A 71255-nucleotide genomic window follows, 5' to 3' on the forward strand; every position below is an offset into this window, starting at 1 on the left:
GCATCACCACCTGGTATGGCAACTGCTCGGCCTCCGATGGCAAGGCACTCTAGAGGGTAGTGCGTACGGCCTAGTACATCTCTGGGGCCAAGCTTCCTGCCATCCAGGACCTCTATACCAGCTGGTGTCAGAGGAAGGCCCTAAAAGTTGCCCAAGACTCCAGCCACCCTAGTCATAGACTGTTCTCCCTGGTGTGATGTTTCCGGGGCACAATTCAGACAAGCCAATCATGTCAAAACCCACATGCAAATGCACACAGGAGTCAGGCCAAATGGAAAGGGGGATACCTAGTCAGTTGTACAACTGAATGCATTCAACTGAAATGTATTCAACTGAAATGTGTCTTCCGCATTTAACTCAACCCCTCTGAATCAGAGAGGTGCGGAGGGATGCTTTAATAGACATCCATGTCTTCGTCGCCCCTGGGAACAGTGGGTTAACTGCTTTGCTCAGGGGCAGAACGACAGATTTTTACCCTGCCAGCTCAGGGATTCAATCCAGCAACCTTTCGGTTACTGGCCCAACGCTCCTTTATGTGCAGGGGAGTATTAACAAATACAAATTTGCAGGGTGGAAACTACGAGACTGATAAAAGAGAAGAAAAAAAATGTTATTTATAAAAAGAGTTTACTTTTGATACAAAATATTCAAAATTGTTTGACAACAGAAAAACTACAATAAAGACGGATACTATTACAATACTGTATGTTTGTTTTACTGTTGTAGTCCTTTCATATTGAGCGTCTCTGTGGGAGATCCTCAACTGGTTTCGCAAACTCTCCTCGCCACCTTTTGAAAAAGGTAAAAAGTAATCAGTGAGAGGAAACGTGAAAACAAACCGTAGCATGCATGAAATTACTCTCCTACTCCACTCGCGTGTCATCAGGCAAATTAAGTTAACAGAGGAGGAATCCCAAAATATGTGTAAAGTGGTAAAAACAAGTTTAACTGGTTGTACCAGGCATTTAATAGATAAAATATTAGTTGTGTGATCGGGAACCAATAGGATACACAGGGGGAGAATCTCAATTGCGTACTCCTCAACTCCTTCTCAAAACCCATTGGATGAGAACGCCATAGGTCCCTCCCCTATGACCTTCTCCTCCAATGGGTTTTGAGGCGGCGGCAAGGGGAGAGGATGCGAGGAGTATGCAATTGAGATTCTCCTCTGATGTTCCTCTGACAAAGGAGGCAATCTCCTACATATGGTGACCACTCATCGGTTTCCGGGTCACGGAGGAGGATGGAGTCATCAACTTTTTCTCAAATTAGGGGGCCTTCCAAACTGTTGTATAGAGGTCAAGATTCCTCTCCAAAGTATTGCTTCTTCTGGTGGCGTTTTCGGTCGCCAATTTGGGAGAAGCTTTGTCCACAGTGTGAGGAGCGGTACGGTTTCTCTCCAATGTGAGTTCTCATGTGTACTGTAAGAAAGTTCTTTTGGACGAAACCTTTTTCACAGCAGAAGCACTGGAAAGGTCTTTCTTTATTATGCACCCTTCTTACATGACTCACCCCATCAAGTGAACGGGAGAAGGACTCACCACATCAAGTGAACGGGAGAAGGACTTTCCACATTCAGAGCAAGGATAGGCTGCTCTTTCTCCAGAGTGTTTTAACTTGTGCACTTGCTTGTGACTCTTTAATGTCCATTCACGTGTAAAACGCTTTCCGCATTCAGTGCAGTGGTACGGTTTCGCTCCGGTGTGTGTTCGCTGGTGCTCTTCCAACTGTCGTAAATTTGTAAAACCATCCCCGCAGTCAGTGCAGAGGAATGGCTTTTTTTCCACTTGCAGTGTGTATTCTTAGGTGTCTTTCTAACTTTGTCTTGTTTAAGAAACACTTTCCACAGTCCGAGCACTGGAGTGCCAGGTCTACAGAATGTACTGGAAGGTGTGATCTTAGTTTTGCCATGTCAGGAAATCTTTTATCACACCTTGAACAGCGGTAATGTATATGTTTCTTTTCCTTGTGTGTTAGTTGATGTTTTTTTAAGTCTCTCACGTCCCGCAAAACATTTATTTGTATTTGTTATTTATTCAAGTAGGCAAGTTGAGAACAAGTTCTCATTTACAATTGCGACCTAGCCAAGATAAAGCAAAGCAGTTCGACAACATACAACAACACAGAATTACACATGGAGTAAAACAAACATAGTCAATAATACAGTAGAAAAATAAGTCTATATACAATGTGAGCAAATGAGGTGAGATAAGGGAGGTAAAGTAAAAAAGCCCATGGTGGCAAAGTAAATACAATATAGCAAGTAAAAAACTGGAATGGTAGATTTGTAGTAGAAGAAAGTGCAAAGTAGAAATAGAAATAATGGGGTGCAAAGGAGCAAAATAAATTAAATAAATAAATACAGTAGGGGAAGCGGTAGTTGTTTGGGCTAAATTATAGATGGGCTATGTACAGGTGCAGTGATCTGTGAGCTGCTCTGACAGCTGGTGCTTAAAGCTAGTGAGGGAGATAAGTGTTTCCAGTTTCAGAGATTTTTGTAGTTCGTTCCAGTCATTGGCAGCAGAGAACTGGAAGGAGAGACAGCCAAAGGAGGAATTGGCTTTGGGGGTGACCAGAGAGATATACCTGCTGGAGCGTGTGCTACAGGTGGGTGCTGCTATGGTGACCAGTGAGCGGAGATAAGGGGGGACTTTACCTAGCAGGGTCTTGTAGATGACCTGGAGCCAGTGGGTTTGGCGACGATTATGAAGCGAAGGCCAGCCAACGAGAGCGTACAGGTCGCAGTGGTGGGTAGTATATGGGGCTTTGGTGACAAAACAGATGGCACTGTGATAGACTGCATCCAGTTTGTTGAGTAGGGTATTGGAGGCTATTTTGTAAATGACATCGCCGAAGTCGAGGATCGGTAGGATGGTCAGTTTTACAAGGGTATGTTTAGCAGCATAAGTGAAGGATGCTTTGTTGCGAAATAGGAAGCCAATTCTAGATGTAACTTTGGATTGGAGATGTTTGATGTGAGTCTGGAAGGAGAGTTTACAGTCTAACCAGACACCTAGGTATTTGTAGTTGTCCACATATTCTAAGTCAGAACCGTCCAGAGTAGTGATGCTGGACAGGCGGGCAGGTGCAGGCAGCGATCGGTTGAAGAGCATGCATTTAGTTTTACTTGTATTTAGGATCAGTTGGAGCCCACAGAAGGAGAGTTGTATGGCATTGAAGCTCGTCTGGAGGGTTGTTAACACAGTGTCCCAAGAAGGGCCAGAAGTATACAGAATGGTGTCGTCTGCGTAGAGGTGGATCAGAGAATCACCAGCAGCGAGAGCAACATCATTGATGTATACAGAGAAAAGAGTCGGCCCGAGAATTGAACCCTGTGGCACCCCCATAGAGACTGCAAGAGGTCCGGACAACAGGCCCTCCGAACAAGGCGAGGCAGTCATTTGAGAAACCAAGGCTGTTGAGTCTGCCGATAAGAATGTGGTGATTGACAGAGTCGAAAGCCTTGGCCAGGTCAATGAAGACGGCTGCACAGTACTGTCTTTTATCGATGGCGGTTATGATGTCGTTTAGGACCTTGAGAGTGGCTGAGGTGCACCCGAAACCAGCTCGGAAACCGGATTGCACAGCGGAGAAGGTACAGTGGGATTCGAAATGGTCGGTGATCTGTTTGTTAACTTGGCTTTCGAAGACTTTAGAAAGGCAGGGCAGGATGGATATAGGTCTGTAACAGTTTGGGTCTACAGTGTCACCGCCTTTGAAGAGGGGGATGACCGCGGCAGCTTTCCAATCTTTAGGAATCTCGATACGATACGAAAGAGAGGTTGAATAGACTCGTAATAGGGGTTGCAACAATAGCGGCAGATCCTTTTAGAAAGAGAGGGTCCAGATTGTCTAGCCCAGCTGATTTGTACGGGTCCAGGTTTTGCAGCTCTTTCAGAACATCTGCATTGTGCCCATGTTTACGGATTTAGGGTTGTACCTGGTGGGTCCCTTGATAATTTGTGTGAGGTTGAGGAAATCTAGCTTAGATTGTAGGACGGCCGGGATGTTAAGCATATTCCAGTTTAGGTCACCTAACAGAACAAACTCTGAAGATAGATGGGGGGCAATCAATTCACATATGGTGTCCAGGGCAAGGGGGGTCTATAAGAGACGGCAACAGTGAGAGACTTATTTCTGGAGATATACATTTTTTAAATTAGAAGCTCGAACTGTTTGGGCACAGACCTGGAAAGTATTTGCCAGTTCTTGCTGTGAGATGTTACCCCACTCTTCCACCAAGGCACCTGCAAGTTCTCGGACATTTCTGGGGGTCGGGGGATGGCCCTAGCCCTCACCCTCGGATCCAACAGGTCCCAGACATGCTCAATGGGATTGAGATCCGGGCTCTTTGCTGGCCATGGCAGAACATTGAAATTCCTTTCTTGCAGGAAATCACGCATAGAACAAGCAGTATGGCTGGTGGCATTGTCATGCTGGAGGGTCATGTCAGGATGAGCCTGCAGGAAGGGTACCACATGAGGGAGGAGGATGTCTTTCCTGTAACGCACAGCGTTGAGATTGCCTGCTTGCAATGACAACAAGCTCAGTCCGATGATGCTGTGACACATCGCCCCAGACCATGACGAACCCTCCACCTCCAAATCGATCCCGCTCCAGAGTACAGGCCTCGGTGAAACGCTCATTCCTTCGAAGATAAACGCGAATTCGACCATCACCCATGGTTAAACAAAAACGCGACTTGTCAGTGAAGAGAACTTTTTCCAGTCCTGTCTGGTCCAGCGACGGTGGGTTTGTGCCCATAGGCAACGTTGTTGCCGGTGATGTCTGGTGAGGACCTGCCTTACAACAGGCCTACAAGCCCTCAGTCCAGTCTCTCTCAGCCTATTGCGGACAGTCTGAGCACTGATGGAGGGATTGTGCATTCCTGGTGTAACTCAGGCAGTTGTTGTTGCCATCCTGTACCTGTCCCACAGGTGTGATGTTCGGATGTACCGATCCTGTGCAGGTGTTGTTACACGTGGTCTGCCACTGCGAGGACGATCAGCTATCCGTCCTGTCTCGCTGTAGCGCTGTCTTAGGCATTTCACATTGCGGACATTGCAATTTATTTGCCTGGCCACATCTGCAGTCCTCATGCCTCCTTGCAGCATGCCTAAGGCACGTTCACACAGATGAGCAGGGACCCTGGGCATCTTTCTTTTGGTGTTTTTCAGAGTCAGTAAAAAGGCCTCTTTAATGTCCTAAGTTTTCATAACTGTGACCTTAATTGCCTACCGTCTGTAAGCTGCTAGTGTCTTAGACTGTTCCACAGGTGCATGTTCATTAATTGTTTATGGTTAATTGAACAAGCATGGGAAACAGTGTTGAAACCCTTTACAATATAGATCTGTGAAGTTATTTGGATTTTTACCAATTCTCTTTGAAAAACAGGGTCCTGAAAAAGGGACGTTTCTTTTTTTGCTGAGTTTATATGATGTGTTCAAGACAACTCGGAAGTTGTGCCGTGTTCAAGACAACTCGGAAACAGAGACATTTTTGACATGGAAACTCGTAGAAAGATGAGCTCCAGTTTCCGAATTGGAAAATATCAGAATCAACCAGTAGGAAGCTCTATGCAAAAAACATATGCAATTTTTAATTCGGAGGTTCCGAATTCTCTTGAAAGCCCCCTCAGAACTCGGAAATCTCCGATGTCTGACTTCAGGGCTTTCAAGTCAACTGGAAACTCAGCGAAAAAACGAGCTCCAATGTGGCACTGATGATGCAATCCTCATTATAGTGCATCTCATCCCGCAACATCTGGAGAACCCCAAGGCCTATGCTCAACTGCTATTTGTGGATTTTAGTTCAGTAAGTTCAGCCAGATGTTAGTAAACCCCAACACCATCAGTTAGTATCATATTTACCTTCTACAGGATTGTTGAAAGTGATGTTGGTGACTTCATGAAAGACAACCAGAAACACAAATCCTATGATAACCTGAGTAGACTTAGAATCAGATTTAGAATCAGATTATCATGAAAAAAAATTGACAAAGGAGGAAGAATTGCATTTTTGTGGACCACCACATCAAACCAATGGTTGAGAATCTCCCATCTTATGACAAAGACACCAGTCACATGATCTCATTGATAGAGGGCCTACCAGAAGGCACCCTGCTGGCCACTTTTGATGTGGAGAGTTTGTACACTATCATCCCACACACAGAAGGCTTGAGGGCGCTGCAACACCTCTCCAGCAGAGAGACTCTACCCTTGCTCCATCCACTGAATGCATCCTGCAACTGACTGAACTGATATTATCCAACAACTACTTTGTCTTTGAGTCAGATTTTTTCCTCCAAATTCAGGGTGTGGCCATGGGCTCCCCCTTTGCTCCTAACTATGTGAATCTGTATGTGGACAATTTGAGGAAGCACTCATTTCCCAAACAGAGACACACCCCCTCCTGTCTAAAATCCTCCTATGGAAGAGGTACAAAGATGATGTCTTTGTGCTCTGGGAAGGAAGTTTATTTATTTTTAGTTGGATCCCCATTAGCTGTTGCGAAAGCAGCAGCTACTCTTCCAGGGGTTCACACTGAACATGAAACATGACATAATACAGAACATTAATAGACTAGAACAGCTCAAGGACCGAACTACATACATTTTTTAAAAGGCACACGTAGCCTACATATCAATGCAGAAATTATCTCGGTCAAATAGGGGAGAGACGTTGTGCCGTGAGGTGTTGCTTTATCTTTTTTTTTTTAAACCAGGTTTTCTGTTCATTTGAGCAATATGAGATGGAACGGAGATCCATACAATAATGGCTCTATATAATGCTGTACGCCTTCTTGAATTTGTTCTGGATTTGGGGACTGTGAAAAGACCCCTGGTGGCATGTCTGGTGGGATAAGTGTGTGTGTCAGAGCTGTGTGTAAGTTGACTATGCAAATAATTTGGGATTTTCAACACATTAATATTTCTTATAAAAATAAGAAGTAATGCAGTCAGTCTCTCCTCAAGTCTTAGCCAAGAGAGTTGGATCATTAAAAAGAATGACGTATTACACACAGACTTATACACAAAGCCCAGAGACCGCAACAGCCTGCTACGTGCGGACAGTATGCATCCCCTTCCCCTCAAGAATGGTTTATCATATGGCCAGTTTTGGAGGATTAAATGCATCTGTGGCCAACGGTCATATTTTGACACCAACGCTAAGAAAATTACAAACAAATTCAAAATTAACTCTTGATGATGCAATGATAAAAATATCCCAAACACTAAGAGAGGAACTGCTCAAACTAAACCAAAGAAGAAACCCAACGCAACAGTCTTCTGCACAAAGTATACCAAGTGTTCAGAGAAAATGAGAGCAATCCTGAAAAAGCACTGGCACCAGCGGAGGCTGCTGAGGGGAGGACTGCTCATAATAATGGCTGGAACGAAGCGAATGGAATGGCATCAAACACATGGAAACCATGTTTGATGTATTTGATACCATTCCACTTATTCTGCTCCAGCAATTATCACAAGCCTGTCCTCCCCAATTAAGGTGCCACCAACCTCCTGTGACTGGCATATTCTGCAATCAGACCAAAAAATTGCACACCTCTTTAAGGAACCTTCACTAGTGGTCTACAAGCGTGGCCACAATATTGGGGACAGCCTAGTGAGATCTGACCTGCCCCCTGAGCCCACTCAGACACTCTTGGCACCCATTCAAAATGGGAATTGCAAATGTGGCTCATGTGCACAGTGCTACAGCACTACGAAAAACATCCTTCTTCAGACACCCACACACAGGTCGAAAAATCCCTGTTAGCGATGTCATTTCATGTAAGACAAAAGGAGTAATCTCTCATCACCTGTGGAATAGCCTACGTAGGATAATTGAAAAGACAATTAAAGCAACGCATAGCTGAACAACACAGCGCAATCAGGTGTAAGAACACTGACTAGGTAGCAGCTCACTTTGTTGAAGCTAACCATTCTATCTCCTCCCTGAAATACACAGGTAGCGAGCATATTACTCTACCAAGGAGGTATCGAGCATATTACTCTACCAAGGAGGTATCGAGCATATTACTCTACCAAGGAGGTATCGAGCATATTACTCTACCAAGGAGGTATCGAGCATATTACTCTACCAAGGAGTGGAGACCCTACTATTGAGGGAGACCTACTGGATTTCCTATCTAGAAACACTGACCCCTACTGGTCTGAATACTGACTTTGTTCTCAGGCCCTTTTTATGAACAAGTCCCCTTTTTAAAAAGGTTACCTATGTAACCACGCTTGGTGAGCTATATGGATCACTCCAATATTGATCCGAGGTGAGGATTTACTCCCTTGTACACCTGTGTCACGGCTGGGGTCTGCCCCTATATATAGACCCCATGGCCGTGGCAAGTTCTTTACATCATTTAGAGGATTGGAGTGATCCATATAGCTCACATAATTGTGGTTACATAGGTAACCTTCGTTATGTTTCACTATATTGGAAAACAGGTACCAGATTAGTCAGTGCTAGAGGGACCTGGCCAGCCAGCGGCGAAGTCCCAACGCGGGACCGAGACGCAGGGGCCGTCAATGTGGAAGGTGTCCCGGCCCTGTCCCCGGAAGGGGAGGTGAGCCCCAGGACCGCTGAACCAACCGCAGAGGGAGGTGACACATATACCTGATAGTACCTAGCAAAGGTGCAAGAGGAAGCCCAGCTACCGCAGCACAGATCTCAGCAAGGGGCACTCTTCTCAGTAGAGCCCAGGACGCAGCCACACCTCGTGTTGAATGTGCCACCACAGATCCCAGCACTGGCATGCCAGCCAGGCAGTATGCTGTCGTAATCGTGTCCACGATCCAGTGAGAGAGCCTCTGCTTTGAAAGCCCAGCCCCCAGGACGCTCTCACCATAGCAGACAAAGAGCTGCTCTGTTGTTCTCACTGCTCTGTTGTTCTCACTGACTGTCCGCTCCACATCGGCAGCCAGTGCCATCACAGGGCACAGCATGCCAGAGGGAGGCCCAGACACCGTCAGCAAGCCCAACAGGCGTTGGCAGGTCAGGGCGGATACCACCCGCCTCTGCCAAAAGTGGTCGAGGCAAGATGGATCGCCTGAACCCTTTTGGTGGGCAGGCGTGCTCTCATGTGGACTGAGTCCAGTTCCATGCCAATGAAGGCCACCCTCTGGGAGGGCGTCAGATGACTCGTCATTTACAGTAATGCTCAGCCCTCCGATGTGGGTCAGGAGCATGTCTCTGTCTGACAGGACCTGAGTCCTGGTCGGAGCACAAATCAGCCAATCGTCCAGGTAATTGAGGATCAACAATCCTCGGGACGTGAGAGGTGCCAGGACAGCGTCCATGCACTTTGTGACAGCGCGGGGTGCCAAGGAGAGGCCGAAGGGAAGAACCATGAATTCGTAAGCCATCCCTTCAAAAGTGAATCGGAGGTACTGCCAATGAGCAGGGTGAACAGGAACATGGAAGTACGCATCTCTCAGGTCCAGCGTAACAAACCACTGGTCCCTGGACACGGCCTGCAACACGCGGGCTGGGGACAGCATGTGGAACCTCAGTACCTTCAAGTACCCATTGCGGTTACGGAGGTCCAGAATCAGTCGAAACCCTCTCTCTTTTTGGAACCACAAAATAAGTGGAATTGGAGTCGGTACCCCTCGAGCATTGTGGATAACACCCAGGGGGACTCCACACCCTCCCCCACTTTGCCCTTTGAAACCTGGAGAAGCGCCGAGGCCGGGGAAGGGTGTGTCAGGGGTCCTGTCGGGGCCTGTCTCTCCTTTGGCGCCCCGAGCACCTGGGTCTCCCAGGCATGTCCCTATGGCGGTAACAGTTGACACCATCACACCTGTCACAAAGGGAAGCCATAAGCTCAACCAAGCCAACAAGGCCACGGAGCAGGGGTCCGACGCCCTGGGAGAACTTATGTCGTGACCCCCTTGGAGGAATAGGAACCCGGTGAAGGATAAATTACCCAGTACCTCTGAAAAAACCAGGGAAGACCCGTCTGAGAAAACAGGCTGTTGCTTCACCGCACGCTGTGCCCCTTGCTGCTGTCGTCCCTTAGCAGGATGCGATGGGGCAGGAGAAGGACCCCACCGTCGTTCGGGTGCAGGTGGGTGGCGATGGTCCGTCTGCCTTGGACCCGGGGCCTGAGGAGGCGGCATGAACCGTCTCAGGGTCTCCCAGTCCCTACGAACCTTATCGGTCTGCTCTAGAATATCATCAACCCCTCGGCCAAACGTCAGCCCTGGGTTGATGGGGTAAGTGGCAAATGTGCTCGGTGGCAGACGGGATTGCGCCAGACAGAGATGGCGCCGGGAGGTAACCACCTGCACCATGGCCCGTCTGTTGGCGCCAGCCACATCCCTCTGGAGCAGGGAAAGCAGGCGAGACACCTCCATCACTTCCCGGAGGAGCTCCTATGTGCCCTCCTGCAGCCAGGAAAACAGAGTCTGCAGGTAGGCCTGCAGCAGCATGGCCGCGTTGGTAAGGCGGCCAAGAGAGTAGAGGGACCCATTTGTGGCTTTCAAGTGCGCTCCACCGCCCTCTGCGCGTGGCTCAAACCCAGGCAGTACATACACAAGGTATGCGAATCCCCAGGGGATGCAACGATCACACCTGTCAGAAAGGGAAGCCAAAAGCTCAGCCAAGCCAACAAGGCCACAGCAGGGGTCCGACGCCCTGGGAGAGCTATGTCATGACCCGCTTGGAGGAATAAGAACCCGGTGAGGGATAAATTACCCAGTACCTCTACAGAGGAAGACCCTTGTGGGAAAAACAGGCAGACAAAAAAACAGCGACCAGGTAACTGCAATATTACCTACCGGTTTAATATCCAAGGAGTAAAAACAGCACCATATGGTGTAACGCCCGTTAAGGAACCCCAAAGTTAACTAAGTTGAGACATTTTCCATGATACTCACACTCTGCAGGGGAAAGAACAATAAATATCCCTGCAAGATAATTAACAGAGAACCCGGGGAGCAGCATGTTAAAGCAATTCACAACTCATGCATAGAACAAGCCAGTCGGCAAGTTGTGTAAGGTAAATTACAGTTTGTGGCAGCAAGAGCCACCAATATTTTAATGCACAGGGAGTCGTAGTGTACCGCTAACGAGAAACACGCACGACAAACCACGGGCGGAAGATACAGATCAAGCGCGCGCTGCGAGTGGAGCACTCAAGAGGGGTTGCTCCAGGCTGCAAACAGCCAGTGAGTATACTTCCACGCAAGGTATTACACTTACCAAGCGAACTTCCAAACGTTTGTACCTCAAACATACGGACGTCAGCCGAGAAAATGAAAGATAGCGTGTCACTGCCGTGGGGTCTATATATAGGGGCGGACCCCAGCCGTGATACAGGTGTACACGGGAGTAAATCTGTAAATCCTCACCTCGGATGTATCCCTCCGCCGCGGAGTGATACCAATATATTGGAGTGATCCAATATAGTGAAACATAACGAGTTTTTATTGGACAAATTCAGGTTGGTCCCGCCCAATAATATATTATAGTGGGTGTTGTTCTAAAGTCCCCATACGACATTATGATACTGTGTTTCAATGTAATGTTTCAAGGACAAATATACATTAATTGAACTATTTATTTAGTGGGGAGTGCAACATAAGAACTCTATTAAACAAAATACTTGTTTTTATATTTTCAATTTTTATTGAGAGATGATTGGCTTCTCTTCAGTTCATTCAATATTATGTATTGTTTTTTTAGACGTATGTATTACAGTGTCTGTAATGGGAGGAAAAAACGTATTTATCTTCCAAAACATGTAGCTGTTGAAATTGAAACGTAGCTCACCTCTCTACAGGATAAAGCAACAGTGTTGATGACTATAATGTAAAGCTGGAGAAGTTAATGCAGGATCCCATAATGTTTTCAATATTGCTAACCAATTTAAGTTCAATCTGATGTAAAGTTACTCCCCCATTAGGTCAGTACAAAGAAATAACAATAGTTAAGATTAATAAATGTCTCTTACTACAATAAACCTAGGAGCTGGTTCACTCATAGACTGTTAAAAACTCTGGGTTCACTGGTGGCCTTTTTGTATATGTCATGTAGTATTAGATGGCTGCTAATGTTAACTACATTCATTGTCAATGCACAATATTTGTTCAACAGTTGTGAAAGGACTTTTAGAAAATCCATAAGAACAACAGTTAAATTGTACACATGTATCACCACTTCATCCATGCTTAATAACATCAACAACAATGGGTTATCGTTTTGTAAGCCAGCTAGCATAAGCAGACATTTGCGTACATGCGTTGCTGTGGTTGCACAGTACCACAAGCTGTCAAAATAGACCAAAAAGTACATTTTCTACACCAATAATTTAGATACTACATATGAAATGTCTTCCCACATCCCTTGAATTGGTACTGGCTATATCCATATCCACACATCGTGGCATTGTTGACAAATTGGCTATTTACATTTTTTCCCCTGATTCACTTCAAACGCTCTTATTGGCCAAGACATATCGTCAGCTATCCAGGGTTTAAATACGTAATTGGTCCCGTTTCGCACTACTTTCTTCTGTTGGCTCCCATTTGGTTTGTTTGGTCTCTAGTAAATACACCCTAGGGAGGTATTCATTAGTTGCAGACCATAGCAAAACATTTGGCCTGTTGCAAATGGAAAACGTTTACTCTAGGAGCCAAACCGAAGCAAGTACAGCCAAACGTGGCGGGACCTACCCAAATTTGATCAATAGAAACTGTCTTCATTGTAAGACTGTTGGTAGTAAACCATTTCCATTGCAAACCGTTTGTTGCTATGGTCTGCGACTCATGAATACACCCCAGGCATTACCTGGTCAGACCAATGGGTCAGCCATCAACCTAGCCATAACATTACGTTTTAGAATGAATTCTCTCCTTCTAGTTGTAATGAACATACAGTACCAGTCAAAAGTTTGGACACCTACTCATTCCAGGGTTTTTCTATATTTTTACTATTTTCTACATTGTAGAATAATAGTGAATACCGTAATTTCCGGACTATTAAGCGCACCTGAATATAAGCCGCACCCACTGAATTTAAAAAATATATATTATTTTGAACATAAATAAGCCGCACATGTCTATAAGCCGCAGGTGCCTACCGGTACATTGAAACAAATGAGCTTTACACAGGCTTTAACGAAACACGGCTTGTAACAAAAATAAATAGGCTTTAAGGAAACACGGCTTGTAACAAAAATAAATAGGCTTTAACGAAACACGGCTTGTAACAAAAAATAAAAAATTAGCAGTAAGCTTTAGTTGTCTTTTTGCACTGAGTCAATTCCTCACGCTGCTGTTTCCAACGTCTTATCATCAACTCATTAAGACCAAGCTCCCGTGCAGCAGCTCTATTTCCTACAGCAAGATCAATCGCCTTCAACTTGAAAGCTGCATCATATGCATTTCTCCGTGTCTTTGCAAGCAATGCAGGTGCTTCTACACCTGCATTGCTTGCTGTTTGGGGTTTTAGGCTGGGTTTCTGTACAGCACTTTGAGATATCAGCTGATGTAAGAAGAGCTATATAAATAAATTTGATTTGATGATGAGGGTGACAAAATGACTACCGTAATCAGAAAGATGGGAAGTTTGAGAGCGCTCGATTTAATCTAAACAGTAAACAAAAAAGTTGTTTGACCTTAACCCGTTCGGCAATTTCATTGGTCTAATGAAAGCTTCATGCCGCCAAAAAACTGAGCACGTCACAGAATGTGTTTTTTTGGAGAAAAAAAATTTGAAAGCGGGAAAAATCCATATATTAGCCGCGTCATTGTTTAACCAGTTATACTTAACTGGCCCAGATACTAGACTTTAAATATGCCTGTATTGCAGGGCTGATTAACTACGACAAACATGTGAAACACAGACAGGTGTATGCGCAAAGCGAGAACATTACACGTAATACATTTTTGATTTTGGGAGGGAGTAGCAGCTAACAACTGGATTTAATACTTTCTTGTCCACTGTTCGTCACGACAGACCCCGATTCGATCCTGGGCTGTATCACAACCGACCGAGGGGCGGCCGGTAGGCCGTCATTGTAAATAAGAATTTGTCCTTAACTGACTGGCCTAGTTAAATAAAGGTTCATTTAAAAATGTGTTATTTCATAGTTTTGATTCACCGTAAATTCCGGACTATAAGCCGCAACTTTTTTCCCACGCTTTGAACCCTGCGGCTTAAGGAAACTAGCAAAGTAAAAAAAAAAAAAAAATTGGGAGTAACTTTGTTAGCCTCATTCTAATATACTTCAATCTCTCTCTAGAAACAGCATGGCACAATTATGCACCTGTTGACTAAAGAGGCTGTTCGTAAAATCTGCAGACTATTCCTAGAGGTCTCTGCGGCTTTACAAAATGAAAATGAAAAACTGAAGATCAAGGTGGAGCAGATGGATAAAGATCTAAAGGCGATGGGTGAGGGGCGAGAAGAACCGAAAAGACCAACCCATATTCTGCACAATGGAAAGATCTTTCAAATTAAGCCAGTTGGTGAGTGTGGGCCCAGCAACTCTTCACCGTCTATTGAATATAGCAAAGGAAAGCTGTTTGTATGGTTTGCTTGTACTGATAGTTTGTCTTCCACCTGTTTGTAAAGGGAAATGTTGTAAAGTTTTATCTGCTTGTTATTTAAGATCTCCCAATGATGTCTGTTAACAATGTGAAGACAAACACCGTGGTCTCAGCATTGCTCAGCATTGGAGATGTCAGTCAAGTAAACACTGTCATCGTACGGGAAGAGGTATGTCCTTGTAACTTATGTTCATTTTCTGTGTATGATTTTAACAAATCTGTCAAATGTGTGTGTATATTAAAATAATGACTCCTGCATTCCAGACTACTGCGAGAAATACAGGCTCTAGCACCGACACTGTGAAGGAGAGGAGTGAGGTGAAATCAGGAACTAAAACGTCAGTCATTGAAGGTAATATCCCAAAGAAACATGGGTTCAGTCCTAAATGGCACCCCAGGGCTTGACATTCAGGTATTTGTCAGTGTCAACTGAAAGCTAATGGCCCGGGCAAGATCTTACAGGAAAGCGGATGATGCACGCATAATTTCAATAGCACGTGATTTTATTTTTCATTTGCGGGCTGAGCTTATTATAACCTACCCTCCATACCAAAACAATTACATTTTAACTTTACCATGTCATATTTACGTTGATCGTTTAGAGGGAAAACATTTAAAAAGGGTGTTATTCTTAATGATTTTTAGCAGTCAGCAGGCTGTTGTAGGGCCCTGTAAAATCCTTAATTTGTCATTCAGTTTTCCAGGTTTTGTTTTCAGGTTTGAGTTTTTTTTCTTAGTTTTCACTCTCAAAATCACACTTTTCTTTGTGGAAAAACAACCAAATTGGATGTTCCAAGTACACAACCATGCTTAAACCACAACAATAGACCACTTTTGAGGTCTGGGATAAAAAATATATATTTTATTGGGGGAGAGTGTAGTTTCCCTTTAATTTAATTGTGCACCCTGGCAAGAGACCTTTGTGTTTGGCTAGCGGTGTTTCTGTAGCCTACCGTACAATGTATAGTGTGCATCACTGGTGGTTGGTGGCACCTTAATTGGGGAGGACGGGCTTGTGGTAATGGCTGGAGTGGAAGAGTGGAATGATATCAAATACGTGGTTTTCATGTGTTTGATGCCATTTCATTCACTCCGTTCTGGCCATGATTATGAGCCGTCCTCCGCTCACCAGCCTCCTGTGGTGTACATGTGATTGCAAAGTTTGCTAAACAAATGCCCACCTGGTTGATACAAATCATCATGATATCATTCTGCCAGGTAGCCCTACTTTGTAGTCAACATTTTAATTGGGAAGGTTTTTTAGAAAAGCCTTTAAAAGGACAGTTTCAGCATGCTAACTGGCAAAAGAACATACAGGCATTACTTCTTCAGAAAGTTCCAGGAAATACAAATCACTGATGCATTCTTTTCTGTTCATGAATTATGACAAACTAGTGCAATTAAACATATTTTGGAATAAATTCAATACATGATTTTTTTTAAATCTGTCGGACAAATTTAAAAATCACTGATTTAAAAAAAACACCGCTCAGACAGACAACTTTTTATACACCAGGTTTGTCCACCGATTCTTTCCTTCACATTCACTGGTAGGCTAGATATCATAACTTGAAATGTATTTTCTACTGCTTTCCTGTGCCTACCGCTCTTCTGTGAGCTGCTCCACACTGCTCCACAAGCAGTTGTTTGAAAGCTGCACGCTCTCGCTGCCCGGTGATATTCCGCTCAAAGTAGGCAGTGTGTGGCACAGTGTGCTAAATAATCTACATAACGAGCTAACAGCTTCAGGATTTTTTTTTCATCAATTAGCCTAGATTGAAAATGGCATTATATATATTTTTTCACTGGCCCAAGCGGGCCACTGACATGGATGATTGACTGGCCCGGAGGGTTTCCAAAACCTCCCGGGACCAGTGGGCAGCCCTGTAAGTCGAGCCCTTCACCCTATTCACTATATAGGGGTGCCATTTGGGACACAGCATACAGTTGTTGCTGGTACAATTTTGTTTTGTATTGAAAGATGGCTGGCAAACCAGTCACTTACTGTAGCATAATGCCTGTATATTTGTCTCATCTGTAGGTGCTGCAGAGGCTTACAGTAAACCGACAGAGACTTCTTCTCTTCTCTCTGTGGGAGACTCACGTGGACTGAATACAAAGCCCTCATTTAGAGACACTGAATCCAAGGGTGAACCTATGAGAGCTGTTGTTCCAGAGGAAACAGACAGCGGGAGAGGCAGTCATGAAAAGGAAACAAGCAGCCGTACTGGGACAGGATCTACAGAATACAGCCACGGAATACATCGGAGCATTTCCACAGAATACAGCCACGGAATACAGCGGAGCATTTCCACAGAATACAGCCACGGAATACAGCGGAGCATTTCCACAGAATACAGCCACGGAATACAGCGGAGCATTTCCAAGCTGAAGAAACCCTTCAAGTGTGACATATGTGAGAAGACCTTCCACGCGAACTGTCTGTTGAAACGCCATATAGCAGTTCACAATAAACCGAAGGGGCCCTTTAAGTGTGACATTTGTGCGAAAACCTTCCGCCTGAACTGTATCCTGACTCATCACATGCAAACTCACTCAAAAGAGAAACCTTTCAGTTGCAAAGTTTGCGGAAAGAAATTCAGTAGTAAGACAAATCTGAAATCACATGAGTTTGTTCATGCAGAGGTGAAACCGTTCACCTGCCTCACTTGTGGACGAGGTTTCGCCTCAAAGTACATGCTTGACGTACACCAGCGAGTTCACACAGGTGAAAAACCATACAGCTGTACTACGTGTGGAAAGAATTTCAGTATATCTCAAAACCTGAAAACGCATATTAGATCTGTACATACAGAACGCCCACACCCATGCTCCCAGTGTGACAAGACCTTTTGGCGTCTTGTCGAATTGCAGGAGCACCAGGTAGTTCACACAGGGGAGAAGCCATTTAGATGTGAAATATGTGAAGCTACTTTCAGCTTTAAGGAGAACCTTACGAGACACCATCGAATTCACACGAAGAAGAGGCCGTACACGTGAGGCGTGTGGAAAGACATACATTCAGTCCACCAACTTAAAAGCTCACATGCTAGTTCATGGGGCATTAAAACCATTTATGTGTGACGTTTGTGGAAAGACTTACCTTTACAATTATCAACTGAGAATTCACAAGCTATCACACGTGGCTGATGGAGAGGGGCACTCAAGAACCAGAAAGAACAAGGCCAACCAACAAAAACAAACCGACCAACCAAAACCCTTCAGCTGCGAGATATGTTTAAAGGGCTTTAGCTCCATCGGTTCTCTGAAAACACATGGAAGAATTCACACAGGAGAAAACATATACACTTGTTCCACATGCGGAAAGACTTTTCTCCATAAAGTTACTTTTGACTATCACCAGAAATTACACACTGGAGAGAAGCCCAATACTTGTGGTTGTTGTGGAAAGAGATTTATTACCAAACAATCTCTTAAGATACATGAGCTGATCCATACAGGTGAGAAACCACATAAGTGCAGTGATTGTGGGAAGACTTTTGGATTTATCGGTAATCTCAAAAGACATGAGCGAGTCCACACGGGAGCGAAGCCTTTCAGCTGTGATGTCTGTGGGACACGATTCAGACAAGCCAATCATGTCAAAACCCACATGCAAGTGCACACAGGAGTCAGGCCATACTCCTGCAAGAGATGTGGAAGAGGCTTTTCTGATTCAAGACACTTCAAAAAGCACAACTGCGTCAGTAGCTAACGCAAATCTTCTGATCGCACTTTCAGAAGTAAGAAATTAGGATTACATGCCATGATGTTGCAATCTCAATAACTTGGATATCTAATAACTTGAGTCAGGTGTGTATGAGTCTGAATGCTGAAAGACACCGTTTTTTTTGTGTGGATTTCCAAAATAATTCCATAATCTTGGCATGTAAATTATTTCTATACTGTGATGATCACATCCCTAATATTCATTGTCCAGTTAGACTTTTATTCTAATAGACAAGTCCATATATTAACTACACTTTTTGTTCTTTGAAATAGCCTTAACTATTAGGTTGTCTGGCCTTATGGGATTCTTTAGGTGCAGGGGAGGATTAACAAATACCATTTATACAGGGTAGAAACTAGGAGAGTGACGAGATAACCAAACAAAAAACCAAACAAAAAAACAGCACAGTCATTTGTGAAATAAACTTTACTGTTGATACAAGATTATTTCAAGGATATGACAAAAATAAACCTGGAATAAAGACAGTGATACTGTTACAATATTGTATTTGTGTGTTTCTGTTGTAGTCCTTTCTTATTGTGCGTCTCTGACTGTGCCTTCCACACTGTAGTATAGAGATCAAGTCTCCTCTCCAGAGTGTTGCCTCTTCTGGTGGCGTTTTCTGTCATTCATTTGGGAGAAGCTTTGTCCGCATTCTGAGCAGTGGTACGGTTTCTCTCCAGTGTGCATTCTCATGTGTATTGTGAGTGAGTTCTTTTGGAAAAATCTTTTTCCACAGCAGGAGCACTGGAAAGGTCTCTCTTTATTATGGACCCTTCTCAAATGACTCATCACATCACATGAACGAGAAAAAGTATTTCCACATTCCAAGCAAGGATAGGCTGCTCTTTCTCCAGAAAGTTTGAACTTGTGTGCTTGCTTGTGACACTTAAATGTTTTTTCATGTGCAAAACTCTTCCCGCAATCAATGCAGTAGTACGGTTTCTCTCCAGTGTGTGTTCGCTGGTGGTCTTCCAACTGTCGCAAATTTGTAAAACCCTCCCCGCAGTCAGTGCAGAGGAATGGTATTTTTCCACTTCCAGTGTGTATTTTTTGGTGTCTTTCAAACTTTGCCTTGTTTAAGAAACACTTTCCACAGTCAGAACAGTGGAGTGCCAGTTCTATGGAATGTACTGGAAGGTGTGATCGTAGTTTTGCCATGTCAGGAAATCTTTTATCACACCTTGAACAGCGATAACGTTTCTTTTCGTTGTGTGTTAGTTGATGTTGTTTAAGCCTCTCCTTTCCTGCAAAGCTTTTGTCACAATTAGAGCAGTGGTAAGGCTTTTCTCCTGTGTGTGTTTCCCGATGTCTTTTAAGATGATATCCGCGAGTAAAACTCTTATCGCAGTCAGAACAGTGGTGACGCTTTTCCCTTGGTGAGATTTTCTCTGTGTGTTTTTGCTGGTGCTTTTTCAACGACCATAACAGTTTGAATCTCTTCCCACAGTCGGGGCAAAGGTGAGGCCTTTCTTGACTATGTACTTCCATGTGTATTTTTAGTTCTCCCGGTTCAGAAAAACTTTTATCACAGTAAGGACAATCACCCCCTTTCTTATGTGTCCTCTGGTGACTTTTCAGAAGATCCGAGCGGGTAAAACTTTTCCCACAGTCAGGGCAGTGAAAATCTTTCTCTCCCGTATGCGTTCGCTGGTGTAGTTTAAGTTTATCCACTTTAGAAAAACTTTTACCACAATAAGAGCACTCAAGAAGCCCCAAAGTATGTTTTTGTTGGTGCATTTCAAATGCATTTAACAACTGGAATCTCTTCCCACAGTCTGGGCAAAGGTATGGCTTTTCTCCAGCATGTACATGCATGTGTCTGTTCAGATCTTCTGGTTTGGAGAAACGTTCTGCACAATGATTGCAGTGGAAGTATTTCCCTTTCATATGCTTTTGCTGGTGGTGTATTTTCAGATCATACGACTGAGAATAACTTTTGCCACAATCAGAGCAGCGATGAGGCTTCTCTCCCGTATGTGTTCGTTGGTGTCTTTTAAGATGATAAACTCGTGTAAAGCTCTTCCCACAGTCGGAACAGTGGTGACGCCTCTCACCTCCATTAGAACTCACAATAAGGTCATCGGAAGTATCATGATGAGGCTTCTCTCTGTTCTCCAGAGTTGTTTGGGGCAGTTGTCTTTCTGGGTGCTGATTTTTCCCAAGTTCAGGCACACTGTCTACATTTGCTGCACTGCTGGTAGCTTTGAAGGTATTCTCCAGCTGGTGTTTTTCAAGCTTCTCCAATAGGACAAAGCTTTCCACACATTTAGTGGAGTGAAAATGACGTTTGTCTTTCGCGTGTATTTTTTGGTGTGACTTGAGATTATCTAACCGAGCAAAACTTCTGTTGCAATCAGAGCAGTTGTGGGGCTTCTCTCCAGTATGTGTTCGCTGGTGTCTTGTAAGGTCCCTCACTTTTTGAAAGCTCCTCCCGCAGCAGGCACAGTAGTGAGGCTTCTCTCCTCCAGGACTGAAATCCGCAAGGAAGTCATCAGTATCTAGGGGCTCCTCTTCATTCTCCTGTGTGGTTTGGGGTTGTTGTGGTCTTTCTGAGTTTTGATTCTTCTCTAATTGGCACTGGGAATTGGCTGGGCATTGCTGTTTGCTATGTGACAGGACACTGTTTATATTTGCAGTGTTGCTTGAAACTTTGAAGGTATGCTCTGGCAGGTCCTGTTGCTTTTTCACAAGTTCAGTTTGACGAATGCGTGTGACAGCTTTATCCAGTGTTAGTTCTGGGTCCATTTGTAATTGCTTGGACAGTCTTCTGTCAACTAAGCCTGCGACTAGTCTGTCTCTTATCATCTCACTGAGCAGAGCTCCATAACCACAATGTTCTGACAAACAATGAAGTGCAGTGATAAAATCATCAGCTGTCTCTCCTGCTTCTTGTTGTCTTTGGTTGAATTTAGTTCGTTCTAATATTACATTCCTCCTAACTGCCAAATGTCCATCTTGCTGTTCATTATTAGAACTGTGGAAGTGTTCCTGCTTGATCAGGTTGTCATCTTGCAGGTCTTCTGAGGTGTCCATCTCCTCTGCCTGGAAATACATTTAAAATAGCATAATTACTAGTGGGCCTATCGTCTCTGTTCTCTCAAACAACATTCATTTGGTGATAATATATCTTACTTTTCATTATGGTTAAAGTCCAAATTAGAATAGATGGCATATACAACAAATAGCTAAACAAATAACTTGGTCTTCACATCTTTACAGTAGTAGCTAGGTCTAATCATGTGAAATACCTAGCAGTATCAACATGATAATGATGATTTGTCATTAGGTCTAGAGATCCCCATGATAGAGCATATTGATAGCATAGGCTAGAGAAGGTTCATTGACGTAGTATTAGTAGTGGACATGTCCATGTAAAAAGCCCCATGATCACTAGCATGTGAAGTTCATGGGAGCACATCAAATTTGGTGCCAATGAATGCTGGGTTTTTTTCAAACACATTTTTCAACCATTTTTTCCATCCTAACATTTGGAATAAGCCAAGGCTTTGATTTCTGGTCCAAAAAAAAGAGTAAAGTTGGGGAGGTAAATATGCACCGACACCAATTAAATTTGACAATTCATGCTATTTCTAGGGAACGTGACAGTAGCTATGTTTCCATTCCAATTGGCGACAGATTTTAATGTGAATATTCTAGAATCCGCATTAAAAATATGCGCATTTTCTCATCAGTGGTATGTTTCCACCAAATGGACTTGTTGCAGATACAAATCAGTGCGCGATGACATACTGCACACAAAGAAAACATCTAGCCGAACAAGTCTTAAAAGGTATTAGAAATACAGCACCAGTCAAAAGTTTGGACACACCTACTCATTCAAGGGTTTTTCTTTTTTTTTTTACTATTTTCTACATTGTAGAATAATAGTGAAGACAAACTATGAAATAACATATGGATTCATGTAGTAACCAAAATAATGTTAAACAAATAAAAATATATTTTAGATTCTTCAAAGTAGCCACCCTTTGCCTTGACAGCTTTGCACTCTCTTGGTATTCTCTCAACCAGCTTCACCTGGAATGCTTTTTCAACAGTCTTGAAGGAGTTCCCACATATGCTGAGCACTTGTTGGCTGATTTTCCTTCACTCTGCGGTCCAACTCATCCCAAACCATCTCAATTGGGTTGAGGTCGGGTCATCTGATGCAGCCCTCCATCACTCTCCTTCGTCAAATAGCCCTTACACAGCCTGGGGTCTTTGTCCTGTTGAAAAACAAATGATAGTCCCACTAAGCGCAAACCAGATGGGATGGCGTATCACTGCAGAATGCTGTTGTAGCCATGCTGGTTAAGTGTGCCTTGAATTCTAAATAAATCACAGACAGTGTCGCTAGCAAAGTACCATCACACCTCAATGCTTCGTGGTTGGAACCACACATGCGGAGATCATCCGTTCACCTACTCTGCGTCTCACAAAGACACGGCAGTTGGAACCAAATATCTCAAATTTATACTCATCAGACCAAAGAACAGATTTCCACCGGTCTAATGTCCATTGCTCATGTTTCTTGGCCCAAGCAAGTCTCTTCTTATTGGTGTCCTTTAGTAGTGGTTTCTTTGCAGCAATTCGACCATGAAAGCCTGATTTCACGCAGTCTCCTCTGAACAGTTGATGTTGAGATGTCTGTTACTTGAACTCTGAAGCATTTATTTGGGCTGCAATTTCTGAGGCTGGTAATTCTAATGAACTTATCCTCTGCAGTAGAGGTAACTGGGTCTTCCTTTCCTGTGGCGATCCTCATGAGAGCCAGTTTCATCATTGCACTTGATGGTTTTTGCGACTGCACTAGAAGAAACTTTCAAAGTTCTTAACATTTTCCGGATTGACTTATCTTCATGTTTTAAAGTAATGATGGACTGTCGTTAATCTTTGCTTATTTGAGCTGTTCTTGCCATAATATGGTCATGGTCTTTTAACAAATAGGGCTATCTTCTGTATACCAACCCTACCTTGTCACAACACAACTGATTTACTCAAATGCATTAAGGAAACAAATTCCGCAAATTAACTTTGATCAAGGCACACCTGTTAATTGAAATGCATTCCAGGTGACTACCGCATGAAGCTGGTTGAGAGAATGCCAAGCGTGTGCAATGCTGTCATCAAGGCAAAGGATGGCTACTTTGAAGAATCTAAAATATGCAATATTTTTATTTAACACTTATTTTTGGTTAATACATGATTCCATGTGTGTTATTTCATAGTTTGATGTCTTTGCTATTATTCTACAATGGAGAAAATATTAAAAATAAAGAAAAACCCTTGAATGAGTAGGTGTGTCCAAACTTTTGACTGGTACTGTACATCCAAACATTAATGTTGAAGACCCCTGCCAACTAATATTAACATTTAGACTTGCAGAAACTATTTCTCTTCTGTAAGTTTAAGAAATATTGCCTAGTGTCTTGGCATTCTGTTACCAAAAACCCACATCTTTAAAATGTTTTTTTTTACAATTTATTAAGTGTTAAAGTGCATCATTATGTTGCCAAATCGGTAAAAGAATGACCAAAAAAAAAATCTGTACGTGAATGACTGCAACTGAATTAGCTACAATGGGAATTCATAGTAGTCACAATCTGTCCTCCCTTCCGCTGGCATACTGTTATGTTCAGCTCATAACTGCTTACCTTCTCTTTCTGTCACCTGGTGGTCAAAGCAAGTGTGAGAGAATCTGGACAACCCCTCCCTCTCTCTTCTCTCTCCAGTTAATGTCACTGCTACCAGCTCTTAATGACAGCTCTTAATGACACCTACCCTTTCTTTCAAATGACTGTAACCAGCCCTCTCACCCACTGAGCACCTTCCAACACCGGACATCCATGGACATTTGCAAAGTAGTTAAATTTGGTCAGTCCAAATCTGAACCAATCATAGACTTCTGTTTCACAAGTTTGGACAGCACAGTACAGTAAAGAAAAGTAGAGTATAGGACAGTACAGTATGGTACTCTACAATAATTAAGTACAGTAGCGTACACTAGAGTAGAGTACATTTAAAATGTACTGTATTTTACTCTTCTGTGTTACACTTTGATGTCCAAACTTGTGAAACATAGATGTCTATGATTGGTATAGATTTTTAAAGCACTTTATAAAATACAATTGATTGATTTGGTCCAGACCAACCAAATGTCCTTTTGTTTGAGCTCATTAGAATAATAGCCAGTCTGTAAAATAATACCCAAACATGCAAAGGAGGATATTACATTTGTCTACCTTTGTTTCTATTCAGCAGCCATGATATCATTATGTTACTGGGTGTTAATCCACTTCACTTACTGTAGTTCAAAAACACGCAGTCTTTCTGCAGACATCTTTTAATCTTACTTTGGAGTAGATATTTCAGCTTTTGTAAAATGCTGTCACAAAAAAAACGCTGGGAGATTTTACCATCATTCTGTTACTAACCTTTACATCTGCACTGTTCTTCGAGTAAATGTGTTTTTGTACAATTTTCTGGGTACTATTAAAAGTAGTCCTTGTGCATAGAGCTGTATGGTTTGTTTAACTTTGCAATCAATGGTTATTGTTTGGCATACTTTTAAAGTGAATAGGAGTCTCCGCGTCATTCTGTTACCATGGAATTGCCCGGCTCCTCTTCATCTCCGTTATCCTGCATTGGTCGTCCTGCGTCTTTTTCAAGTTCCGCCATTTTCTCTGACGTGTTTTGAATGACAACAGAAGGGGGTCGGGTAAAACCAGAGGCTGCAAACCACCGAAGTCTGCTATGCTAATCTATACGTAATAGTTTTTGCTGGTAGTAATTTAAGCTTTTGGTTAGAGTTCTATTGAAAGTGAAATAAAAATAAAAAGCTTATCTCACAAGATCCTTGCTGCTGCACGTCTATCTGCTGCCTGGTTAGCTATTCATCTCTCCACGTGTGTGTCGTGAACAACATTAGCGTGAGCAACAATAGTGTCATCCGCGGTTCGTTTTCAAAATATCAGTCCCTCATTGAAACCGATGCAAACTGATAAACATTTTGAAAACATGCCACAATTGGACAACATAATGCTAAGCAAGGTTGAAATGTTATATAAATTCTCAAAACACATTTAATTGGTTAATTTGAATGAGTTGAAATTGCTGTATTCGATGTATTTGAATTCAGAATTGCTTTGGGGGCATACATATATGCACTGTACAGCCTAAGGTATGTAATGTTCACCTATGAAATGGGGTATCAGCCTACTCAGTGACACCCACAGAACACAACTATGTAGAGTTTACACATATTAGCGTCCTAGCTCTTATTACAGGACTTTGACTGTGGGAAATCACCATCCCAGTCAGTCTATTGTGTATTGGGCATTCATAACGCACTGTACAGCCTGAGCTACGAATTGTGTACCTATGAAATGGGGTATCAGCCAACTCAGTGATACCCACAAAACAAGGTTGGAAGGTTATATAAATGAAACAAAAGAAAATTAGGTATTTTTTACAAAAACAACTAAAAATCTGTTGAAATCGTACTGTGGATGTATTTGAATTCAGAATTGCATTATCAGTCTATACACAATAGACTGACTGGAAAGGTGATTTCCCACAGTCAAAGTCCTGAAATAAAAGCTAAGATGCTAATACTTGTGTAAACTCATAGTTATGGTCGTAACGGGAGTACATTTTAAGAGTTTTTCTGAGCAACTCCCTATTTTGTCAGTAACAAACGCTTTCAGAGCTGTCTACGGGAGTGAACGTTATTTATAATAAGAATTACATGGAAAATGGCTGGCCTTCCCTTCGGCAAAATATATTTTACCTAAACCCACCCTGACCCTCCCCTATACCCCAAATAATAATTAAAACCAAGTGGATAGCAGAGAACATGTCTACCATTTACCCTCACTTCTTGGACAGACCAGAGCCTTGAATATGCAGTTTTAGAAACTGTTCTTTGTCCCGTAAGCATTATATGGCAACGCAGGAATATTGATAGTGCAAAGGGCTGCAGGCCAGAAGGTTGTGAGTTCGCAGACTACCGTGGACAAGAGTAGGGGTGGAATTAATCTATCATCGTATTTGCTGGGCCGGGGAAAAAAATTGCCTTTTAAACTCAGCTAAAAAAGAAACATCCCTTTTTCAGGACCCTGTCTTTCAAAGAGAATTCATAAAAATCCAAATAACTTCACAGATCTTCATTGTAAAGGGTTTAAACACTGTTTCCCATGCTTGTTCAATTAACCATAAACAATGAATAAACATGCACCTGTGGAACGGTCGTTAAGACACTAACAGCTTACAGACAGTAGGCAATTAAGGTCACAGTTATGAAAACTTAAGACACTAAAGAGGCCTTTCTACTGACTCTGAAAAACACCAAAAGAAAAATGCCCAGGGTCCCTGCTCATCTGCGTGAACTTGCCTTAGGCATGCTGCAAGGAGACATGAGGACTGCAGATGTGGCCAGGGCAATAAATTGCAATGTCCCTACTGAGACGCATAAGACAGCGCTACAGGGAGACAGGACAGACAGCTGATCGTCCTCGCAGTGGTAGACCACGTGTAACAATACCTGCACAGGATCGGTACATCCGAACATCACACATGCGGGACAGGTACAGGATGACAACAACAACTGCCCGATTTACACCAGGAACGCACAATACCTCCATCAGTGCTCAGACTGTCCGCAATAGGCTGAGAGAGGCTGGACTGAGGGCTTGTAGGTCTGTTGTAAGGCAGGTCCTCACCAGACATCACCAGCAACAACGTTGCCTATGGGCACAAACCCACCGTCGCTGGACCAGGCGGGACTGGCAAAAAGTGCTATTCTCTGACGATTTTGTCTCACCAGGGGTGATGGTCGGATTCTCATTTATCGTCGAAGGAATGAACGTTACACCGAGGCCTGTACTCTGAAGCGGGATCGATTTGGAGGTGGAGGGTCCGTCATGGTCTGGGGCGGTGTGTCACAGCATCAACGGACAGAGCTTGTTGTCATCGCAGGTAATCTCAATGCTGTGTGTTACAGGGAAGACATCCTCCTCCCTCATGTGATACCCTTCCTGCAGGCTCATCCTGACATGACCCTCCAGCATGACAATGCCACCAGCCATACTGCTCATTCTGTGCATGATTTCCTGTAAGACAGGAATATCAGTGTTCTGCCACGGCCAGCGAATAGTCCAGATCTCAATCCCATTGAGCATGTCTGTGACCTGTTGGATCGGAGGGTGAGGGCTAGGGCCATTCCCCCCAGAAATGTCCGGGAACTTGCAGGTGCCTTGGTGGAAGAGTGGGGTAACATCTCACAGCAAGAACTGGCAAATCTGGTGCAGTCCATGAGGAGGAGATGCACTGCAGTACTTAATGCAGCTGGTGGCCACACCAGATACTGACTGTTACTTTTGATTTTGACCCCCCCCCCCCCCCGTGGAACTTGTTCTGTTTATGTCTCAGTTGTTGAATCTTGTTATGTTCATACAAATATTTACACGCTAAGTTTTCTGAAAATAAACGCAGTTGACAGTGAGAGGACGTTTCTTTTTTTGCTGAGTTGATAAACATTTCATGCAATTGTACCTAATTTTACATATTAGCAGAATATTTTTTTTTATACCACACAAATTTCAGAAATAACAAGGTAAGAATGGACAGAGAGATGGGCATATGTATTCATCGTATTGTATTTTTCCAATGCCAAATCAGTATTTGCAACAAAACTGTCCCTGTTTGAATTATTTGCAATCTGAGACGTCATTAGGCATCTGAGCATGGTACTTTCAAAAGTTAGGTCTACTCTGTCCGGGGTGGAAAGGTAGTCCTATCACCACAGAAAGATGTAAACTTTAACTGCTGGCTACTCTTCTTCCGTGGCTTAACCCAACGAGATAAGGTCACAAGTGTTTCCTTAAAGCTGTCTGGGTTTAAACATCTTCCGTTGTACAGAAAGTAAATAGCTTAATCAATTGATCACTTCCCAATCAAAGTATTTTTTGTGACTATAGAAGGCCATAACTCAGCCTCTGAATGTCACTGGTACACAACAATTATATTTCCATATGCATCGGAGTCACGTCTTTCCTGTGTATTTTACATAAAGCATTGAGGACCAAAGCGCTGTCACAGATCACTGTATATAATTGGATCCATTGTATTTTCTTCGATCTTAAGCGAACAAGGGGCAGGCCTGTGCTTTGACGTTTTCATTAATAAAAGGGAGGCCTATGGCATACACTCTCATACCCCCTCAATTTGAGTCTTTGTTTTAATTTAGCCTACCTCTGTGTCAGTGGGATGTTATTTAAAGGAAGCATGGTGGGTGGAGGAATTGACCTACAAATCTATGAATATAGCAGCCTATAGCCTAATTTTGTCTATTAAACAGGTAAACCTACCTCTTATTTCTTAAATAGGAAGAAATAAGCTTCAACACAAAGCCTCTTGTTATTAGTAAAGTTTAATTAAAATTAAGACTGTTAAGGACCTCCCCTTTTTTTCAATTTTCGCCTTAAAAGATTGCCTGTAGCTCAGGACCTGAAGCAAGGATATGCATATTCTTGATACCATTTGAAAGGAAACATTTAGAAATTTGTGGAAATGTGAAAAAAATGTACGATAATATAACACATTAGATCTGGTAAAAGATAATACAAAGAAAAAAAACATGCAGTTTTTTTTTGTACCATCATCTTTGAAATGCAAGAGAAAGGCCATGATGTATTATTCCAGCCCAGATGCAATTTATATTTTGGCCACTAGATGGCAGCAGTGTATGTGCAAAGTTTTAGACAGATCGAATGAACCATTGCAGTAATGTTCAAAATGTTGTATCAAGACTGCCCAAATGTGCCTAATTGGTTTATTAATACATTTTCAAGTTCATAACTGTGCACTCTCCTCAAACAATAGCATGGTATTATTTCACTGTAATAGCTACTGTAAATTAGACAGTGCAGTTAGATTAACAAGAATTTAAGCTTTCTGCCAATATCAGATATGTCTATGTCCTGGAAAATGTTCTTGTTACTTACAACGTCATGCTAATCGCATTAGCCTATGTTAGCTCAACCGTCCCGCGGGGGACCCACCGATCCTGTAGAGGTGAAGATGAATTGGATGAAGTGAATGAATTATGCCCACTCGAATTTGCCTACTTTCAGCACCATGAGCTGTCCATTTCCAATTGATTGTGCTGCAGCTGCTGCTTCAAATTTCAGCACCACAATGAAAGTTACTCGAATCTGGCTTATTGTGAGGCCAATAACTCTGATAAATACATCATGATCAAGAAACATATTGTTTTTAATAAAATAAATTATAATCATGTCATGCTATCAACCTCCGGTCCTCCTGATCTTCAATGCTCTCCTTCTCAAACTGAACAGAACATAGGCTTATTTTGGGGAAGTTGCCTTTGACTCTCCTCCTAAACTGCCCCCGTAGGCCTACACAACACAGCTATTGTCTAGGCAGCACACAAAAAAGTTTTTGATCAGCAAGAACTGAGCAGGCCGGGGCTCAGTGTTGGAACATCCATTGCAGTGTGTAATGCACCCCAATGGTGGAACAAGCTCCCTCACGACACCAGGACAGCAGAGTCAATCACCACCTTCCGGAGACACCTGAAACCCCACCTCTTTAAGGAATACCTGGGATAGGATAAAGTAATACTTCTAACCCCCCCTAACCCCCCCCCCCCCAAAAAAGGATATAGATGTAGAATTGTAAAGTGGTTGTTCCACTGGATATCATAAGGTGAATGCACCAATTTGTAAGTCGCTCTGGATAAGAGCGTCTGCTAAATGACGTAAATGTAAATGTAATGCAGCCTAGTTTTATTTACACCATCAATACATAGCCTAATAAGCAACTCATTCCAAACACTGAGAAATATAAAAATGTCATCCATTACAAATTACATGACCATCCCCTGGTCTAGATTTAAAAAAATGATATATACTAAACCTTCCCCTTGACTGAAATTGAAAAAGCATGACCCTTCCCATTTTCCTCCAGGTACCAATTATGTACATTTAGACCCATCCGTAATGGGAGTTTGAATCTGAGCTTCCTGGGCCTTGGCTAGGAGACAAGTCATACTTGGTCGACATCTCAGATACTGATTCAGCTGTACTGGTTCATTTAGCCATTTAAAGTGTAGAACAAGCTACCTTATATTTGTTTATTTTTATTTAAACAGCGCATGGATGTTAACTTCTATCTCATCTGAGGTTAAGATAAAATACTGAGAAGGTTTAAATACAAGGCATTGTATTAACTAGTATGAATATTTGAAATACAGAGGATGTATTTACAGTACTTTCTAGTATTTTACAGCATCTGACTGTATTTTTCATGTTTTGAAGAGGCTCGAATGTTATGGTCCCAAAGAACGTCTGGAAGGCGGCCATGCAACCAGCCCAACAGTTTCACTGCGATAGCAGGAGCGCTGCGTTGGGTGCTTTTGATGTTGACACATTGCTGAAAAGCACCCTGAAAAGTATGTACAGATATTGCATAGACCATTGAATTACAATTACTAGAAGGGGCATAGGCCCTTAACCATGGCTGTAAAAGGTGCACAGCTTTGGGGGTGAGGGGGGAGATTTCTCAGGCTCAATATAATTTTGTCTCCAAGTTCGAAGAAAATCATTGGGCCATTTCTTTCTGTATACATCAATGATGTCGCTCTTGCTGCTGGTGAGTCTCTGATCCACCTCTACGCAGACGACACCATTCTGTATACTTCTGGCCCTTCTTTGGACACTGTGTTAACTACCTTCCAGATGAGCTTCAATGCCATACAACTCTCCTTCCGTGGCCTCCAACTGCTCTTAAATACAAGTAAAACTAAATGCATGCTCTTCAACCGATCGTTGCCTGCACCTGCCCGCCCGTCCAGCATCACTACTCTGGACGGTTCTGACTTAGAATATGTGGACAACTACAAATACCTAGGTGTCTGGTTAGACTGTAAACTCTCCTTCCAGACTCACATCAAACATCTCCAATCCAAAGTTAAATCTAGAATTGGCTTCCTATTTCGCAACAAAGCATGTTTCACTCATGCTGCCAAACATACCCTCATAAAACTGACCATCCTACCGATCCTCGACTTCGTCGATGTCATTTACAAAATAGCCTCCAATACCCTACTTAATAAATTGGATGTAGTCTATCACAGTGCCATCCGTTTTGTCACCAAAGCCCCATATACTACCCACCACTGCGACCTGTATGCTCTCGTTGGCTGGCCCTCGCTTCATACTCGTCGCCAAACTCACTGACTCCAGGTCATCTACAAGACCCTGCTAGGTAAAGTTCCCCCTTATCTAAGCTCGCTGGTCACCATAGCAGCACCCACCTGTAGCACGCGCTCCAGCAGGTATATCTCTCTGGTCACCCCCAAAGCCAATTCCTCCTTCGGCCGCCTCTCCTTCCAGTTCTCTGCTGCCAATGACTGGAATGAACTACAAAAATCTCTAAAACTGGAAACACTTATCTCCCTCACTAGCTTTAAGCACCAGCTGTCAGAGCAGCTCACAGATTACTGCACCTGTACATAGCCCATCTATAATTTAGCCCAAACAACTACCTCTTCCCCTACTGTATTTATTTATTTTGCTCCTTTGCACCCCATTATTTCTACTTTGCACTTTCTTCCACTGCAAATCTACTATTCCAGTGTTTTACTTGCTATATTGTATTTACTTCGCCACCATGGCCTTTTTTGCCTTTACCTCCCTTATCTCACCTCATTTGCTCACTTTGTATATATCGTAATTTCCGGACTATTGAGCGCACCTGAATATAAGCCGCACCCACTGAATTTAAAAAATATATATTATTTTGAACATAAATAAGCCGCACATGTCTATAAGCCGCAGGTGCCTACCGGTACATTGAAATAAATGAACTTTACACAGGCTTTAACGAAACACGGCTTGTAGCAAAAATAAATAGGCTTTAACGAAACACGGCTTGTAACAAAAATAAATAGGCTTTAACGAAACACGGCTTGTAACAAAAATAAATAGGCTTTAACGAAACACGGCTTGTCATCGACTCATTAAGACCAAGCTCCCGTGCAGCAGCTCTATTTCCTTCTCCAACAGCCAGATCAATCGCCTTCAACTTGAAAGCTGCACCCCTATGGTGGAACAAGCTCCCTCACGGCGCCAGGACAGCGGAGTCAATCACCACCTTCCGGAGACACCTGAAACCCCACCTCTTTAAGGAATACCTAGGATAGGATAAAGTAATCCTTCTAACCCCCCCCCCCTTAAAAGATTTAGATGCACTATTGTAAAGTGGTTGTTCCACTGGATATCATAAGGTGAATGCACCAATTTGTAAGTCGCTCTGGATAAGAGTGTCTGCTAAATTACTTAAATGTAAATGTAAATATGCATTTCACCGTGTCTTTGCCATGATGAGGGTGACAAAATGACTACCGTAATCAGAATGATGGGAAGTTTGAGCGCGCTCGATTTAATCTAAACAGTAAACAAAAAAGTTGTTTGACCTTAACCCGTTTGGCAATTTCATTGGTCTAATGAAAGCTTCATGCCGCCAAAAAACTGAGCACGTCACAGAATGTGTTTTTGTTTTTTTGAAAGCGGGAAAAATCCATATATTTGCCGCGTCATTGTTTAAGCCGCGAGGTTCAAAGCGTGGGAAAAAAGTAGCGGCTTATAGTCCGGAAATTACGGTAGACTTATTTTTCTACTATATTATTGACTGTATGTTTGTTTTACTCCATGTGTAACTCTATGTTGTTGTATGTGTCAAACTGCTTTGCTTTATCTTGGCCAGGTCTAAATTGTAAATGAGAAATTGTTCTCAACTTGCCTACCTGGTTAAATAAAGGTGAAATAAAAATAAAGAAATAAAAATACATTTTTGTGGGGTCTCCATCCCAGAATGCACATACAATGATAACAGGTGTTGTGAAAAGAGAATACTTGCTGTTCACCCAAACCAACACTGTTTCGAATGGGAATGTCTGTTTTACTCATTTTAATTATACTGAACAAAAATATAAACACAACATGTAAAGTGTTGGTCCCATGCTTCATGAGCTGAAATAAAAGATCCCAGAAATGTTCCATATGAAAAAAAAGTGTTTCTCTCATTTTGTTCACAAATTTGTTTACATCCCTGTTAGTGAACATTTCTCCTTTGCCAAGATAATCCATCCACCTGACATGTGTGGCACATCAAGAAGCTGATTAAATAGCATGATCATTACACAGGTGCACCTTGTGCTGGGAACAGTAAAAGGCCACTATAAAATGTGCAGTTTTGTCACACAACACAATGCCACAGATGTCTCAAGTTTTGAGAGAGCCTGCAATTGGCATGCTGACTGCAGGAATGTCCACCAGCGCTGTTGCCAGATAATTGAATGTTAATTTCTCTACCATAAGCCACTTCGAACGTAGTTTTAGAGAATTTGGCAGAACCTCCAACAGGCCTCACAACCGTAGACCATGTGTATGGTGTCATGCTGGCAAGCGGTTTGCTGACGTCAACGTTCAACGTTGTGAATAGAGTGCCACATGATGGCGGTGGGGTTATGGTATGAGCAGGCATAAACTATGGACAACAAACACAATTGCATTTTATCGATGGCAATTTCAATGCACAGAGATATCCTGACGGGATTCTGAGGCCCATTGTTGTGCCATTCATCACCATCACCTCATGTTTCAGCATGATGATGCCCGGCCCCATGTCCCAAGGATCTATCTGTACACAATTCCTGGAAGCTGAAAATGTCCCATTTCTTCCATGGCCTGCATACTCAGCAGACATATCACCCATTGTGCATGTTTGGGATGCTCTGGATCTACGTGTATAACAGCGTGTTCAAGTTCCTGCCAATATCCAGCAACTTTTCACAGAAATTGAAGAGGAGTGGGACAACATTCCACAGGCCACAATCAAACAACCTGATCAAATCTATGTAAAGGAAATGTATCGCGCTGCATCAATCAAAATCAAATCAAACTTTATTTGTCACATGCACCGAATAGAACAAGTGTAGACTTCACCGTGAAATGCTTACTTACAAGCCCTATGCATAGGTAACAAACAAACAGCGAGTAGCAGCGGTGTACAAAATGGGGGGGTCAATGTAAATTGTCCGGCGGCAATTTTATGAATTGTTCAGCAGTCTTATGGCTTGGGGTAGAAGCTGTTGAGGAGCTCTGGTACAGCTTGCCGTGCGGTAGCAGAGAAAACAGTCTATAACTTGGGTGACTGGAGTCTCTGACAACTTTATGGGCTTTCCTCTGACACCGCCTATTATATAGGACCTGAATGGCAGGAAGCTTGGCCCCAATAATGTACTGGGCCATTCGCACTACCATCTGTAGCACCTTACGGTCAGATGCCGAGCAGTTGCCATACCAGGCGGTAATGCAACCAATCAGGATGCTCTCGATGGTGCAGCTGTATAACCTTTTGAGGATCTGGGGACCCATGCCAAATCTTTTCAGTCTCCTGAGGGGGAAAAGGTTTTGTGGTGCCCTCTTCACGACTGTCTTGGTATGTTTGGACCATGATAGTTTGTTGGTGATGTGGACACCAAGGAACTTAACAATCAACCCGCTCCACTACAGCCCCGCCGATGTTAATGGGGGCCTGTGCGGCCCACCTTTTCCTGTAGTCCACGATCAGCTCCTTTGTCTTGCTCACATTTAGGGAGAGTTTGTTGTCCTGGCACCACACTGCCAGTTCTCTGACCTCCTCCCTATAGGCCGTTGTCGGTGATCAGGCCTACCACTGTTGTGTCGTCAGCAAACTTAATGATGGTGTTGGAGTCATGTTTGGCCATGCAGTCGTGGGTGAACAGGGAATACAGGAGGGGACTAAGAACACACCCCTATGGGGCCCCAGTGTTAAGGATCAGCGTGGCAGACATGTTGTTGCCTTCCCCTACTACCTGGGGGCGGCCCATCAGGAAGTCCAGGATCCAGTTGCAGAGGGAGGTGTTTAGTCCCAGAGTTCTTAGCTTAGTGATGAGCTTCGTGGGCACTATGGTGTTGAACGCTGAGCTGTAGTCAATGAACAGCATTCTCACATAGGTGTTCCTTTTGTCCAGGTAGGAAAGGGCAGTGTGGAGTGCGATTACGTCATCTGTGGATCTGTTGGGGTGGTATGCAAATTGGAGTGGGTCTAGGGTGTCCGGGAGGATGCTGTTGATGTGAGCCATGAACAGCCTTTCAAAGCACTTCATGACTACCGACGTGAGTGCCACGGGGCGGTAATCATTTAGGCAGGTTACCTTCACTTCCTTGGGCACAGGGACTATGGTGGTCTGCTTGAAACAGGTAGGTATTACAGACTCAGTCAGGGAGAGGTTGAAAATGTCAGTGAAGACACTTGCTAGTTGGTCAGCGTGTGCTCGCAATACACGTCCTGGTAATCCGTCTGTCCCAGCAGCTTCGTGAATGTTGATCTGTTTAAAGGTTTTGTTCTCAACGGCTACCGAGAGCGTTATCACACAGTCATCCAGAACAGCTGGTGCTCTCGTGCATGCTTCAGTGTTGCTTGCCTCGAAGCGAGCATAATAGGCATTTCGCTCGTCTGGTAGGCTCGCATCACTGGGCAGCTCGTGTCTGGGTTTCCCTTTGTAGTCCGTAATAGTTTTCAAGCCCTGCCACGTCCGACGAGCGCCAGAGCCGGTGTAGTAGGATTCAATCTTAATCCTGTATTGACGCTTTGCTTGTTTGATGGTTTGTCTGAGGGCATAGCGGGATTTCTTTTAAGCGTCTGGATTAGTCTCCCACTCCTTGAAAGCGGCAGCACTAGCCTTTAGCTCGATGCGGATGTTGTCTTTAATCCATGGCTTCTAGTTGGGATATGTACGTACAGTCACTGTGGGGACATCGTCATCGATGCACTTATTGATGACGCCGATGACTGAGGTGGTGTATTCCTTAATGCCATTGGATGAATCCTGGAACATATTCCAGTCTGTGCTAGCAAAACCGTCCTGTAATGTAGCATCTGTGTCATCTGACCACATACTGACTGGTTTTCTGATCCCCATCTCAGCCTTTTTTTTAAGTATCTGTGACCAACAGATGCATATCTGTATCCCAGTCATGAAATCCATAGATTAGGGCACAATTCATTTATTTCAGTTGACTGATTTCCTCATATGACCTGTAACTCAGTAAAATATTAGAAATTGTTGCATGTTGCGTTTATATTTTTGTTCAGTATAGTAAACTTGAAGACAAAAAGGGAAGCATTATGTAAAATGCTAACCTGGTATTCCAACTGATTTTAGGCTACTAAGGCCAATAATTTACCGATGCGCAACGGAGTTCTGATAAAACAGTGGAGATAGAAAATGTCAATCTGATAATCACACGCTGCTATTTATCGTTGACCAGCAGATGTCCCTAGTGTTCATTGTGAACAGACAATGACGCTCCGATGAATGAACCGTTTTTAGGCACCGAAACCTTCAGAAAGCCTTGTCAGATATAGTTTATTTATTTTCCCTTTTGTAATGTAACTATTTGCACATCGTTACAACACTGTACAAAGCCATAATATGACATTTGAAATGTCTCTATTCCTTTTAAACTTTTGTGACTGTTTACTGTTCATTTTTTGTTTATTTCACTTTTGTTTGTCTATTTCACTTGCTTTGGCAATGTAAACATTTGTGTCCTATGCCAATAAAGCCTTTAGAATGTAATTTAATATTAAAGAAAGGAAGAGATAGGAATGCCATTGGTCAATGGAGGAACGTTTAACGCCCCACCCAACAGACGGTTGACCAATCGCGTTCACGTTGTCATGCCACGTCACGCGGTTGCTAAGCTAATGTTGGGTTTCTGAGCTAGCGCCATTCACTCCCATTTCCCCATCTCCTCAAAAGGATCAATTCAATTGAAAGGGCTTTATTGGCATGGGAAACATGTTTAAGTTGCCAAAGCAAGTTAAATAGATTAGGTATATCTGACCTCGTTTATGTGTCAATGGTGGAAACCGCTGGGGCTGATCTTCATCTTCGTTGGGGTTTAACGGAGATTTGGCATCCAATATTATATTGCATTACCGCCACCAAGCGGGCTGATCGATGTTGAATCAATTACCTCATACTGCAAACGTGTAGACGTTTCTCTCCGTTTTTCGCTTTATGTGTTAGGGTTTCGTCCAATGAGAATGCTGAGACGCAAAACACTTCCGATATGCTGTCTCTTTTCTAGGGTTTCACTATATAGCACAGCTACAAAATCAAAATGGGCCATATTGTAAAAAAATAATGAAAACAAAAAATGTATTTTTGGTCTTAATTTTAGGCATAAGGTTAACCACACTGCTAAGGTGAGGTTGAAAATCACATTTTAAGGAAATTAATTGAACAATTAGAAGGGGTTATGACTTCGTGACTGTGGTAACTAGTGACGACCCTTTTCTAGTTTCGCTAGTTGTGGGGCAGTGTGAACAAATTCCAAACCAAATCTTTTTTCGTAGATAGCCGACCAAAAATAGACCGAAATCAAGGTGGTATGAACATATAGCTCGTTAAAGACATGCTTGTTTGGTTATATATTCGTCTTTGCGATATGTTTCGTTGTATTTTAGTAAACAATAGCTTTACTTGACATAGCTAGCTAGTTGGCTAGGTAGCATGCTGACAAGCAGAATGAATGGGACCGTTCCTTACTAGCTAGCTAGATTCTCCACATGTGTTTTAGCCTGTTTGCTAGTTAGCTGTCTTCTAGCTATGCAGTTGGTTAGCTGTGCCAACTGGCACGTCTGTCTTTTCAAATTAGGTTGTCGTTTGTGTCAACTTGAGTAGCTAGCTAGGCGTTGAGCCAGCGATATGAAACCGGGAAGTTATCCGAGATAAATGACTGTTAGCTAGGTAGCTATGTGACAAGTCATCGCAGGGTATAGATTGCTGTCTGTATTCTTTGCCAGCAGTATTCCAGACGCAACTACACACAATGGGGTCTAATTCAAGGCAACTGTGTGGCATTGCAAACCCAGCCTTGAATGTTAAGCGAACCCAGCCTTGCTAGTGTAGTAAACCATTGTAATCAGTACAAAAACTAGTGACCGGTTGTTGTCAGAGTAAAAGGGAACAATATGCACACGGTTTCCGAAATTGACCCCTGGGGTGTGAGAGCTGAGTTTGATAGAGTTGTCAGCCATGTAATAATGTAATGTTGATATTTAGCATGTCCCATAATTGAAGTTTTTAATTTATGTTGCTAAATGTTTTGTTGCTGTTGCAGATGCCTCCAAAGAAGGGAGAAGGACCAAAACAACCACCGCTGATTGGACGCTTCGGGACTTCTTTGAAGATTGGGATTGTGGGATTGCCGAATGTTGGGTATGGACATGACTACAATTTAGTCGTTTCCCATAGTTGTGAAGGTAGGGTGTTGGAGAATCATTAGCATGATTTACACTATAGGGCCAACTAGGATTGCACATTTTGGGGAATATTCAGAGGTGGAGACTGTGGGAATATCAAATCTAACTTTATTTGCCACATGCGCCGAATACAACAAGTGTAGACTTTACTGTGAAATGCTTACTTACAAGCCCTTAACCAACAGTGCAGTTCAAGAAGAAGAAAATATTTACCAAGTAGGTAAAAAAAAAAATTGTTAGAATAAAAAGTTATGCATTAAGAATTACAATAACGAGGCTATATACAGGGGGCACCGAGTCAGTGTGGGGCTAGTTGAGGTAATCTGAACATGTAGGTGGGGGCAAAGTGACTATGCATAGGTAACAAACAAACAGCGAGTAGCTGTTGAGGAGCCTTTTGGTCCTAGACTTGCCATGCGGTAGCAGAGAAAAGTCTATAACTTGGGTGACTGGAGTCTCTGACAATTTTATGGGCTTTCCTCTGACACCGCCTATTATATAGGTCCTGGATGGCAGGAAGCTTGGCCTCAGTGATGTACTGGGCCGTTCGCACTACCCTCTGAAGCACCTTACTGTCAGATGCCGAGCAGTTGCCATACCAGGCGGTGATGCAACCGGTCAGGATGCTCTCGATGGTGCAGCTGTAGAACCTTTTGAAGATCAGGGGACCCATGCCAAATCTTTTCAGTCTCCTGAGGGGGAAAAGGTTTTGTCGTGCCCTCTTCACGACTGTCTTGCTATGTTTGGACTGTGATAGTTCGTTGGTGATGTGGACAACAAGGAACTTAACTCTCCACCCGCTCCACTACAGCCTGGTCGATGTTAATGGGGGCCTGTGTGGCCCACCTTTTCCTGTAGTCCACGATCAGCTCCTTTGTCTTGCTCACATTGAGGGAGAGGTTGTTGTCCTGGCACCACACTGCCAGTTCTCTGACCTCCTCCCTATAGGCCGTCTCATCGTTGTCAGGGATCAGGCCTACCACTGTTGTGTCATCAGCAAACGTAATGATGGTTTTGGAGTCGTGTTTGGCCACACAGTTGTGGGTAAACAGGGAATACACGAGGGGACTAAGTATGGGAATTAACAGAAATATATGCAAATTAATATTAATACCATTTAAACGTAGATGTTTTTCGCATTGGATATATTTACCATATCATATGGAGACAGAAACATAAACCTTTTACCACATCATAAGTAGACATAATTGCAAATGATTAAATCCTTCCAATAGAAATAAAAGCAACTAGTTACTTATGAATTGAACTTTAATTAAATGAATTGACTCTTCACATGGGATGATTTCACTGAACAACAAAAGGAAGGGAATATTGAATTATCCCCAATGATCCAACGCATCTCCCAAAAACATTTTCAACATACATCTGTAAAATGACAGTTTAGAAACTAAAGCTTTGGTTTTCCTCTCAGGCTTCCATGTCTTCTCCCTGGACCTCCTCAATGTCCACCTATTGAACATCAGACTCTGAGGCCTCTTCACTGTCACTTTCCAACCTTGTTGAGGTTGGCTCGTTGTCAGGCTCAAAAAGCCTCAAATTTGCCCGGATGGCCACCAATTTTTCAACCCTTGTATTGGTCTGTTGGCCTGTTGCGTGCTTTTAATTTATTTATTTTTTCTTCACCATTATTTAACCAGATAGGCCAGTTGAGAACAAGTTCTCATTTACAACTGCAACCTGGCCAAGGTAAAGCAAAGCAGTGCGACACAAACAACAACACAGAGTTACACGTGGAATAAACAAACGTACAGTCAATAGCACAATAGAAAAGTCTATATACAGTGTTTGCAAACTAAGTAAGGAGGTAAGGCAATAAATAGGCCATAGTGGCAAAATAATTATAATTTAGCAATTAAACACTGGAGTGATAGATGTGCAGAAGATGAATGTGCAAGTAGAGATACTGGGGTGCAAAGGAGCAAAATAAATAACAGTATGGGGATGAGGTAGTTGGATGGGCTATTTACAGATGGGCTATGTACAGGTGCAGTGATCTGTGAGCTGCTCTGACAGCTGATGCTTAAAGTTAGTGAGGGAGATATGAGTCTCCAGCTTCAGTGATTTTTGCAGTTCGTTCCAGTCATTGGCAGCAGAGAACTGGAAGGAAAGGCGGCCGAAGGAGGAATTAGCATTGGGGGTGACAGGTGAAATATACCTGCTGGAGCTTGTGCTACGGGTGGGTGCTGCTATGGTGACCAGTGAGCTAAGATAAGGCGGGGCTTTACTTAGCAAAGACTTACAGATGACCTGGAGCCAGTAGGTTTGGCGACGAACATGAAGCGAGGGCCAGCCAACGAGAGCATACAGGTAGCAGTGGTGTGTAGTATATGGGCTTTGGTGACAAAACGGATGGCACTGTGATAGACTGCATCCAATTTGCTGAGTAGAGTGTTGGAGGCTATTTTGTAAATTACATCGCCGAAGTCGAGGATCGGTAGGATAGTCAGTTTTACAAGGGTATGTTTGTCAGCATGAGTGAAGGATGCTTTGTTGCGAAATAGGAAGCCGATTCTAGATTTAATTTTGGATTGGAGATGCTTAATGTGAGTCTGGAAGGAGAGTTTATAGTCTAACCAGACACCTAGGTATTTGTAGTTGTCCACATATTCTAAGTCAGAACCGTCCAGAGTAGTGTTGCTGGACGGGCGGGCAGGTGTGGGCAGCGATCGGTTGAAGAGCATGCATATAGTTTTACTTGCATTTAAAGCAGTTGGAGGCCACGGAAGGAGAGTTGTATGGCATTGAAGCTCATCTGGAGGTTAGTTAACAGTGGCCAAAGAAGGGCCAGAAGTATACAGAATGGTGTCGTCTGCGTAGAGGTGGATCAGAGAATCACCAGCAGCAAGAGCGACATCATTGATGTTTACAGAGAAGAGTCGGCCCAAGATTTGAACCCTGTGGCACCCCCATAGACTGCCAGAGGTCCGGACAACAGGCCCTCCGATTTGACACTGAACTCTGTCTGAGAAGTAGTTGGTGAACCAGGCGAGGCAGTCATTTGAGAAACCAAGGCTGTTGAGTCTGCTGATAAGAATGTGGTGATTGAACGAGTCGAAAGCCTTGACCAGTTCGATGAATACGGCTGCACAGTATTGTCTTTTTTCGATGGCGGTTATGATATCGTTTAGGACCTTGAGCATGGCTGAGGTGCACCCATGACCAGCTAGGAAACCAGATTGCATAGCGGAGAAGGTATGGTGGGATTCGAAATGGTAGGTAATCTGTTTAACTTGGCTTTCGAAGACCTTAGAAAGGCAGGGTAGGATAGATATAGGTCTAACAGTTTGGGTCTAGGATGTCTCCCCCTTTGAAGAGGGGGATGATTTCGGCAGCTTTCCAGTCTTTGGGGATATCAGACGATATGAAAGAGAGGTTGAACAGGCTAGTAATAGGGGTTGCAACAATTGCTGCAGATAATCTTAGAGATTGTCCAGATGATCTAGCCCAGCTGATTTGGTGTGTGTGTTCCCAAACAAGGACCAGTTGCACTCTGAGGTGGCTGATGTTGGTGGGATTTGGAGGATGATGGCAGCAATAGGGGAAAGAGCCTCGGATTCACAACGTACCTTCCACCAGGTGGCTGATGAGATATGTTGTCATGACTGCCATATTGCATCTCCATCCCAAAGCCCTTGCTTGGAAGTGTACTTCGCCAGACTGCCAAGAACCTTGCTCTCATCCAGGCCAAGGTGGCGAGACACGGTAGTGATGACACCATAGGCCTCGTTGATCTCTGCACCAGACAGGATGCTCTTGCCAGAATACTTGGGGTCCAACATGTACGATGCGGCGTGTATGTGCTTCAGGCAGAAGTCTTCACGCTTTTTGATGTATTTCAGATCTGTAGTTTCCTCTGCTTGGAGCAACAGTGAAGTGGGCAGGGCAGTACGGATTTCTTCTCTTACATCTGCGAGCAGTCTGAACATCAGACAGGATGGCATTGTCTCCCTCAATCCGTGCAATGGCTACTGCTATCGGTTTCAGGAGTTTCAGGCTGCTTACCACTCTCTCCCAAAATACATCATCCAGGAGGTTCCTCTTGATGGGGCTGTCCATATCGGCAGACTGTGATGTGGCCATTTCTTGGAGAGACTCCTTCCCCTCCAGGAGACTGTCAAACATGATGACAACACCACCCCAATGGGTGTTGCTGGGCAGCTTCAATGTGGTGCTCTTATTCTTCTCACTATTCTTGGTGAGGTAGATTGCTGATATAACCTGATGACCCTTCACATACCTAATCATTTCCTTGGCTCTCATGTAGGGTGTATCCATTGTTTTCAGTGCCATGATGTCCTTGAGGAGCAGATTCAATGCATGAGCAGCACAGCCAATGGGTGTGATGTGAGGGTAGGACTCCTCCACTTTAGACCAAGCAGCCTTCATGTTCGCAGCATTGTCTGTCACCAGTGCAAATACCTTCTGTGGTCCAAGGTCATTGATGACTGCCTTCAGCTCATCTGCAATGTAGAGACCGGTGTGTCTGTTGTCCCTTGTGTCTGTGCACTTGTGGAATACTGGTTGAGGGGTGGAGATGATATAGTTAAAATTCCCCAAAATCCCAGGCTTAACTTCCCATGGACAATTTCAGGAATAATTCTGGAAATGTACAGGAAAGTTTCCGACCCTTTGCAACCCTAGGGCCAACCCAACCTGTACTGCTCTGGCTTTCCAGCAACTGTAGTGTCTGCATGTCACTACAGTGCAAATCAGACAAAAGTATCTGCTTTTGTTGTTCAGAAGACCTTACCATGCAGATGTCTTGGGCTGTAGAATAGTGACAAACTTTGTCTTGTCATTTTTGTCTACAGGAAGTCAACATTCTTCAATGTGCTGACCAAGAGCCAGGCCGCAGCAGAGAATTTTCCCTTCTGCACCATCGACCCCAACGAGAGCAGAGTACCCATCCCTGACGAACGCTATGACTACCTCTGCACCTTCCACAAGCCCCTCAGGTAGGGTTGTGTTTGTGAGCAGAATGCCCATTCATGTAGAACGTTACAACTACTTCTGCACCTTCCATAAGCCTTGGAAATGTGTGTATGAGTAAACTCTCTGTACATCAAGTTTGTGTGTGTGTGTAACTTCTCCATCTCTTTCTCATTGGACAGTAAAGTCCCAGCGTTTCTGAATGTGGTGGACATAGCTGGGCTGGTGAAGGGAGCTCACGCTGGACAAGGACTGGGCAACGCCTTCCTGTCTCACATTAGTGCCTGCGACGGCATCTTCCACATGACACGTGAGTTTAACACACACTCGCAGAAACACATACACTCAAACACACACTGTAATCCTGGTGTACATTTCGCATTGAAACCGCAAGCATGGGAAGCTTCCATTCTAATCAATGGGGCACTCACACCTACTCAATGCTAGCACAGTTCAGATGTGCATGAACAACAACAATATACTCAGTTCCTATTTTAGCAGCTTTGTGAAGTCTAGCATCATTGCGTAACCTGGACATAAATGTGTGTTTCTGTGTGTAGGTGCGTTTGAGGATGAGGACATCATCCATGTGGAGGGTAATGTGGACCCAGTGAGGGACATTGAGATAATCCATGAGGAGCTACGGCTGAAGGATGAGGAGTCTCTTGGACCAATCATAGATAAGTTGGAGAAGACTGCTGTCAGAGGTGGAGACAAGAAACTCAAACCTGAATACGTGAGTAGAGTATGTGTGGGGTGGTTGATGAGTGCCCTATTGGGTCTGAGACTGAGGTCTGAAGCTGTGTATGTGTGCTTGACTCAAGCGCTTGAAACACTTTTCCATGCCCCCTCATAGATTGTTTGAGACCCACAGGCGTGCCTAGGGAGAAGGGGCCACGGATAAAATCAGAACTCAGCATTTGTTTACTCATGTTCTCTCCTCTCGTTCCCTTCTTCCCTCGTCCCTCACTCAGGACATCATGTTGAAGGTAAAGAACTGGATTTCGGAGGAGAAGAAACATGTCCGCTTCTACAATGACTGGAACGAGAAGGAGGTACGACCTTGTGTGTGTGCTCACAAGAGAGAGAGAGCAGAGTACCATTAGTTGCAGGGGCCTGTATACCAGCACACACATCTAACCCAGTGTGTGTGTTTATGCAGATAGATGTGCTGAACAAATACCTGTTCCTCACATCCAAACCCATGATCTACCTGGTCAACCTCTCAGAGAAGGACTACATCAGGAAAAAGAACAAGTGGTCAGTGGGTTCTCTTTCTTAATTCCTTATTCCCTGCTTTCTAAATCTTACGTTATTTGGGTTGTGATGCCTGGCAAAGCTGAACTGCTACTTGTTGAGGGTCTGAACTTTATTTTGTGCAAAATAAACACTGACAGTTTTGTATGCGCAAAAAACCCTGAATGTTTGGTTTATTAAAGAGCAACTTCAATCAAAAATCAACTTTGTTTTTCTAATGCAGAGGATCTTTTCTCTATGTATATACATTGAGATTGTTTTCTCTTAAATATACTTTCTCTCCCAGGCTGATTAAGATTAAGGAGTGGGTCGATGCCCATGACCCAGGAGCTATGGTCATACCAGTGAGTGGAGGTCTTGAGGCCAAACTACAGGACATGACCGACGAGGAGAAGGACAAATACTGTGAGGAGGCGAAGACTCAGAGGTACACACACGGACAGATCAAACACACAATGAACACATTTTATGATATTACAAGCGGTTAACTTAATAACTGTACATGTGTGTATTGCAGTGTACTGACTAAGATCATTAAGACGGGCTATGCAGCTCTGCAGTTGGAATATTTCTTCACAGCGGGACCAGACGAAGTTAGAGCGTGGACTGTCAGGGTAAGAGACACACAGTTTGGTTCTCTCTCTCCCCCAATGAGGTGTGGGTGTGACTATCAAAGCGTTATGTATTACTCCTCTCTGTCTTACAGAAAGGCAGCAAGGCGCCCCAGGCGGCAGGGAAGATCCACACCGACTTTGAGAAAGGTTTCATCATGGCAGAGGTCATGAAGTTCCAGGACTTCAAAGAAGAGGGCACCGAGAATGCTGTCAAGGTGTGTGTACTTGTGTGAGGCTGAGAGATTTACTGTCATGGGTGTGTGTGATGGCATGCCATAAGTACTTATCAAAAGTTTTTTTTGTCTGATCTTATCTGGATAAGACCATCTGATAAAGATGGCGTTGTACTGGATGGCCTCTGTTTTGTGAGCTCTGACCCAACTTTGCTATTTTGTGACTATTGGCATTTATTTTCCCTTTATTTTCACGAAGTGTATCTTATCATTTCTTATAACCGAAAATAACTTTTGAACATCATATCAGCAGTTACTTAGCCCAATTCTGGCTTCAACTTCGACTCATCTGCCATGGGCTCTTAATGTAATTCCGCCCATATTTTCCGGGTATCCAAGAGGAAACGTCGGCTTTACAGAGGGGGAATCCTGGTGAGATTTAAGGCGAAGGGAAAAGCGGCCACCTCTTCCCTCTATTCTGTTGGCCAATGTACAGTCACTTGATAATAAAATGAATGACCTTTGATCACGGATTTGCTACCAACGAGACTCTTGTAACTGCAATATTCTCTACTTTTCTGAAACATTGCTTTTGGACAAGATACCCCCATGGCTATCCAACTCGATGAATTCTCCTCTCCACAGAGTGTGGACAGGACAGTAGATTCAGGAAAATTGATAGGGGGAGAGGTGTGCCTCTTCATCAACAACAAATGTTATTCTGACTCGAGCGCAAGCACGCCCCCATCCACATCGACAGGGCTGCAGTGGAGCGGGTCGAGAGCTTCAAGTTCCTCAGGGTCCAAGTCACTAAGGACTTAATGGTCCACACACATGCTTAGTCGTGAAGTAGGCGCCCTTGTATTTATTCCTATGCACACTCACAGGACTCTACACACTCACACACACTGACACTCCAACACACAACATTCACACACATTTTTTATACTGACTCTATACACACTCAAATATTAATTTACACTGCTACTCTATCATACATCCTGATGCCTAATCACCTTACCCATATACATATCTACCTCTATCACTCCAGTTTCCCTGCACAGTGTAAGTATGGTATTGGAACTGACCCTGTATATATTTGTGTGTGTTTGTTCTACCTTATTTTTTAGTACTACATTGATATTGATCACTGCATTGTTGGGTTTAGAGTTTGCAAGAAAGGCATTTCACTGTACTTGTGCACGTGACATTAACTTGATAAATTACTTTGTATAATGTAAATAAAGTTTTTCTGGTTTGATTTGTCCCATAGGCTGCTGGGAAGTACAGGCAGCTGGGCAGGAACTACATCGTGGAGGACGGAGACATTATATTTTTCAAATTCAACACACCCAATGCACCCAAGGCGGCGAAGAAGTGATGGGACCAATGCGACCAGTACAATAACACAGGGTTCTTGTGTCCAGTCTCAATTTGTCCTCGAGGGCCGCAGTGTCTACTGATTTTTCTCCTCTCTCCCTGGTATTATGAATGGGAAGATAGAATGATTGATTAATTCTAATTCTATGTATGGTAGGATAAAAATTGAGTGCACACTGTAACTATTGAGGTCCTGACCAGGTCCCAAAGTGTTTTCTGGTCAGGTTATTTTGTCAGGAAAAACTCTGGGCTGATCGGAACATTGAGGGACCATTATTATTTTAAGTAAAGTAGGCATCTGACCGTGCCTGACCAGAAACCACCAACGTGACTTTTAGCTTGGGACCCTGATTATCGCACCTTCCCATACACTATTATATTAAATCTATATCTTTGCCCACCTCACACAAGACATTGCAGCCACATTGTGAATAAGAGGAAGATATAAATCAGTCTTCTGACACCCCAGGCCACGTTCTTATTTGTGGAGGTGAATATTGTTTTAATTTGCTCTCGTTACAAAAGGAAAACATCAACTAACTAGCTTGCTACTTAGCTAAACAATGGAAGGTGCACAATCCATGGCTACAAAGCTAGCTGGCAAACAAGCTACCTATTCTATAAATTAGCTTAACGTGCTAGAAATTAATAGAAGTTGAGAAAAAAGTTACTAAAATAAATGTTTTATCTTTTGAATCAATTTATTTTTCCTGTATTGAATGTAGAAGTTCTAGTTTAATCTCCCTCCCAAAAAACGCAATCTCTGAGACTTTGTCAGTGAATCAAGTTGTCTCCATGGTACCCAAACACTTTCTGCCATACAGTACATGCCTTCAAACTACCATAAAAAAAACCATTTAAGTATGCCCTTACCTAAGGAAACTGAGGGATTCTATGCAACGCTCCAATTCCCTTAGGCAAGGAGAAATTATGTTTTATGCAACTGGGTCCGGGACTGACAAACATTTTCATGGAAACGCATGTACTGCAACCACTATGGGTCAACAATACACTCAATAAAACAAGACAACAGATTCCGTTTGTGTTCAAATGTGTCTTAATTGATGTTCATGTGCGTGTTGAACCAGAGTGTTATGTATTTTGAAGTGGATGGGGATGCTTGTAACAGGCTGGGGGAACATGCTGATACTGCAAAATAAATGACATGCACAGTGACAGGTTCTGTGCATACTAGTCTGCGTCTTGGTTCATGCAAAAAAATATTCCATGTTGCAATGACTATTTCCCAGCACATACACTTCAACATTTTCAGCATAACTGAAGCAGTTCCTTACAAAAAGCAGAGGCAATGAGCAACATCTTGCTGGCATCGTCACAGAACAATGTAGCCAAGATGTTCACGATCACTGCACTTAAATATAACAGAGCTTAGTTGCAATGTTAGCCAGCTAACCTAGTAGTGTAACAAGGTGAATATGCGGATACATTAATACGAAAATAAATATTGCTGCAATTACATTTGCCATTTTCCCAACACTTCCTGCTCTTTAACTTCAACCATAGATTCCCAGATATGAGGTTATTGTCTAAAAACAAACAGGAAACAGATATCCCATAAAAATGACGAACATATCGCTTGGCCATAGAAGTCTCACCAAACCCCAGGGTTAACCAATCAATTTTGGGAAGAACGGCGGGACTTCCTGTTACGTTGCTAGCGCCCCCCTTTTTGTGTTTCCCTCACTGTCAATCAAAATAGAAAAAAATCGACCCGAATTCACCGATCAACACAAGCCCGCCTTTGATAAAAGATAATCATGTTTGGAGTTTAGTTGATCAGATAATCTTTCGATTATTACCTTTCACGATATGACTGGTACATAACATTTAACCCATCAACCAACCGGTGAGTTTGTACGTTACAACCGATAGCAAGGCAGGCTAACTACGTCTTTTAATCTTTTGCAGGAGCCCTGTGCTAGGTAGTTAGCGAGTTAACAAAAGTAAACATTCAATCTGTGTCGAAATCTGCCTTGAAACCTTGTCGCAAAGTTAAGGTTTGCCGTTAATTCTTCATCGACTGAAGTTTGTTGTCTCTTTGTAGCCTTTTAAGAGCAGAAACCTGTGAGAAATTTAGTGTTTTGCTAAATTTTCTTTCTCTCCATGCTAGCGCCAGAGCAACATTTGAAACAAGAGGAAATGGCTACCGCGGACGTGGAAGGCAGTCAAAGCGAATTCCTACAGCACGGCGGAGCCTCGGAAAACCAGGTACCCCAACATTTTCTATCTCGTATTTCGACTCCTCCGAGCTACTACTGTGTGATGTTATTAGCTAGCTAGAAGTTCACACGTTTTAAATGTTGCAGGGGGTGTAAAGCTAGTATACTTCCGCCGCTGTGTTCCCCGCTATAACGGCCACCCACTTTACCCTTCTAGAACCCGCCCATAGTGGGTAGGACACAGCCCGTCACTTGGTCAGGTCGCCGATATTTAGCTCGTCTACCTGGGGCTAAAGGGGTACAGTGGGGAAAGGAGGGGTGAGTGGGGAAACCGAACAGAGAATCTGCACTGGACTACAAAATATCTCCCCCACGCCCATGTTGTAGCGATTACGTATTTTGTCTAACCATACTAGCTGTATTCGTTGGATGATAGAAGGGAGTGTTCGATGACTTGTGCCTAGTTGTGGTGACTAGCTCTCGAAAACCCTTCTCCCTATCTGGGCTGTTCAGCTGTTACTTTCGCCCACGTTTGGCTCCACAACTCCGAAGCAGTGTTTTAACATTTAGAAACGCCAATCATTGCTTTCAAAGTGGTTTTCAAAACATGCTGATATCCGCCTTAATTTTCCAAAGATATGAAAGATATCTTTCAAATAAAAAATTAAAAACGAACTGTAGCAGTTTTGCACAGATCGACTAGTTTTGTGCCTCCAGTTGATGAACTACACTTCATCCCTAGTTACTCATCCACAGTTACTGTTGCGGAATGAAAAAAGCTTATCTCGTTACAGATATGTAGAAGGCACAGGTCATAAGTCTTATGCTGTTGCGTTGTATTTCACAAAGAATATGAAGCAAAATATTGATTTGGAAATGACATTTCTGTACTATCTGAGAGGAGAGCTAGAGGTACAGAGACAGATACCAGGGTGTAGGCTCCACACTGTGAATAGGGAAAAATGACATGCAGTATGGTTTGATATCACAATGCAGTGTCAGTAGACAAGACAATTATTGTGGATCTTGTTAAAATAGATATCAAATCCTATATTATAGGTATCTGCAACATTGGACTAGTAATAATACAGTAGTATCAAGTATCACATGTTCGGAGCTCGCTAATTAGCGCAGGTGGCCGCCTATGTCTCTTCTGTCTTTGTAAACAAGCGATGTAACATGGAGATATGGCCGTGTGGGAACACTAATCCTATAAAATGTGTGTAGTAATTGAACCTTTTGTTTAAAACCATAAATAAAAAAGGCTTCCTGATATGAAAGCTACTGTACGTTCCTTATGTTTCCAAAAACGTACCGCGATGCATGTTAATGTTTAGGGCTCTTAACAAAACTCTCCAGTCAGAATATACTGTACTTTCGTCAATAGGCGCTGAATTGGGTAGGTGCGTTACATGTCTGAGGAAGTCTGGATCCTTTCTTATCAAACCACCTAGCTAAGCCAAAGTCTGTATAGCAGATTCAGATATATTTAGGTTCATGGTTGATTTCTCATGTTGTGACATTTTTGCCTTATTAAGTGAAATGTCTTGATACTACTATATTATTACTGGTCCAATGTTGCAGATACCTATAATATAAGATTTGATATCTATTTTAACAAGATCCACAATAATTGTCTTGTCTACTGACACTGCATTGTGATATCAAACCATACTGCATGTCATTTTTCCCTATTCACAGTGTGGAGCCTACACCCTGGTATCTGTCTCTGTACCTCTAGCTCTCGTCTCAGATAGTACAGAAATGTCATTTCCAAATCAATATTTTGCTTCATATTCTTTGTGAAATACAATGCAACAGCATAAGACTTATGACCAGTGCCTTCTACATATCTGTAACGAGATCAGCTTTTTTCATTCCGCAACAGTGGATCTGAATAAAAATTTATGAATGTGTGTGTCTTCTCTCTGTCAGACCACAGACATGACCGCCATCCAGCTAACAGGTTCAGACCGTTGGGAGTTGTTAACTCCGGTCTCTACAGGAAAGGATGCGCAGCAGGGAGTCGTCCACATTCCTAACTCTGGCATGATGACCTCTAACGGCCAGTATGTTCTCCCTATCGGGAACATGGACAGTCAGCCCATCTACGTTACAGCATCTGGAAACGACGGCTCAGCCAACGGAGTGTCCAGCATACAATACCAGGTAGTGTACTGTACACACACACACACACACACACACATCCCTTCAAATGAGTGAATTCGGCTATTTCAGTCACACCCGTTGCTGACAGGTGTATAAAATCGAGCACACTGCCATGCAATCTCCATAGACAAACATTGTCAGTAGAATGGCCTGTAGTGAAGAGCTCAGTGACTTTCAACGTGGCACAATCATAGGATGCCATCTTTCCAACAAGTCAATTCGTCAAATTTCTGCCCTGCTAGAGTTGCCCCAGTCAACTGTAAAAATCGTCTGTCCTCGGTTGCAACACTCACTACCGAGTTCCAAACTAACTTTGGAAGCAACGTCAGCACAAGATCTGTTCATAGGGAGCTTCATGAAATGGGTTTCCATGGCCAAGCAGCTGCACACAAGCCTAAGATCACCATGCGCAATGCCAAGCGTCAGCTGGAGTGGTGTAAAGCTCATCGCCATTGGACCTTGGAGCAGTAGAAACACGTTTTCTGGAGTGATGAATCACGCTTTGCCGTCTGGCAGTCCGACGGACGAATCTGGGTTTGACAGATGCCAGGAGAGCGCTACCTGCCCAAAGGCATAGTGCCAACTGTAAAGTTTGGAGGAGGAGGAATAATGGTCTGGGGCTGTTTTCATGGTTCGGACTAGGCCCCTTAGTTCCAGTGAAGGGAAATCAACGCTGCAACATATGATGACATTCTAGACAATTCTGTGCTTCCAGCCCCCGTGCACAAAGTGAGGTCCATGCAGAAATAGTTTGTTGAGATTGGTGTGGAAGAACTTGACTGGCCTGCATAGAGCCCTGACCTCAACCCCATCGAACACCTTTGGGATGAATTGGAACGCCGACTGAGAGCCTGGCCTAATCGCCTAACATCAGTGCCCGGACTCACTAATGCTCTTATGGCTAAAACTGCAGCAAAGTTCCAACATCTAGTATAAAGCCTTCCCAGAAGAGTGGAGGCTGTTGTAGCAGCAAAGGGGGGGACCCACTCCATATTAATGCCCATGATTTTGGAATGAGATGTTCGACGAGCAGGTGTCCACATACATGTAGTGCGTGTGTGTGTATATATACATGCACATATCTGCAGGTATGCACACACACACCTCTGTTAGCGGAATGTCCATTACCAGGTCGATTATCATGGTATCCCTTACACACAATATTTTCTACACACAAATATTGAACTCTCTCTTCTATGTCATCCCTCAGATCCACAACTCAGATGGAACTCTGGCAGGCTTCTCTGCGCAGGGATTGGACGATGGCTCGGGCCAAATCCAGCTCATCCAGGACGGTAGCCACGGCAATATCGGAATCAGCGTCGCCACAACAACAACCTCTGACCTCCTAACGCAGGCTGGGCATATGCAGCAGATTCAGGGCGTGTCATTGGCCGGGGGCACGACCTATAGCAGCACGGTTCCCATGGGGCTGTCGGGGGGTAACATAACTTTCCTCCCTATCAACAGCATAGACCTCGAATCACTAGGGCTTGCCAGCGCTCAGACGGTTCCCATAGCAACGACGACCGACGGTCAGCTGATCATGGGCAGCCAGGCGCTGGAGGGGCAGGAAGGTGGAGCCAAACAGCTAGCGACCCTAGTTAGTGAAGCTAACGGTAACCCAGACCTCTACGTGCCAACAACCTCATCCCAGCTGCCTGAGACCATCGACGGGACGGGGGTTCTGACTCAAGCTACTGCCGTGTCTGCCGGGGTTTCAGACCCATCATCAGAGAACTACAACTCCCACAACCACCTGCAGCAAATACAGGTCAGTCATATGACAGAATTCCCTAGGCTTATTCCCAGCGCCCTACACCACATAACAGTCATATTACGGTGAGCCATGATACAGGAAAAAAGTTACTAGTCTTGTTTAACTTGTCTTCAGCAGGTCATATTACTATGTACGTTGCTGTAGGTCCTCCTCGGGACACTGTTCTAAGAGCATTGCTGAAAAAAATACCATGACTGAATTAAGTCTGTTTCATCCAGGTGTCCACCTCTAATTCCTCGTCCTTCTCCCAGCCCATCCTACAGCTGTCGGGGGACAACCAGGGGGCCCAGGGACAGGATCTATCCCAGTCTGGGCAGACGCTCCAGAGTGTCCAGCTCGTCAACCCTGGAACCTTCCTCATCCAGGCCCAGACAGTCACGGCTTCAGGACAGATACAGTGGCAGACCTTCCAGGTAGGTTGTGTGGGTGTGTGTTTATCTGTTTGACTACCGTACGTAGGTGTGTGGGATCATACATGTGTGTAACTCTTTCTAACGCTCTCTCTCAGGTCCAAGGGGTCCAGTCTCTGCAGGGCCTCCAGCTCCCCCAGGCCCAGGGGGGCCAGCAGCTGACTCTAGCCCCAGTCCAGGGCCTCTCTATGGGTCAGGGAGGATCCATCACCCTGCCTAACCTCCAGACTGTTACAGTCAACTCTATAGGACAGCCAGGGATTCAATACACACAGGGAGAGGAGGCCGGCAGTCCTGCAGGTAGGAACATGCATACGTATATACACACACACACACAAACTCCATCTTTCTAATTCTTTCTTACTTTGTCTCTCACTCACTCACTCACTCACTCACTCACTCACTCACTCACTCACTCACTCACTCACTCACACACACACACACACACACACACACACACACACACATTCTAACTCTCTCTCCCCACAGACATCCAGATAAAGGAGGAGCCGGACTCTGAAGAGTGGCAGCTGAGTGGTGACTCCACCCTCAACCCCAGTGACCTCAACAACCTGCGTGTCCAGATGGATGATGAAGACATGGACATGTCCACCGGGGAGGGCAAGAGGCTGAGGAGAGTTGCCTGCACCTGTCCCAACTGTAAAGAGGCTGGAGGGAGGTGGGTTGGAAAGACACACACAATATATTAACACAAATGTATATAAAAAGGGTGGATCCTAAGCTTTAGCTCAGTGGGTTAATGTGGTTGAACCGGGTTCTATACTCAGTAGGGTCAGTTTCAACCACGACAATTGAAATTCCAATGACTGCATGAAGTTGACTTTGTGTGTGACCCCAACCCTCTCTCTCGTCACCCCTTCCCCCAGAGGGTCGAGTCTTGGTAAGAAGAAGCAGCATATCTGTCACATCGTTGGCTGTGGGAAGGTGTACGGTAAGACTTCTCACCTCAGGGCTCACCTCAGATGGCACAGCGGAGAACGGCCCTTTGTCTGCAACTGGATGTTCTGTGGCAAGCGGTTTACCAGGAGTGACGAGCTACAGAGACACAGACGGACACACACGGGTAGGTATACACACGAATTCCGTCTTCACTACATAACAACCTTTACCCTCACCACACGTATTCTTTCATCACTCTCTACCTCTTTTTCTCCCTTTCATCCCTCTTTCTCTTTCCAGGAGAGAAGAAGTTTGTGTGCGCACAGTGTTCAAAGAGGTTCATGCGTAGTGACCATCTGGCCAAACATATAAAGACTCACCAGAACAAAAAAGGTGTGGCTTCCTCCTCATCGTCTCCGCCCCCCAGCGACACCATCATCACCGCAGACGGAACCACCCTCATCCTTCAATCAGCTGCTGGCGGCCACGACCTCCTAGGCAATCAGGAGATCCCTCTGCAGCTGGTCACCGTGGCGCCCGGTGAGGTCATGGAATGAGGGCGTGGCTTATAGACTGGCCAATAAACAGGGACCGTGTGGGCTTTTTTCTCCCCCCTTTGTTTTTGTTTTTTTATTGATTTTTTTTATATATGAATATATATATATACGTAAATATATATGACAAATATATATATATTTTAAGTAAGAGTTATCATGACTTTGTTTGTTATTTGCAGTCTTTTTATAGGCAGGCAAACAAATTACATTCAATGTTGTCACTATGTACACACACTCTCGCAAACATGAATACTCACTACGAAATGCCTTATTTTGTATCATACTGTTGTATAAAAGGCTGGAGATGCATGTGTTTTTTAAGCTTTTGCAGATCATGTAATTGTGTCAGGATGCAGGGAATAGGAAAAGTGTAGAAGCTCTCTCTCTAGAGCGATTGATTAATTGAATCATCAATCGCTTTCTCTAGAGAGTGTGGGTGTCTGTATTGAGAGAGACTACAGGTGGCTTCATTAACTCTTCACCTGAAGCGACAAGCGTAACACCCTTTTAAGACCTTGTGAACACTGTCATAGCCATGATATAACACTTAAAAAAATAAAAAACATTTTTATTATAGAACACTATGACAGTTTATAACAACCAATATCTGCATAATGTCAGACCTTCAATGTAGAGTTGGGCTTGCACACTGATTCTCCAAAACATACCTTTTATTTGTTAAACAACGTTCTGATCAATTAATGTTTGGGTTGATTGAAACTTTGCTAACCAATAAAGGTATGTCTGTGTGTGGACACATATTTCTATGTAGATTTTTTTCCCCCAGCCCTGTACCCCATGAAAGTGATGTGAACTCATGCTATTAAAGCTTGTGTCATGTGACATGCCCTGTGGTTTCAGGTGAAGCATTATTAGCGGTTAGATTGATTTGGTGATAAAAGTTGGCCATACATGCTGATCTAGGGTCAGTTTAGCATTTACCCCCCCCCCCCCTAATGGTTTGGAGAGGGTAAGCTGATCCTAGATCTGTGCCTGAAGGAAACTTTTATCCACAGCAGAATGTTTGGGTCATCACTATAGCCAACACGAGCACACTTGCAGTGCTTGCTCAAGTCAAATGTGTCTTCAGTTAACTAGTTTATTTTTGTTGTTTTGTTGTTTTTTACTTTTTGTTGTATAGTCACATTTTATATTCTGTTTCTATGACTGGCTTAGTCTGGGACTTGTCAGAAGGAAGCATCTCAGATCGGTTTCTACCCATGGAATTAAAATGAGTTAAAGGACACAGGTCTAAAAATCGACTTGATTTCTCAATTGCCCATCCGAAATGGTGACATTTTGAACTTGTCATTTTTGCATTTCTGGAACAGTTGAGGTTCACTGACCAGTACATTGAACATTTCAAATTGTACATCAAATATGGCCGCCGGAGCACGCACCCACTGCAAAACATTTACTGCAGTCCAATTTTCTACACTTCTCCCGAAGTGTGTACTCATTCACTCACCTGCATGGATTTAAATGGAATGTATTGGAGTGGATTATGGCGGAAACTTCCTCCAGACATTTTTCTACCAATCCAATGCACACATCTGGGTGAAGGGTAGAATCTGAATCGCAATATTCTGTTCTACTCATTCTAATTCTATGTTTCTACTGCTCTCGGGCTAGTTGCTACTCATTGTAAAGGAAACAATCATGCCATTATTATTTCTAAATGTTATTGTAATCTTTCCTGTCAGTATGTGCATGTCTTAGCATCCACTTACCTGTATATTATTATATTCTATTCACATTGTTTATAGAAGCCATTTTCTTTAGATAAAAAATTTTGTTGTATCAAAAGCTTATTTTAATTGTTTTTTTAAAAGAAGTGTAAAATTTGAATGTTACTTTTTGTAAAACCTTTTTTCAAATGGATCATAATTAAAGTCTGAATTCTTCCAATGACAGACTGTGTGCCTGTGTGTGTCATGCTAGTTATTGTTTGACAACAGCAAAGATTATTCCTCTGGTTACAGCAATCTTTGGTTGCAGTACTTATGAAAAAGGTAGGTGGCAGCAAAGCCATTTGTTGCAGGATTACGTCAATTGACATCCACGAAGAAGAACGGTTTGTTTTCAACAGTGGCTTTTACGAAGAAGAAACCGCAGCTTTGTTGTAATAATTATGTTCTGGTATCTTTAGCTGTTGGTTGCATTATGTTCTTGATAGGTCATTTAAATGAGGCAAAGACAGTACATTTAGAGAACTGAAACGTTATCTGACTGTCACTTCATTGCAATAGTAAGAGCTCGTAAGTATCCTAGCCATGTATACGACTAAATCAAATAATTTTATAACTAACCCAAGATAAACCAGAACCTGTCGTTTCCAATGGTAGCAAATTAATCATACTGGGCAGAACAAGCACGAGCTAGTGTGCTCATGTTGTCGCACTCATTTATTTGCATATTTCCGTTAGAGAACACCTACTCTGAAGTGCACCTGTGCAATAACTCAATTTGCCTTTACACTCGTTCTAAACAACGCCATTAAAAAAAAAAGTAGGCAAAGGGCAAAGTTTACAAAACTCCACTCTGTTAGAGATTCAAGTTTTGGAAACAGAAAACTATGGAGATCAATGACATAATTAGCAGAATGTCGGCCAAAATCCGTCTTGCTCCATCTTCTCCCACTGTTGGCCTCTGGGCTTCACATTTATACATCCGTTGAAATATCTGTCTCATTGTTCTGTCTGTGACTCAACAGATGAAAGGGGTTTAGTTATCATAATCTTTTACTAAAGTCAAAAAAAGTTGCTAGCTAGCAGTAGTGTAGTCTTATTTTTTACCCGAGTTGGCGAAAATCGAACTATTGATTTCAAGACTGGGCTGAAAATCCCTCAGTTCTCATTTCGATAGCTGAGGCAGCCGATAGTGCAGATCTAGCGCCTATGCACTATCGGACTCTCGCTCGACTCCGACTCTTGTTTGGAGTCGACTGTTGCAACACTGAAACAGATTGTATTTTATTTAACCTTTATTTAGTTAAGAACAAATTCTTATTTACAATGACAGCCTACCGTCAGATACGTACAGTGAGGGAAAAAAGTATTTGATCCCCTGCTGATTTTGTACGTTTGCCCACTGACAAAGAAATTATCAGTCTATAATTTTAATGGTAGGTTTATTTGAACAGTGAGAGACAGAATAACAACAAAAAAATCCTGAAAAACGCATGTCAAAAATGTTACAAATTGATTTGCATTTTAATGAGGGAAATAAGTATTTGACCCCTCTGCAAAACATGACTTTGTACTTGGTGGCAAAACCCTTGTTGGAAATCAGAGGTCAGACGTTTCTTGTAGTTGGCCACCAGGTTTGCACACATCACAGGAGGGATTTTGTCCCACTCCTCTTTGCAGATCTTCTCCAAGTCATTAAGGTTTCGAGGCTGACGTTTGGCAACTCGAACCGTCAGCTCCCTCCACAGATTTTCTATGGGATTAAGGTCTGGAGACTGGCTAGGCCACTCCAGGACCTTAATGTGCTTCTTCTTGAGCCACTCCTTTGTTGCCTTGGCTGTGTGTTTTGGGTCATTGTCATGCTGGAATACCCATCCACAACCCATTTTCAATGCCCTGGCTGAGGGAAGGAGGTTCTCACCCAAGATTTGACGGTACATGGCCCCGTCCATCGTCCCTTTGATGCGGTGAAGTTGTCCTGTCCCCTTAGCAGAAAAACACCCCCAAAGCATAATGTTTCCACCTCCATGTTTGACGGTGGAGATGGTGTTCTTGGAGTCATAGGCAGCATTCCTCCTCCAAACACGGCGAGTTGAGGTGATGCCAAAGAGCTCCATTTTGGTCTCATCTGACCACTCTTTCACCCAGTTGTCCTCTGAATCATTCAGATGTTCATTGGCAAACTTCAGACGGGCATGTATATGTGCTTTCTTGAGAAGGGGGACCTTGCGGGCGCTGCAGGATTTCAGTCCTTCACGGCGTAGTGTTACCAATAGTTTTCTTGGTGACTATGGTCCCAGCTGCCTTGAAATCGTTGACAAGATCCTCCCGTGTAGTTCTGGGCTGATTCCTCACCGTTCTCATGATCATTGCAACTCCACGAGGTGAGATCTTGCATGGAGCCCCAGGCCGAGGGAGATTGACAGTTCTTTTGTGTTTCTTCCATTTGCGAATAATCGCACCAACTGTTGTCACCTTCTCACCAAGCTGCTTGGCGATTGTCTTGTAGCCCATTCCAGCCTTGTGTACAATCTACAATCTTGTCCCTGACATCCTTGGAGAGCTCTTTGGTCTTGGCCATTGTGGAGAGTTTGGAATCTGATTGATTGATTGCTTCTGTGGACAGGGGTCTTTTATACAGGTAACAAGCTGCGGTTAGGAGCACTCCCTTTAAATCTCAGCTCGTTACCTGTATAAAAGACACCTGGGAGCCAGAAATCTTTCTGATTGAGAGGGGGTCAAATACTTATTTCCCTCATGAAAATGCAAATCAATTTATAACATTTTTGACATGCGTTTTTTCTGGATTTTTTTGTTGTTATTCTGTCTCTCACTGTTCAAATAAACCTACCATTGAAATTATAGACTGATAATTTCTTTGTCAGTGGGCAAACGTACAAAATCAGCAGGGGATCAAATACTTTTTTCCCTCACTGTACATACATACCACTTCATTATTACAGAGTCCTACTAGGAAGACTACATTTGCGTTCTAGAGGACTGAGATGAGCATGATGCTGATCAACTTAACCTACAAAAGGCCTATTTTGTTTGAATATAGAAGGTGATGTGTGCTGTGTTCAGACTTGACGGATCCCATGGGATGATGCGGCGCACTCTGCAGATTTTTTAATATATTTATTTGAACTTTTATTTAACTAGGCAAGTCAGTTAAGAACAAATTCTTATTTACAATGACGGCCAAACCCGGACGACGCTGGGCCAATTGTGCAGCTCTATGGGACTCCCAATCACGGCCGGTTGTGATACAGCCTGGATCCGAACCAGGGTTTCTGTAGCACCTAGATGCAGTGCCTTAGACCGCTGCGCCACTCGGGAGCCTCATGCCTATTATTTGCCATGCTTTTGCCCTATTCGAACGGGGATTACTAGAAACGTTGGTTTTGTCATTATATTCCAAACATGTGCTTTGTTCCAGTGGTCGATTCACACAAACTGCTCCCTGTAATTCTAATTTATATATTTTTAATTGAATTGATTCATGACGGAAGCCTGAATGTTTTTATTGTGGGCGTGGATATATTTCAACGTCATGTCTAGATGATATTAGGCTACACTGATAACTCGTGCTCAGCTGCCAAATGTACAGCACTGGCTGTAGGTCTGTGTCCCGTCCCTGCTGCTGCCCCCATTCAGCCATGTCGACAGTCTGCAGCTCACAGCAGACAGGGCCGCTCGCCCGACACACTGTGGCACAGACCCCCTCCTCTGCACACAGCTCTCTCTCCTGTCCCTCTCTCCGTTCACAGTGGCGACAGCCGTCTGCAGTACAGGGCCGACGGGACATGGCGTCGGCGTTGGAGTGGCGTGCCCCTGCCCTGTGCACCACTGTGAAGTCATACGGCTGAAGCTCCTCCAACCAGCGTGCCACCTGCCCCTCTGGTTCTCTGAACGACATGAGCCACTGGAGAGCAGAGTGGTCAGTCCTTACAGTAAAGGGCAGGCCACCCAGGTAGTACTTGAAGTGTTTGATGGAAGCCACAACAGCCAGGAGCTCCCGTCGGGTGACACAGTAGTGGCGCTCATGTTTGTTAAATGTTCTGCTGAAGTACGCCACCACTCTCTCCCCCTCTGGCCCCACCTGGGCCAGCACCCCACCCATGCCCACATTGCTCGCGTCTGTGTCCAGGATAAAGGGCAAGGTGAGGTCAGGGGGGGCAAGCACAGGGGCCTCGATTAGTGCACATTTGAGGGTGTTGAAGGCCTCCTCACACTCCCCTGTCCAAGTGAAGGCCTTGTCCTTCGGCAGCAGGCGGTTCAGGGGAGCAGCGACGCTTGAGAAGCCCCTTAAAAACCTCCTGTAGTACGAGGGCAGGCCCAGGAAGCTCTTCAGCTGATGCTGGTCGGTGGAGGTGGGCCAGTCTCGGACAGCCCCCACCTTGTCCTCCATGGTGCTGATCCCCTCCTTCCCCACTCGGTGGCCCAGGAAGGACACCTCTCTCCTCATGAAGTGGCACTTCTCGGGGTGGAGCTTCAGACCTGCGGCAGCCACCCGCTCCAGCACACTCCGTAGCGCCACCAGGGCTGACTGGAAGGACCTGCCATGGGCCAGGATGTCATCAAGGTATACCAGACACTGCTGTCGGGGGATGCCATCCAGCACCTTGTCCATCAAATGCTCAAAAGTAACTGGAGCGTTGCACAGGCCGGAGCACAGGACCTTGAACTGCCAGTGTCCTCTGTTAGTGGAGAACGCAGTTTTGGCTCTGGTCTCTGGGGAGAGGGGCACCTGCCAGTAGCCACTGCGGAGGTCTAGTGAGGAGAACCAGGAGGACCCCCTAACCAGGTCCAGCGACTCATCGATACGTGGTATGGGGTATGAGTCCTTCCTGGTTACCTCATTCAGCCGCCTGTAGTCCGCACAGAACCTCAGCTTGCCCCCCTTCTTAGGAACCATGACAACCGGTGCCGCCCAGGGGCTGTCTGAGGGCTCGATGAAGTCTGCCCGCTGCATCTCCAACACAGCCTTGTCTGCCGCCTCCTGGCGTGCCAGCGGGATACGGCGGGGACCCATCTTGTTGGGTCGAGCATCACCTGTGTCGATCTCATGCTGCACCAGATGAGTCTGACCCACCTCTTCCTCACTCAGCGCAAAGCTGTCTCTGAATTCAAACAGCAACTGCCACAACCGTTCCTGCTGCTCAGGGTCAAGACCAACACAGTTCCTCCCCCATATCTCCCTCACTGCAGACAGTGTCCTCTCCTCTCCCATCTGGGGTAGCTGGGCTGGGGGGTGCGGCCCGGGCTCACGGAGGGCTGTGTCGTGGGGGTAACTGGGGGAATGTAACACACAGCCGTAGGTGACAGGGGGGCTGGGGAAAGTCACACACAGATGTGGGGGAGGGGGGCAGCCATGAGTCTCTGCTGCTTTAACTGTTGGAGGAAAGGGTTTGTTGGGTTGAGTGTATGTGATATTAGGGGGGGGCCATGGTGACTGCAGGCCCTCCCTGGAAGCTCAGTGTGCCCCCATTTAGGTCCAACTGGCAGCCTGTGCTCCTAAGAAAGTCCAACCCCAGGATACAAGGGTTCTGCACAGCCGCCACCCACACGGGATGACGCACAGTCCTGCCCCCTACTGTCAGAGTCATTATTCCCTTCCCTTTCATGGGTGCCAGCTCACCTGTGACTGTGCGGAGCTGCACAGTTGTGGGCTCAAACTGAGTCCACCCTGGCACAATATCTGGCCTCACCAGGGTTACTGTGGACCCAGTGTCCACCAGGGCAGAGCAGGGCACCCCCTCCACAGTGACAGGGACATGACAAAAGTCCCCAACACAGGTCCGGCCCACCACAACAACAGGCTCCGTCCGCTTGCCCACATCTGCTTCTGGGGGAAGTGGAGCCTTGCTTCCCCGTCTGGGCCGGTGGGCTCCTCCTGAAGAAGATGGTGGTGGTTGGGATAGAAAGCCAAGGGTCCGCACTACCTGGTCAATGCGGACCCCGAGCCGTTTCCCTGAGCTCTGGGGGACTTGGGGCAATCTCGGCGCAGATGGCCTGTCTGGCCACAACCCCAGCAGACCCGGGGACCACGGCGTGTGTTTCGTTCCACCTGTAGCGCCACAGCCCGAATGAGTTCTGTCATATCAGCCACGCATGCAGGCTTTTCCGGCTCTGGGCTGCTCTGCCCCCCAGCTCTCCCAGAGGGTCTGCCTCCCTGCGCCCCCACCAAAGCTCCAGCTGAAGCCCCAGCCCACACCAGCTCCCTCTCCAAAGCCATCTCCAAGGCTATCTGCAATGACTCAGGATGAGCCAGCTGGATCTGTATGCGCAGCTCCGTAGGAGAAAGCGCCTGTATGAACTGGTCCCGTGCTAGCTCGCTCTGCACGTAGGGGGGCATGTGAGCATATGCCCGCCGAGAGAGGCTCTCAATGTCATTAGCTAGCACCCGTAGAGGCTCTCCAGGCTGCCTGCGTCTATTACTCAGTTCGGAGCACAGCAGCCCGGGCTGTACACACTGTCCATAGCGCCTCCTCAGTGCTCCCACTAAGGCACCATAATCGCGTCTGTCCTCGGGGCTAATCAATATCAAACAGGCCAGAGCATCATCCGTCAGGCATAAAGCCAACTGCAGTGCCCTATCTTCATTCGACCACCCCCTAAAATGAGCTAACAGTTCAAACTGAGCATGAAAAGATTCCCAATCCGCCTTACCGTAATACTTTGGGGTCTTAACGGATAAGGACGCAGCCGGGGGCTGGGCGCCGCCATGTTTGTTTACATCCTGAGCCCCAGATTCCTCGTCCCGCCGCGTCGACGTCACCCCTTCGGTCCGCCCACCAGAATCCGCGCGAAACACAGACGAAGCACTCATGCCCGCTTCAGCCGCCATCACTCTAACGTCCTCCCTCAAGCGGCCTCTGGGATCCATCGCCCTGGCGATCTCCTCAGCCAGATCCTCCGACGTCCATGCACACGCACCTCCTTGGCCATAATCGTCCCCTACCTCCACCTTCACTTTTGGATTCCCTTGAAGCATTTTCAACCCCATTCTCACCTACGTTAGCTAGCCACCGAAGTCAGCTAGCTGGCTAACTTTTATACACGTTTTTACTTCTGACACCAATGTAATGACCTGACTAGATCATGAAGGAACAATTGTCCAGACAGAGGATGGAGTTAACGAATGGACGGTTTATTAACCCAACTTAACACAGGCTACTGTTTGGCCGTAGCCCACGCCAAATAAATGAAAGGTACACTACAAACCAACCGTGACCTTCTCTTGTGAAGCCCAGACGTAAGAGAGAGAACAATGGCTAAACCCGGTCTTAACTTCCAATGCTCCATCCCCCTGCCCAACCCTCCTCCACGCCACTCCGCCAACCACCAGGCTGCCCGGTATCAGAACATTCCAGGCATTCCCGTGATTGGCAGATAGCAGGTTGATTGGCATGACCCCGCGAACACTGGTAAGTACGACACAACCCACTAATAGCCTAACACATAACCCACAACTGTCTGTGCGGGTCGCTACACAACAATAGAAAAAGTCTATATACAGTGTATGCAAATGAGGTAGGATAAGGGAGGTCAAATCAAATCAAAATCAAATTTATTTATATAGCCCTTCGTACATCAGCTGAAATCTCAAAGTGCTGTACAGAAACCCAGCCTAAAACCCCAAACAGCAAGCAATGCATGTGAAAGAAGCATGGTGGCTGGGAAAAACTCCCTAGGAAAAACTCCTGAGAAAGGCCAAAAACCTAGGAAGAAACCTAGAGAGGAACCAGGCTATGAGGGGTGGCCAGTCCTCTTCTGGCTGTGCCGGGTGGATATTATAACAGAACATGGTCAAGATGTTAAAATGTTCGTAAATGACCAGCATGGTCAAATAATAATAATCATAGTAGTTGTCGAGGGTGCAACAAGCACGTCCGGTGAACAGGTCAGGGTTCCGTAGCCGCAGGCAGAACAGTTGAAACTGGAGCAGCAGCATGGCCAGGTGGACTGGGGACAGCAAAGAGTCATCATGCCAGGTAGTCCTGAGGCATGGTCCTAGGGCTCAGGTCCTCCGAGAGAAAGAAAGAAAGAGAGAAAGAGAGAATTAGAGAGAGCATATTTACATTCACACAGGACACCGAATAAGACAAGAGAATACTCCAGATGTAACAGACTGACCCTAGCCCCCCGACACAAACTACTGCAGCATAAATACTGGAGGCTGAGACAGGAGGGATCAGAAGACACTGTGGCCCCATCCGATGATACCCCCGGACAGGGCCAAACAGGCAGGATATAACCCCACCCACTTTGCCAAAGCACAGCCCCCACACCACTAGAGGGATATCTAACTTACCGTCCGAAGACAAGGCCGAGTATAGCCCACAAATCTCCGCCACGGCACAACCCAAGGGGGGGGGCGCCAACCCAGACAGGAAGACCACGTCAGTGGCTCAACCTACTCAAGTGACGCACCCCTCCCATGGACGGCATGGAAGAACACCAGTAAGTCAGTGACTCAGCCCCTGTAAAAGGGTTAGAGGCAGAGAATCCCAGTGGGAAGAGGGGAACCGACAAGGCAGAGACAGCAAGGGCGGTTCGTTGCTCCAGCCTTTCCGTTCACCTTCACACTCCTGGGCCAGACTATACTTAATCATAGGACCTACTGAAGAGATAAGTCTTCAGTAAAGACTTAAAGGTTGAGACTGAGTCTGCGTCTCTCACATGGGTAGGCAGACCATTCCATAAAAATGGAGCTCTATAGGAGAAAGCCCTACCTCCAGCCGTTTGCTTAGAAATTCTAGGGACAATTAGGAGGCCTGCGTCTTGTGACCGTAGCGTACGTGTAGGTATGTACGGCAGGACCAAATCGGAAAGATAGGTAGGAGCAAGCCCATGTAATGCTTTGTAGGTTAGCAGTAAAACCTTGAAATCAGCCCTTGCCTTAACAGGAAGCCAGTGTAGGGAGGCTAGCACTGGAGTAATATGATCACGTTTTTTGGTTCTAGTCAGGATTCTAGCAGCCGTATTTAGCACTAACTGAAGTTTGTTTAGTGCTTTATCCGGGTAGCCGGAAAGTAGAGCATTGCAGTAGTCGAGCCTAGAAATAACAAAAGCATGGATTAATTTTTCTGCGTCATTTTTGGACAGAAAGTTTCTGATTTTTGCAATGTTACGTAGATGGAAAAAAGCTGTCCTTGAAGCAGTCTTGATATGTTCTTCAAAAGAGAGATCAGGGTCCAGAGTAACGCCGAGGTCCTTCACAGTTTTATTTGAGACGACTGTACAACCATCCAGATTAATTGTCAGATTCAACAGAAGATCTCTTTGTTTCTTGGGACCTAGGACAAGCATCTCTGTTTTGTCCGAGTTTAAAAGTAGAAAATTTGCAGCCATCCACTTCCTTATGTCTGAAACACAGGCTTCTAGCGAGGGCAATTTTGGGGCTTCACCATGTTTCATTGAAATGTACAGCTGTGTGTCGTCCGCATAGCAGTGAAATTTAACATTATGTTTTCGAATGACATCCCCAAGAGGTAAAATATATAGTGAAAACAATAGTGGTCCTAGAACGGAACCTTGAGGAACACCGAAATTTACAATTGATTTGTCAGAGGACGAACCATTCACAGAGACAAACTGATATCTTTCCGACAGATAAGATCTAAACCAGGCCAGAACTTGTCCATGTAGACCAATTTGGGTTTCCAATCTCTCCAAAAGAATGTGGTGATCGATGGTATCAAAAGCGGCACTAAGATCTAGGAGCATGAGGACAGATGCAGAGCCTCGGTCTGACGTCATTAAAAGGTCATTTACCACCTTCACAAGTGCAGTCTCAGTGCTATGATGGGGTCTAAAACCAGACTGAAGCGTTTCGTATACATTGTTTGTCTTCAGGAAGGCAGTGAGTTGCTGCGCAACAACTTTTTCTAAAATTTTTGAGAGGAATGGAAGATTCGATATAGGCCGATAGTTTTTTATAATTTCTGGGTCAAGATTCGGCTTTTTCAAGAGAGGCTTTATTACTGCCACTTTTAGTGAGCTTGGTACACATCCGGTGGATAGAGAGCCGTTTATTATGTTCAACATAGGAGGGCCAAGCACAGGAAGCAGCTCTTTCAGTAGTTTAGTTGGAATAGGGTCCAGTATGCAGCTTGAGGGTTTGGAGGCCATGATTATTTTCATCATTATGTCAAGAGATATAGTACTAAAACACTTTAGTATCTCCCTTGATCCTAGGTCCTGGCAGAGTTGTGCAGACTCAGGACAATGGAGCCCTGGAGGAATACCCAGATTTAAAGAGGAGTCCGTAATTTGCTTTCTAATGATCATGATCTTTTCCTCAAAGAAGTTCATGAATTTATTACTGCTGAAGTGAAAGCCATCCTCCATTTGCGAATGCTGCTTTTTAGTTAGCTTTGCGACAGTGTCAAAAAGAAATTTCGGATTGTTCTTATTTTCCTCAATTAAGTTGGAAAAATAGGATGATCGTGCAGCAGTGAGGGCTCTTCGATACTGCACGGTACTGTCTTTCCAAGCTAGTCGGAAGACTTCCAGTTTAGTGTGGCGCCATTTCCGTTCCAATTTTCTGGAAGCTTGCTTCAGAGCTCGTGTATTTTCTGTATACCAGGGAGCTAGTTTCTTATGACAGATGTTTTACATTTTTAGGGGTGCAACTGCATCTAGGGTATTGCGCAAGGTTAAATTGAGTTCCTCGGTTAGGTGGTTAACTGATTCTTGTCCTCTGACGTCCTTGGGTAGGCAGAGGGAGTCTGGAAGGGCATCAAGGAATCTTTGGGTTGTCTGAGAATTTATAGCACGACTTTTAATCTTCCTTGGTTGGGGTCTGAGCAGATTATTTGTTGCAATTGTAAACGCAATAAAATGGTGGTCCGATAATCCAGGATTATGAGGAAAAACATTAAGATCCACAACATTTATTCCATGGGACAAAACTAGGTCCAGAGTATGACTGTGGCAGTGAGTAGGTCTAGAGACATGTTGGACAAAACCCACTGAGTCGATGATGGCTCCGAAAGCCTTTTGGAGTGGGTCTGTGGACTTTTCCATGTGAATGTTAAAGTCACCAAAAATTAGAATATTATCTGCTATGACTACAAGATCCGATAGGAATTCAGGGAACTCAGTAAGGAACACTGCATATGGCCCAGGAGGCCTGTAAACAGTAGCTATAAAAAGTGCTTGAGTAGGCTGCATAGATTTCATGACTAGAAGCTCAAAAGACGAAAACGTCATTTTTTTTTTTGTAAATTGAAATTTGCTATCGTAAAAGGTAAGGCAATAAATAGGCCATAGTGGTGAAATAATTACAATATAGCAATTAAACACTGGAGTGATAGGTGTTCAGAAGATGAGTGTGCAAGTAGAGATACTGGGGTGCAAAGGAGAAAAAAAATAAAAATAATTATATATATATATAACAGTATGGGGATGAGGTAGTTGGATGGGCTATTTACAGATGGGCTATGTACAGGTGCAGTGATCTGTGAGCTGCTCTGACAGCTGGTGCTTAAAGCTACTGAGGGAGATATGAGTCTCCAGCTTCAGTGATTTTTGCAGTTCGTTCCAGTCATTGGCAGCAGAGAACTGGAAGGAAAGGCGGCCGAAGGAGGAATTGGCTTTGGGGGTGACCAGTGAGATACCTGCTGGAGCGGGTGCTACGGGTGGGTGCTGCTATGGTCACCAGTGAGCTGAGATAAGGCGGGGCTTTACCGAGCAAAGACTTACAGATGACCTGGAGCCAGTGGGTTTGGCGACGAATATGAAGTGAGGGCCAGCCAACGAGAGCATGCAGGTCGCAGTGGTGGGTAGTATATGGGGCTTTGGTGACAAAACGGATGGCACTGTGATAGACTTCATCCAATTTTCTGAGTAGAGTGTATTGAGGCTATTTTGTAAATGACATCGCCGAAGTCAAGGATCGGTAGGCTAGTCAGTTTTACGAGGGTGTTTGGCAGCATGAGTGAAGGATGCTTTGTTGCGAAATAGGAAGCCGATTCTAGATTTAATTTTGGATTGGAGATGCTTAATGTGAGTCTGGAAGGAGAGTTTACAGTCTAACCAGACACCGAGGTATTTATAGTTGTACACATATTCTAAGTCAGAACTGTCCAGAGTAGTGATGCTGGACGGGTGGGCAGGTGTGGGCAGCGATCGGATAAAGAGCATGCATTTAGTTTTACTTGCATTTAAGTGCAGTTGGCCACGGAAGGAGAGTTGTATGGCATTGAAGCTTGTCTGGAGGTTAGTTAATAACCTCTCTGGGATCGTTCGGGACGTGAGCGTCCCACCTCGCCAACAGCCAGTGAAATTGCAGGGTGCCAAATTCAAACAACAGAAATATCATAATTAAAATTCCTCAAACATACAAGTATTATACACCATTTTAAAGATTAAAAAGGCTTTACGGCAAAAGCACACCATGCGATTATGTTAGGTCAGCGCCTAGCCACAGAAAACCATACAGCCATTTTCCAAAGAAGGAGAGGTGTCACAAAAGTCAGAAATAGCGTTAAAATTAATCACTAACCTTTGATGATCTTCACCGGATGGAACTCCCAGGACTCCATGTTAGACAGTAAATGTGTGTTTTGTTCGATAAAGTTGATCTTTATGTCCAAAAACCTCATTTGAAATTGGCGCATTATGTTCAGAAATGCATTGTCTCACACAAACATCCGGTGAAATTGCAGAGAGCCACATCAAATTACAGAAATACTCATCATAAACATTGATGAAAGATACAAGTGTTATACATAGGATTAAAGATAAACTTCTTGTTAATCCAGCCGCTGTGTCCGATTTCAAAAAGGCTTTACGGCGAAAGCACACCATGCGATTATGTTAGGTCAGCGCCTAGCCACAGAAAACCATACAGCCATTTTCCAACCAAGGAGAGGTGTCACAAGTCAGAAATAGCGTTAAAATTAATCACTTGCCTTTGATGATCTTCATCTGATGGCACTCCCAGGTCTCCATGTTAGACAATAAATGTTTGTTTTGTTCGATAAAGTTCATCTTTATGTCCAAATACCTTTTTGTTTGTGCGTTTAGTCCAGTAATCCAAATGCACAAAGCGCGGGCACAAAGTCCAGATGAAAAGTCAAAAAAGTTCCATTAAAGTTAGTAGAAACATGTCAAACGATGTATATAATCAATCTTTAGGATGTTTTTATCATAAATCTACAATAATATTCCAACCGGACAATACCGTTGTCATTAGAAAGGAAAGAGGACGAGCGTCGCGCTCACGCGCGAGACTAAACTAATGTCTTTCAGCTTGACCACTTGTTGAAACAGCTCTTATTCGATCCCCTTTCACAATACAAGCCTGAAACAACTTCTAAAGACTGTTAACATCTACTGGAAGCCTTAGGAAGTGCAATCTGACACCACAGACACAGGATATTGGATAGGCAATCACTTAAATAAACTACAAACCTCAGATTTCCCACTTCCTGGTTGGATTTGTCTCAGGTTTTTGCCTGCCATGTCAGTTCTGTTATACTCACAGACATTATTTTAACAGTTTTGGAAACTTTAGAGTGTTTATCAAAATCTACTGATATATGCATATCCTAGCTTCTGGGCCTGAGTAGCAGGCAGTTTAGTTTGGGCACGCTTTTTATCCAAAATGCTGCCCCCTATCCTAGTGAAGTTAAGTGTCCAAAGAAGGGCCAGAAGTATACAGAATGGTGTCGTCTGCGTAGAGGTGGATTAGAGAATCACCAGCAGCAAGAGCGACATCATTGATGTATACAAAGAAAAGAGTCGGCCCGAGAATTGAACCCTGTGGCACCCCCATAGACACTGCCAGAGGTCCGGACAACAGGTCCTCTGATTTGACACTGAACTCTGTCTGAGAAGTAGTTGGTGAACCAGGCGAGGCAGTCATTTGAGAAACCAAAGCTGTTGAGTCTGCCAATAAGAATGTGGTGAGTCAAAAGCCTTGGCAAGGTCTATGAATACAGCTGCACAGTATTGTCGCTTATCGATGGCGGTTATGATATCGTTTAGGACCTTGAGCGTGGCTGAGGTGCACACATGACAAGCTCGGAAACCAGATTGCATAGCGGAGAAGGTACGGTGGGATTCGAAATGGTCAGTGATCTGTTTGTTAACTTGGCTTTCAAAGACCTTAGAAAGGCAGGGTAGGATAGATATAGGTCTGTACCAGTGTGGGTCTAGAGTGTCTCCCCCTTTGAAGAGGGGGATGACCGCGGCAGCTTTCCAATCTTTGGGGATCTTAGTTGATACGAAAGAGAGGTTTAACAGGCTAGTAATAGGGGTTGCAACAATTTTGGCAGATAATTTTAGAAAGAGAGGGTCCAGATTGTCTAGCCCGGCTGATTTGTAGGGTCCAAATTTTGCAGCCCTTTCAAAACATCAGCTATCTGGATTTGGGTGAAGGAGAAACAGGGGAGGCTTGGGCAAGGTGCTTTGGGGGGTGCAGGGCTGTTGACCGTGGTAGGGGTAGCCAGGTGGAAAGCATGGCCAGCCGTAGAAAAATGCTTATTGAAATTCTCAATTAT

General features: G+C 44.3%; 4 protein-coding genes across 6 annotated transcripts; 3 read left to right on the forward strand and 1 right to left on the reverse strand.

The window, feature by feature from the left end:
* Positions 1-14520: 14520 nt before the first annotated feature.
* On the forward strand, positions 14521-17456 carry LOC115179259 (zinc finger protein 235-like). The gene is made up of 4 exons (XM_029740641.1): positions 14521-14738; positions 14834-14921; positions 16611-17262; positions 17444-17456. Exons 1-4 carry the CDS (start codon positions 14640-14642, stop codon positions 17454-17456), a joined length of 852 nt encoding a protein of 283 aa, XP_029596501.1. The 5' UTR covers positions 14521-14639.
* A 1253-nt stretch (positions 17457-18709) lies between these two features.
* On the reverse strand, positions 18710-37415 carry LOC115179330 (oocyte zinc finger protein XlCOF6-like). 3 transcript variants are annotated; one of them, XM_029740743.1, is made up of 3 exons: positions 25149-25245; positions 24903-24982; positions 18710-21344 (listed from the first exon to the last, which is right to left on the reverse strand). In XM_029740743.1, the coding sequence occupies exons 2-3, from the start codon at positions 24975-24977 to the stop codon at positions 18879-18881; spliced, it is 2541 nt and encodes an 846-aa protein (XP_029596603.1). In that variant the 5' UTR covers positions 24978-24982; positions 25149-25245; the 3' UTR covers positions 18710-18878. The 3 variants fall into 3 exon arrangements, with proteins under 3 accessions (XP_029596603.1, XP_029596605.1, XP_029596604.1); XM_029740745.1 differs by lacking the exons at positions 24903-24982; positions 25149-25245 and adding an exon at positions 37259-37415; XM_029740744.1 differs by having other exon boundaries at positions 24865-25247.
* A 281-nt stretch (positions 37416-37696) lies between these two features.
* LOC115179333 (obg-like ATPase 1) lies at positions 37697-48093 on the forward strand. The gene is made up of 11 exons (XM_029740747.1): positions 37697-37802; positions 38540-38637; positions 43514-43657; positions 43814-43941; positions 44192-44367; positions 44606-44686; positions 44794-44891; positions 45175-45315; positions 45406-45502; positions 45595-45717; positions 46949-48093. The coding sequence occupies exons 2-11, from the start codon at positions 38540-38542 to the stop codon at positions 47054-47056; spliced, it is 1194 nt and encodes a 397-aa protein (XP_029596607.1). The 5' UTR covers positions 37697-37802; the 3' UTR covers positions 47057-48093.
* Positions 48094-48729: 636 nt separating this feature from the next.
* LOC115179332 (transcription factor Sp3) lies at positions 48730-56964 on the forward strand. Its single transcript, XM_029740746.1, has 9 exons — positions 48730-48922; positions 49187-49284; positions 51171-51404; positions 52615-53178; positions 53436-53597; positions 53693-53894; positions 54084-54273; positions 54482-54678; positions 54795-56964. Exons 2-9 carry the CDS (start codon positions 49216-49218, stop codon positions 55049-55051), a joined length of 1875 nt encoding a protein of 624 aa, XP_029596606.1. The 5' UTR covers positions 48730-48922; positions 49187-49215; the 3' UTR covers positions 55052-56964.
* The last annotated feature ends 14291 nt before the right edge of the window (positions 56965-71255 follow it).

This window comes from Salmo trutta, chromosome 39 (genome assembly GCF_901001165.1).
Source record: "Salmo trutta chromosome 39, fSalTru1.1, whole genome shotgun sequence".
Taxonomy (NCBI): domain Eukaryota; kingdom Metazoa; phylum Chordata; class Actinopteri; order Salmoniformes; family Salmonidae; genus Salmo; species Salmo trutta.

Bases quoted from the DNA above. Each gene is read 5' to 3' on its own strand.
- LOC115179259 (XM_029740641.1), top strand. From the start codon at position 14,640: ATGATGTCTGTTAACAATGTGAAGACAAACACCGTGGTCTCAGCATTG. The intron at 14,739-14,833 runs GTATGTCCTTGT...CCTGCATTCCAG, and splicing joins CTGTCATCGTACGGGAAGAG to ACTACTGCGAGAAATACAGG. The intron at 14,922-16,610 runs GTAATATCCCAA...TCTCATCTGTAG, and splicing joins TAAAACGTCAGTCATTGAAG to GTGCTGCAGAGGCTTACAGT.
- LOC115179330 (XM_029740743.1), bottom strand. From the start codon at position 24,977: ATGGCGGAACTTGAAAAAGACGCAGGACGACCAATGCAGGATAACGGA. The intron at 21,345-24,902 runs GTAACAGAATGA...ATGTATTTCCAG, and splicing joins AGGAGCCGGGCAATTCCATG to GCAGAGGAGATGGACACCTC.
- LOC115179333 (XM_029740747.1), top strand. From the start codon at position 38,540: ATGCCTCCAAAGAAGGGAGAAGGACCAAAACAACCACCGCTGATTGGA. The intron at 43,658-43,813 runs GTAGGGTTGTGT...CTCATTGGACAG, and splicing joins ACCTTCCACAAGCCCCTCAG to TAAAGTCCCAGCGTTTCTGA. The intron at 44,687-44,793 runs GTACGACCTTGT...GTGTTTATGCAG, and splicing joins ATGACTGGAACGAGAAGGAG to ATAGATGTGCTGAACAAATA.
- LOC115179332 (XM_029740746.1), top strand. From the start codon at position 49,216: ATGGCTACCGCGGACGTGGAAGGCAGTCAAAGCGAATTCCTACAGCAC. The intron at 49,285-51,170 runs GTACCCCAACAT...TCTCTCTGTCAG, and splicing joins GCGGAGCCTCGGAAAACCAG to ACCACAGACATGACCGCCAT. The intron at 51,405-52,614 runs GTAGTGTACTGT...GTCATCCCTCAG, and splicing joins TGTCCAGCATACAATACCAG to ATCCACAACTCAGATGGAAC.